Source organism: Erigeron canadensis, chromosome 2 (assembly GCF_010389155.1).
Source record: "Erigeron canadensis isolate Cc75 chromosome 2, C_canadensis_v1, whole genome shotgun sequence".
Taxonomy (NCBI): domain Eukaryota; kingdom Viridiplantae; phylum Streptophyta; class Magnoliopsida; order Asterales; family Asteraceae; genus Erigeron; species Erigeron canadensis.
Genome location: NC_057762.1, coordinates 13,027,631 through 13,099,719, shown reverse-complemented (window position 1 = coordinate 13,099,719; position 72,089 = coordinate 13,027,631). Strand labels below are relative to the sequence as shown.

At 36.6% G+C, this 72,089-nt stretch overlaps 4 protein-coding genes across 4 annotated transcripts; 3 read left to right on the top strand and 1 right to left on the bottom strand.

Annotated features, from left to right (window-relative positions):
- Window positions 1-23,282: 23,282 nt before the first annotated feature.
- On the top strand, window positions 23,283-24,767 carry LOC122587087 (uncharacterized protein At1g65710-like). Its single transcript, XM_043759161.1, has one exon. The coding sequence runs from the start codon at window positions 23,369-23,371 to the stop codon at window positions 24,674-24,676; it is 1,308 nt and encodes a 435-aa protein (XP_043615096.1). The 5' UTR covers window positions 23,283-23,368; the 3' UTR covers window positions 24,677-24,767.
- Window positions 24,768-24,791: 24 nt separating this feature from the next.
- LOC122587088 (WAT1-related protein At3g02690, chloroplastic) lies at window positions 24,792-31,070 on the bottom strand. Its single transcript, XM_043759163.1, has 7 exons — window positions 30,485-31,070; window positions 29,929-29,976; window positions 29,703-29,825; window positions 28,969-29,118; window positions 25,787-25,958; window positions 25,644-25,704; window positions 24,792-25,098 (listed from the first exon to the last, which is right to left on the bottom strand). Exons 1-7 carry the CDS (start codon window positions 31,028-31,030, stop codon window positions 24,996-24,998), a joined length of 1,203 nt encoding a protein of 400 aa, XP_043615098.1. The 5' UTR covers window positions 31,031-31,070; the 3' UTR covers window positions 24,792-24,995.
- Window positions 31,071-38,924: 7,854 nt separating this feature from the next.
- LOC122587736 lies at window positions 38,925-60,116 on the top strand. Its single transcript, XM_043759899.1, has 3 exons — window positions 38,925-39,230; window positions 58,913-59,914; window positions 60,069-60,116. The coding sequence occupies exons 1-3, from the start codon at window positions 38,925-38,927 to the stop codon at window positions 60,114-60,116; spliced, it is 1,356 nt and encodes a 451-aa protein (XP_043615834.1).
- A 1,824-nt stretch (window positions 60,117-61,940) lies between these two features.
- LOC122587735 lies at window positions 61,941-64,346 on the top strand. The gene has a single exon (XM_043759897.1). The coding sequence runs from the start codon at window positions 61,941-61,943 to the stop codon at window positions 64,344-64,346; it is 2,406 nt and encodes an 801-aa protein (XP_043615832.1).
- The last annotated feature ends 7,743 nt before the right edge of the window (window positions 64,347-72,089 follow it).

The window sequence follows — 72,089 nt, the reverse complement described above, 5'->3', positions numbered from 1 at the left end:
TATTTTGAGTGATATAAAAAAGATAAAAACGTATTAAATCAAACTTTAAAAAAAATATATAATCCAATGATTAAACTTGATTTTATAAGGCCACCTATCCAATGATTAAACTTGATTAAACAAAATATATTAAAAAAACCTAAAATTTGATTTTATTATCATAACATAATGTGAGTATAAATATCATATTTATAAGGCCACCTATCCAATGCATTACATGGACATAATTATATATATTGGTAGATAGATTAAAATTATAACTAACTCTAATCTTATCTTTAAATCTTTATATATAATAAAAGACAATTGACCTAATACCTTATTAATCAATTATATCTCTCGATTTTATCAAGTTAAAAATTGATGATGTCATTATTAATATAATAATAAATAAAAAATCGTAATAATTATTATCTAAATATATCTATAAATTATATTTATATTAATGTTTGTAAAAAAAATCTCACAAATTTACAATTTTTAGGAATATATATCGAACTCTTTTAAGATGTTGTCTACGTATTATACAGAACTCTTTTAAGATGTTGTCTACATATTATACATTTGTACTAGAAGTAAATTAGGTTTGTATGGAATTGTTAATTTGTCAAGATTATTTATTTATTGTTTCTTTTAATAAATGATTTAATAATTTATTGATGGGTATTTGTTTATTGTATTTTTGGCTACACTTTTTAAAAAATTTGTGATTGTAAACAAAAAGTATAGATTAAAGTAATTATAAATTAAGTATTTAGTGAGAGTAAAAAGTGTGTTTATTATTGATGGAAAACAAAAAAGTATAAATTTGTGAGATTTTTTCTATAAACATTAATATAAATATAACTTTATAGATATATTTGGATAATAATTATTACGATTTTTGATTTATTATTATATTAATAATGACATCATCAATTTTCAACTTGATAAAATCGAGAGCTATGATTGGTTAATAAGGTATTAGGTCAATTGTCTTTTAGTATATATAAAGATTAAGAAGGGTTAATTTTGATAAATCATATAAACTATAAGTATTAATACTGTCATTAATAAAAGATAAAATAGTTAAATATGATCTAATGGCTCTAAATCAAAGACGAAATTTATCCAATGGTTCTTATTTGTTTAGAGATGAATTTAAGAACTTGTTATATATATATTGGTAGATACACAAACCTTAATCATCCAAAATGAAAAGACTAATGTTGTGTTTAGTTAATTTAAATTTTATTTTTCCACGATTATATCATTAAAGTAATTATTTTTTCATAATTAATGATCATATTTGAATTTATTAAATTGAAATTAAATTTTTATAAATTTAAAAAGATATAATGAGTTAAATAAACTGAAAATTTATCTATAAATCCATACTTTTTTCTAATTATGAATTAAGAAAAATTAAATAAATTAAAAAAGTATCTATGACGAAGGTAATAAAAGTGATGATCATCCATATTAAAAAACAATTTTTTTGACAATTTATTATACATTCACAATCGTATTTACCTTTGGAATCCATGTTAACAAAATAATAACAAATAATATAATAATATTACAATTTGTAAATGAGAGAATGAGAAAGTCGACTCACTATTATTTATTTATAATTTTGGTATATTTTAATAATTAATAAGGATATATTTTGACAAATATTGTAAAGTATAAGTATTAATATCGTCATTTTATAAACATAACATAATTAAATTTGATATAATGGTTATAAATCAAGGATGGAACTCATCCAAGGGTTTCTATTTGTTTAAGATTAAATTTATAACCTTGTTATATTATGAACTACTAAAATGTTAATATGTGATAAACTAATATTTTGACGGATTTAAATAAGAGATGTTAAAATAACAAAGGTATCAATTTTAACTAAATTCTGTTAAAACGACTAAATTTGTTACTATATATTCTACCAAGGCGCCAGAGTTAGGAAATTACGCCAAATGACTTAGGCTAAGTTACTACATAGTCCAAGAAAAAAAATTAGTTACAACGTGTGCTAAAATATCGTTTTAACAATGTAACACCACCAAGTAAATATATTTTTATCTTTATATATAATTAATAAAATACCGTTTTCGTAACTAATTATTAACCACTTAAATGTTTTGTTTGAAATGTTATTTAATATTATAAACAAAAGTCAATCATGATTTCATAGTTTTTAATTTAATAACTATTTAGATTTAGTTTTATTAGTTAATAATAAGTATATGTTTAAAACCATCTATCTGGTACATTACATGGCCACAGTCCGACTTGATTTATAAACACGATTTACAATAAAAAAAATCTTTTGAGTGATATATAAAAGATAAAAACCTATTAAATTAAACTGAAAAAAAATAATCCAATGATTAAAATTGTATATAATGTTAGTAGCCCCATAGAAAAAGAGACTAAAATTTGATTTTATGAACATAACTTAATGTTATTATAAGGGATTAGTATCATGTAATGTAATATCATGGGAAATAACTAAAGTCGTGTGTATTGTATGTAAGCAACTCGAAATTATGTTCATTGTATGTAAAAAAAAACATACTTGGCAACCATATATAGCTGTCATTTGTTTAGATTTTGATTGGTCATTTTCTTATATACAATAAACATAATTTCGAGTTGTTTACATACAATACACACGATTTTAATTATTTCCTAATATAGACATTCCTTCAAAGTTTGTTACATTCCATGATACTTATCCCTTATTATACATATCACATGTATAAGATCATCTATCTAGTGAAATAGATGGACATGATTCTTGTCTCTAGTAATACAGAAACACACAATAAGTTTTTTTTCCTTTTAAAATGTATTGTTGTACATGAAAGTACAAAATCTTGAATTACATTTGTAAACAATGTTAAAGGTTGTAATCAAAGTTATTAATCTTTATTTTATATCTATCAATAAACTAAAACAGGATAGATATGTTTTTGAAATGGCACATGGCGTAATCCTTGACCGACACGTATTCTTTTAATTAATTTATTCTATCTCTCAAACAAAAAAGATACATAATATTCTTCTTTTTTATATATATTAGTTTTGCGTATTAATGTTTAAAATTATAGTTGTCACTCAGAATATAAAAAAAATCCTAATTGTTATGTAATTACCATAAGACATGTAATATAGTTATATAATTATGAGGTAAGACCGTGTTCGTTCGCAAGGATTGGAAAGACTAGTTGTTTGAAGAAATGGTTTGTAAAACGGGTGTTATTTCGAAAATCCTTTTTGACAATAAAATTGAAATTGATTTGCAAGGCAAATTGCATAAATTTAAAAAGAACTTTAGACAATAATATTAAAAGTCATCCATCTTGACTTCACTTGACTTCAAATGTGATTGCATTTAATTAAGACCAAATTCATTTGAGTTTAAAGATAGCCGTGACGAGAATAAGGTGCTTGATGAGTTTAAAATTTATAAAAGTACCAGGTTAACTTCTCTACTACACTCACTCACGGGTAGTAGACCCGTTCGTTCATAGTATAGTAAATAGGTAAGACCAGGTTCGTTTGCAGGGACTATGTATAAGAACTAAGCTAGGTGTGATTCTAGGATTTGGGGGTTTGTCACGATTTAAATAAAACTAAAATAATAAAAACATAAATTGATTGATTTAGCAAAACAATAATAATATAAACATTGCATCTATTTGGAACAGTTCACATGCCATGATCATTTAGAAAACAGTTTAGATATGTTGAAAAACTCTTCTCACGTATGGATTCTCGTTAGATTCACCAAACTATTTAGTAGTGTTGTCGTTAGACTCACATTACCGTATAAACAGATTCTCGTTAGATTCACTGCTATGCCTTAAGACCCGAGTTTTGTAACTATGACTCAATCTTTAATGTAAGTCAAGATTCTTTTGGGTTTCTTAAAAAGTTACTTGACACTGATTACCCTAGTCACCCGGATCTGGTTTCCGTTCGCCAGATCAACTAGATTAACCTAATAAAACACATGTTCAGTTGAGCAAAATTATTAGTTAACCATCGCTCGCTCGGTTACAAGTCAAGAGACTACATTAATTATAGACCGATTAATGTTTCACAAACATGTTTAGTGACCCTGAGGCTTTAGCTCAAGTTCGACCAAACCAAATCAGTAAAACAAGATTTGTATATGAAAACCAATAACATTTGTCTGACTCAATAACCATGGATCTTCGACAAGCATAGCAACGGTTCAACTATCTAATATAGAAAACTATCATGGCATGATCACATTATCTAAATAGATGCAAAACTACTTAGCTACTCATGACAAGATAATTAAACCTAACAATTATTAAAATAAATAAATCCATAACAATAATTGTCAAATAATAGTCTTGCAATAGTAACCTAATAACAATAATAAAAGTACTAATAGTAAAAGGAAAGGATCAAACTAAAGAGTGAAGAACGGATGATGTCGGGTTACTGCTGATCACGCCACGGTGACTTACGCATGCGCCATACCGAACACTCTCCTAGTTGTTGAAGAACCCTCCTAATATTGAATGCGGCTGCTACTAATTAATTATGATATAGAAACTGATTGATTGTTTGTGCTTGATTTTCTGGATGATATGGAGGTGTTAAGAGGGTTTAGATCTGGTGGAAATACCCTAAAAACGGCCCCCAAGTCGACTGGAGGAAGCAAGCTACGACCCTAGGGTTTTAGATGGGTATTTATAGGTTTTCGGATAAAACCTAGCTGAACTGGGTTGACCGGCGACGCTGGTGGGCTCACCAACGACGCAGGTGGCTGGGCCTGATGGGCCAGCGGCGCTGGTGCTACTTCAGGATGACTTCCAGAAGTTCTAGAGTGAAATGAGCGCCGCTGGAGGATTCAGGTCCAACACGAAAGTTGTAGATCTTTCTCTTGCCTTTCCGTGGATAGTTTACTCGTCAAAAACGGAGTCCGTATGAAGAAGTTATGCCCAAGATACTAATACGTGGTTGCATGCTTCATGTCGGCCTCTAATTCTTCATGATCCGCTTGCTAGTCTTCGTCCAAATGTCTTGTGGCTTCTTAGGCTTCCTTCTTGAGTCACTTCATGCCATTTACCCTCTCTCGCATCTTCCGTGAAACTACATAAACATACGTTTCATTAAGTACCAATAGTTTCGGAATAATAACTCATTTAGACATAGAAATGAAGCCTTTCACTACGGGTTTTTATCACAAAATGGACGCTCATCAGTGCTCACGTGGTACCACCAACCGCGAACAAATTACCGAATCACCTAAGTGCTAGTTAAATTACCCAAGCCGGTACCACCAAAGGAAAGACAACTTTTCCAACAATTAGTTTTATTCACTATCGAATTAACAATCGCACCTATGTGACAATAACGTGGTACCACCAACCGCTATGAATCACGTTGACAAAATTACTCTTTACTTAAAATGATATTCACTATCATACCATGAACTAGTGATAATTACTCATAGACAAGTAACCGTTTTAAAATCATATATACATTCAACTGGTACCACCAATGAAGAAATATATGCAACCAATATCATATTTAATTATCAAAAAGAATTAAATCACCAAGATCACGGAACAACGATAATTAAATAAACCCTTTTGAATAAAAATATTGCAATCACATAATTCGTCCCGTTACATCAAGGTGGATGATTAAACGTTTAGCCACTCATGATCAACTCAAAATAATAATTAAAATAGAAGAGAAACATGATGTACCAATCGTTTGAGAAATTGAAATTGCAAGATAATTAAAATAGATACAATCTAGATGGGTGCTCGTGAATCTTCAATGAATCCGCCTAAGTGAAAACTTGCTTGGAGATCGAAGAACCCTTGTAGAACAGCTCCTAGAAAGACTTTGGATACTTTTGATAATTAGGGTTTTGGTTTATAAATATACCCTCACGACATCTGATGCAGAAACACTCCAAATCTTCAATTCCCGTGCACCCACTGCGGCGCAATGGTGTTGTGATGTCCCTCACTGCGGCGTAGTGAGGTGATGTTGACTTTGACCTTCGGCGACTGCGGCACAGTGGGCATGATTCCCCTATACTGCGGTGCAGTGGGCATGATTCCCTTGCTGATTGCGGCGCAATCCTTTCCTTGCCATCCCCACTACGGCGCAGTGGGGATTAATCAATTAATTTCCGTGGAATTGGGCTGCGGCGCAGTGGGCATAACATCCCTCCACTGCGGCGCAATCGTTGCCTGTGTAAATCAAACGTTTTTCGATCTCGAATACTTGCCGAGCTCTGCCGTCTTTTCTACCTAAATCAACTCTCGATTATCAAATCAACTTCTGGGCCAATAAATCTTCCGAAAATGTGCAAGATGAGCGTGAAACCACTAACAAACACCATAAACGTGCCAAATGCACATAAAATCGACTTAAATTACATATATATATGGCCATTAATGATGTGGGTAATGGGTATAAATTAGTCACATCAAATCCCCCCACACTTGAGCATTGCTTATCCTCAAGCAAATCCGGAATTTAAGTAAAAGCTTTCCTTGACAATCAAACTATCAAACAAGTGACAAGTATCAAAAAGAAGCAACACCAAGCGTGTCGAATGACAAAAAGCGGGTGAAGCAGTTTTAATCTTAAATGAAAGCTCGAAATGTTTGACAATACCTGAACAATCCGCAAGCCACGATAATCAACTAAGCATAAGTGAAAAAAAGAACCTATCAATATCATTTTACTCCAACAAACTTACTTTCTAGGTTGAATATATGAAAAATCACTCATAGCTCAGTCGTAATGTATACTTTTTTACCATAGGCTTGAACTAGGATCGTCACTCCACCAAAACGGTGCAAGGATCAAGTACATCATCAAAATAGGCATAAAGGTAGTTGTATACTAAAACTAAGGCTATGTATAAATGAATATGTACAACATAGTCTAATCAAACCCATAGTCTAATCAAACCCATACCATTGATTGCCATGGGAAATTTACAGGTTAAAGGTGAAAGGTAAGAAACAAAAGTATATAGTATATATATATATGATAAATGTACAACATAGTCTAATCAAACCCATACCATTGATTGCCACCAAACCACCAACCCATAAGATGCCATTCCGCGAACACACCTCCAAAGTACCAAGCAATCCCGACACCATTGTGGTGTATTAACTTCAAACAACTTACAATCAACCAAGTCTTCCATGATACAACAAACTTTCAAGACATTTGAAAATGAGAAATACCCACTAGTAGCCCAAGTTCTTTCTTCTTCTTTTTTTTTTTTTTAATTTTTCTGTTTTTCAATTCTTTTTATTCTTTTGAACCATTTTTACTCTACTACTAGATACCCTCTTACAATGATAAACATGTCTATTACACTTCACTTTCTTTGTTTGAACAATCCAAGACAATCTTCAATAACTTAACCCATTGAGATATTCTCATAGACAAGAATATTCCACGAATCAACCCACTGAAACTCTCCCAAACCATCCAAACAAACCATGACAATCAATGGCCCCCCAGATTAGACTATCGGTATAGTAAGGTATAATTAGGTAAAGTTAACATAAATAGGTGGATTTATACAATGGAAAAGGTAAAGTTAAAGGGATGTATATGTGTATAATTTACTCTAAGGTATACAAAGAAAGGAAAAATGTATGTATATACAAATATATGTATAAGGTTGTATAGTAGGGGTATGGATATACAAAAGAAAAATGAAAAGAAAGAAAGAAAAAGTAAGGTCAAAGCTAAATGCCAATTCGTCATCCGATGTACTCGTCATGATCACCAGGCCAAGTTCTAGAATCAACACATCACCGGTATACTCTTATCAAGAAAAGAACCCGGAAATGGCTTAGAAATACCTTAAACACGCACATCCTAGTGCAGGGCATCAAAATGAAAACCCTTACTCCCGAATAAATCCAAGAGCCTAAGAGAGGGACGTATTTACGAGGCAATCAAACCATAACCGTAACCTGACACAACTATATATGAAATGATGAAATCTCACAATTGGGTGTTTTGGATATATATGAGTATGCAAGTAATGTTATCAATCCCAAAGGACTAGCCAAACAACCGTTCAGAACACACTTCACCAATTAAAAATTTTGTCAGGGAAAAATTTTGTAGTAAAATTGCTTATTAAGTTAAAAATTAAGTGTCAAAAGCAATTTACCACAAGAACAAGTTCAACTCAAGTTTAAAAATCATATCAACTTCTATTATCCCGCCAAATTGAAAGCACCAGTTTTAAACATGCACATCACAGTAAAGAGCTCAAAATGGAGACTCATACCCTTAGATAGAATCCAAAGGCCTATGAGAGGGACACATGAACAAAATGAATAGAAAACTCAATGCCAACATAACAAAAGCCATAAACCCGGTAGCTTAAACCTATTTGCCACCCCCCACACCTAAGATGGACAATGCCCTCAATGTCCATATTCGGTCAAACAAAAGTAAATAGGGGTAAGCGACATAGAAAAATAAGAGCACATACCGGAATAAGGAGACATTCCGTTTTAAAACAAGTTAGTCGACCCCGTGTCACAAATGGCACTTCCAAAATAGGAAGAACACTTTGGTTGGCGGGAGAAAACAACTTGTACCAAAACAGAAGGTGTGAGAGTTGTGTGTGCATCATACATATAATCAACACTAAAGCGCTGAACTTACTGCCAGCATACGCACACCATCACACAATCAACACATTGATGCCATAGAATATAGATGAGAAGAGAATCCAAGGGGTTCCCCCCACACTTGTATTGCGCTATAGCCATCAAATGTAAAAACCTGCTTTACTTGCATCAAAATTAAACCAAATTTCCAAGATTATCAAAGTAGTAACTGTTTCATTCAACAAATAAACCTAAGAAATGAAAAGAAAATACAAATGCAAATGAAATGTCTCATCACCCCGTAGGGTGGATACCAACAGAAATAAAGAACAGAAAATACGAAATAATGTATTGAGTACAATCATCCAGATACCAAAAGTAAATATAAATCAACCAACATATGACCCCATCCCACGGGACCGGATGGAAGTCATCATCATCACTGTCATCAATCATACTGTCCAGGGTGCAAGAAACTAGGTGGAGCAAAAAGATCCGTCACCCAGTTGTGGTCCTCCTCCTGTCCCGAGCCACTGCCACCATAACCACTGCCTGCCTGATCACCAACATGTCCTGAACCTCCAGTAGTAAATCCTCCTGAGTCGCTAGTAATATCGGCGAATCCAGAAGTAGTACCTGCAGTAAAACTAGGCATAGAGGAAGAAATACCAGCATCACCACCCGTGTATCGACCAAACTAGACCGGCCCTCTAGGAGATCCTCCCAAGTCATGGGGCCGTGAAAACAAGTCCATCTGGGCGGGCGTAGAGAAGAAAGAACCGCCGTCTTGTCTGTATGGTGGAACACGGATGGGTGGTGGGCTAAATTCAGGAATCGGGTCGGGTCTGACAAACTCCTCCCCCGCGAACTGGGCCTGCCACATCGGCCTATAGTAATCAAGAGTGTAGTTAGTGTACCCCTGCTGGGACCCTAACCAAGTGATCTCCTGATCCATACGACGCTGATAATCATCAAAAGCCTGGCGGCTAGCCTGCTGTCCCTCAGAAATCTGTTGAAGCTGGGCTCCCAACGAGGTCAAATTAATACCTGCCTGACCTCTCCTCCTCGGCGGCTCCTGTAGAGCATCCCCCATCTCTACATCCTCAGCTGCCTCCACAATTGGAGGTGGTGCAGCTATCACTCCCTCATCATCCAGCAATCTTGCCGGTTGACCCCCCTGCGCCTTCCTCAAAATCTTAGCCTTAACCAATTCTTTCTCCTCTAAACTCTCCAGATGAACGGGTGGGGAATGATCAGTCTGACAGTCCTCGGACTCAAAAATACCCATCCTCCTATAGATTCGGGTGATAAAATGTCCCAACACCAACATATAATCACAATGGTTGCACATCCTGTCCAAAATAACCATAGGGGCTAGTGCAAACCTGCTCGGTGCCTGCTCAGAAAACAGTTTAATAAGCCATAAATCTGTTTGGTACACTTTGTCCCAGTGAGTGGACCTTTGTACCAAAAACGTAACAATCAGGCGGTACAACAACCTCAACCGTACATTCTTAATTTTAGAAACACTAACCATACCACCAGACGGCCAAGCTTCTCCCCCAGAAATACGAGTCCAATACTTTGCTATGGACTCACCATCACCAATATCCTGCTTAACATATAACCCTTTCCTCAACAGTGCCCTAAACTCCGGATTAGCTAACTCCTCCCTTGAATACATTCCACAGTAATACCCGAACTATGCTATAGAAAATTTTCTTTGAGTTCCCCCACAATTGAATGCAACACATCTCTCTTGAAAAATGTCCTTCACCTTATGCAGTTCCTTCGACAATTTCACAGTCGATAAGAACTCTAAACACAACTCGCTATACACCAGTTCCCGGTTACCAAACACATTGTGCCACAAACTACTAGTAACAACCCGGTCTCCCACTTGAGCCTCAACCCGAAACGATCTGTTTATATCACCCTGAATACCAAAATGTTGAGCAGCAGTAGGGTGGAGATACCTAGGTGGGCAAGCCATGTGTTTATGAATGATGAACAACTTATTGAGATAAGTGTTTATGTGGTTGCTTGACCCCCCTGAACTCGAGCCAAGCATGTTTTTCATTGAGTTGTCCCAGCCAAAATTTGAGAGTTGGTGGTTCTGGTTGTTGTCTTGCAGCTTTAGCGGGAACCTCCGCAGTCCCATTAGATTGTCCCAGTTCGAGGTTTTTCCTTTTGTCAACGCCGGTAGCATCCTACAATCACAAACCATAAGATAAACAATTATGTTAAACAAGGATTACTAAACTGAAAACCATTCTCATAAACGAACAAAAATTGGGCAGGAAAGGTGGCCCACTGCGACGCAGTGGGCATCAACACCCCCTCATTGCGGCTCAGTGAGGCATAGGAACAATATGGGACAAGACTTCCCACTGCATCGTAGTGGGACTTGGCATTCCCTCACTACAGCGCAGTGAGGTCAAAGGCATGTGCAGGTCACGAGCAAGTCACTGCGGCGCAGTGGCCAAAACCCACCACCACTGTGGCGCAGTGGTTTGAATATCTGGGCAACTTCTTCAATTAATTCACGAATTTAAGCAAACTAATCGGGGTAATTAATCATTCTAACATTTATATTAAGCATCAATTACTACTTAATCACACTTTAATTCCCCCCACACTCATTCATCAAAAAGCCCTAGTTTTTCAAAACCCTAGGTTTGATTTCAACTCAAATCCGGATGAATAAGTGTTAGATTCATGAAATTGAACATCACATTAGCATCTATAACACATTACCCATAAAACCCACCAACCAATTCGGCAATTAAACCATAAAAATCAAGAAATCAAAATTAAGGAACTAAAAAGAAAATAAATAAGAAAACTTACATTCCTTCCCATGATAGTGATCGAACGATGAAAATCTAAGATAATAGAGAAAGAAAAGAGCAAGATTATGGTGGATTGAGGGTGGAAATTAGAGCCGTGAGGGTGTATTTGAATGAGCAGTTCGTTTTTAGAAGTTAAGAGAGAAAAAGACTTTTTTTTAATATGAGGATAAGAAACAAAGATTTCCTATTTTGAATGGCTTTCACCTGCTCCCCCTGTTGACCGTTCAAACAGGCCACTGCGGCGCAGTGGTTCCATCTTTCACCTACTGTGGCGCAGTGGGTCTAAATGCATTCCTGGTCCGAGACATTCAGGTGCACCGCAGTCTCATGGTCACCCCCCACTGCGGCGCAGTGGGGTTTTTTCACAAAAATTTCCGAGTTAATTGGCTGCGGCGTAGTCAAGGACACCACCCCCACTGCGGCGCAGTGGGGGGTCTTTTCCAAAAATTTTTTTCGTTTTTTAATTTGAACTTACCTCAATTCGCCTCACACCAAATCTGAACCTGCACTTTCTTGACAAAACAAAGTCAAACTAACAAAATGAAAATCAAATTCGACAAAACAAAATTAAACACGGGTTACCTCCCAAGAAGCGCTTAATTTATTAACGAGTCGTGAGCTAGACTCGACTTTCTTTCAAGTTTTCGATTCAAAAATGGGGATTTCCTCAACCATCCCCTCCTCTTGGTCTTCTTCCAAGTACAAGTTCAACCTATGGCCATTCACAATAAAAGATCCGTCTCCATTTCTTTTAAACAGCTCAACATAGTCGGACGGATACACATACTTAATCACAAAAGGTCCTATCCATCTAGAAGTCAACTTAGGTTGTTTGATTTTAAACTTTGACAAAAATAACAAAACTTTTGCTCCAACCTTAAACTCCTTCCTATGGATCCTTTTATCATGGTAAACTTTGGTTTTCTCTTTATAAATCCTAAAGTTCTCATATGCACCCAACCTAAGCTCATCGAGCTCATGAAGATGCAACATCCTAAGTTCACCGGTCTCCATCATATCTAGGTTCAAGTTTCTCAACACCCAATACGCCTTATGCTCTAATTCAACCGGTAAATGACAAGTCTTACCGTAGAGCAACCGGTATGGCGTGGTGCCAATCGGCGTCTTAAAAGTCGTCCTAAATACCCACAAGGCGTCATCTAGCTTCTTTGACCAAATTTTGGGGTTATCCCCAACAGTTTTCTCCAAAATTCTTTTTAATGCCCGGTTGGTGTTTTCCACTTGACCACTGGTCTGTGGGTGATAAGAAGTAGAAAAGTAATCACACACACCATACCTTTTAAGAACCTTAGCCAATTGATGATTTGCAAAATGGGTACCACGATCACTAATCAAGGCTCTAGGGCAACCAAAATGACTAAATAACTGCTTCAAGAAATCAATGACTACTCTCACATCGTTTGTAGGCAAAGCCTTGGCTTCAACCCACTTAGACACGTAGTCAACAACAACCAAAATATACTGAAACTTATTAGACGGTGGGAATGGTCCCATGAAGTCTATGCTCCAAATATCAAATACTCCGCATACCTGAATTCCTTGCTGTGACATTTCATCCCGTTTAGTGATGCTTCCTTGTCTTTGGCATATGTCACAAGTTTTCACCTAAGGTTGAACCTCCTTAAAGATTGTAGGCCAATATAAACCTGCATCAAACACTTTTTTACCTGTAACTTGAGGACCATAGTGTCCTCCAGTTGGCCCGTAGTGACAAGCATCCAAAATCTCACTGGTTTCAGCTCCAGCTACACATCTTCTCACCATACTATCAACAAAAACTCAAAACAAATACGGACTCTCCCAAAAATAGTGCTTGGCATCCGTTCGGAGCTTCTTCTTTTGTTGCTTTGAAAAATCATCCGGTATTTCACCTGAAACCAAAGAATTAGCAATATCCGCAAACATAGGACCATCATTAGTATTATAAATAACATTAACCGACTCATCAGGGAAACGATCATTGATCTCCCCCTCTTGAAGTTCCTCCCGGTGAGGATCCTCTAGATGACTCAAATGGTCAGCAGCCAAATTTTCGGCCCCTTTCTTATCTTTAATTTCTATGTCAAATTCTTGTAATAACAAAATCCAACGGATAAGTCTAGGCTTAGCATCTTGTTTCGAGAACAAGTACTTTAGGGCCGAATGGTCATTAAAAACAACAATTTTACTCAATACTAAATATGACCTAAATTTATCAAATGCATAAACAATAGCAAGCAACTCCTTCTCAGTTGTGTTGTAATTTTGCTGGGCTGGGTTCAAGGTTTTACTAGCAAAGTAGATTGGCTTGAAATGCTTATCAACCCTTTGCCCAAGCACTGCTCCTACGGCATAGTCACTTATATCACACATTAATTCAAATGGCAAATTCCAATCCGGACCAACCATGATGGGAGAATTAGTCAACTTCTCCTTTAATACCTGAAAAGCACTCAAACAAGCATCATCAAACACAAAAGGGACGTCCTTCTCCAACAAGTGGGTCATCGGACGTGTAACAACCTTCTTAGAAATGTTCTTATTAAGTTCTTAACAACGTACATTTGCCATTAGAACGGCCGGACAGTTCAATTTGATTAAGTTCTTGACGTACTTTAGACCTCCATTATGTGCTTGCATGAAGGTCGATTTGATCTAAATTCTTTATTTATATGACGAGTTCATGATTATTTGCAATGAAATATTAAAGTTCGGTTCATAAACGTTCATGTTCATAAAAGTTCTAGTTCGCAAATGGTCCTTGCATTTATGAAGTCCATTAAATATGGGAAATGTATATATTGAAAAGATGAGAACCCTAGAGAGAGAAAACTATCACTATTCATCTTCTTCTTCTCTCTTCTCTCCTTGCATTTATGAAGTCCACTAAATTCAATCTTTGATTTTGTGTTGTTAAACCAAAATCATTTGTACTTTTAGCATCCTTGTGATAATCAAAACGTGTTTCTGGAATCAAATCTCAGGTAACAACAACAAATTATGAGATTTTGATCAAATTAAAAGTGAACTTTTCAACTTTATGTTCTTGATGATTTGGTCCAATTTTGATATGAAATCGTGTTAAAGATTAATGGGTTTGTGTCTAAATGTGTTTAATAACATATATGTGAACAAATTTGGGTCGTAACATAATTTAATCTTCAAAACCCATTTTTGAAAAAGAAAGGAAACTTGTTCTTGATGTGCCATACCTATTTTATGTTATAGATGATCTTGAAATCGTTAAAAGTGTTAATGGTTGGTGTTTATATGCAAATATGTACACGTTCTATGTTCTAACTTGTCCCAGATTCGATCTAGATCTTTGTGTATTGAGCTTGTTCTTGTTTCAGCCGTGTTTGGCTCTTGAAACGATCCTGAGGAACGATCTTGAGCCCAAGATCATTCTAGCCAGCTTCCTTGATTCATTGTTCATGTTCATTTGATCTTGTGTAGTGTTGTGGTGATGTTAGTACGTTAATGGGTAACCGATCCTTTGGACTGGTTTTGCTCAAACACTTGATCGTGTCCTTGGAATGGGACAATCTTGTGCTAGGTTCAGTAGAACGATCTTGTGCTAAGTCCAGTAGGACGATCTTGTTCAAATACTTAAGACGATCTTGAGTTATTGTCCTCTAAAACAATCTTGTACCTTGTTCCTTAAAACGATCTTATGAGACAATCTTAATCCTTGTACATTGAAATGATCTTGGAGAAACGACCTTGACCTTGAGGCATCTAAAACGATCCTGGCTAGACAACAGAACGATCTTGACATGTGCCATTAGAATATTCTTGGCTTATGCAGCTCATTTGCAATTTAAAGTCTTCCAGATGGTAGTCAAAAGTGCGTTCCTGAATGGAACATTGGAAGAAGAAGTGTATGTTAAGCAAACACCAGGTTTTCTTGATGAGAAGCATCCTCACTGGGTATACAGACTGAACAAAGATTTGTATGGTCTTCGTCAAGCCCCAAGAGCCTGGTATGACACTTTAACTAAACATCTTCTTAAAAACGGTTTTGAAAGAGGTGCAATAAATAAGACCTTGTTTATCTTGAAAGAAAAAGGTAATATCTTGCTGGTACAAATTTATGTTGATGACATTATATTTGGGTCGACTAATGATGCAATGTGTGAAAAGTTTTCAAAAATCATGTCAACTGAATATGAAATGAGTTTAATGGGTGAATTAACATTTTTCTTAGGTTTACAAATTAAACAAACCATGGATGGTATTTTTATTATCCAAGAAAAATATCTTAGAGATTTGTTAAGAAAATACAAATTTGATTCAATCCCATCGAAAAACACACCCATTGCAACTCCTTTAAATTTGGATTTTGTCCCAAATGGAAAACCAGTGGACCAGAAGGAATATCGTGGAATAGTTGGTTCACTGATGTATTTAACTGCAAGTCGACTAGATATAATATTTGCAACATGTTTATGTGCCAAATTTCAGGCTAACCCAAAAGAATCACATTTGCATGCTGTTAAGCGCATCTTTAGGTACCTGAAAGGGTACCCTAGCCTTGGTCTTTGGTATCCCAAAGGCTCAGGGTTAGATCTAATGGATTATTCAAATTCAGATAATGCAGGTTGTAAGATAAATAGAAAGTCAACAACTAGTGGTTGTCACTTCCTAGGGGGAAAACTAGTGAGTTGGACTAGTAAGAAGCAGACTTCGGTCTCAATGTCAACTGCTGAGACAGAGTATATTTCTGCGGCCAGTTGTTGTGCCCAGATTCTTTGGATCAAAAACCAGTTACTTGATTATGGTATGAAATATACAAGAACCCCAATCTTTTGTGACAACACCAGTGCAATTGCTATATCTCACAACCCGGTGATGCACTCAAAGACAAAGCATATTGAGATCAGGTATCACTTCATTCGTGATCACGTTATGAAAGGAGACATTGAAATTCATTTCATCCCTCTGATAAACAGTTAGCTGATGTTTTTATGAATCCTCTTGATGAGAAAACTTTTAAACATCTCATCAGTGATCTAGGTATGTTAAATCCTTATTAAAATGGAGAGGCCCTCCAGTTGAGGATGGTCCAGGTGATCCTTGATTGGTTGGAGATTGAACGCCTTGATGTACTTAAAGACCAGTCCCTGATCAAATGACTCACATTTTTAGGGGGAAAGACTCAAAATATTTTTCCAATTAAAATTCTTTTTATTTTGAAAAATGCAACTGGAGAACCTCTCAGTTGAAACTGGCATCTGGAAAATCTTCCCAGTGTGCTAGTTTGGTCTTGTCTCAAACTGGTGGTCAACCAGATTTCATAACATTATGGTTTACTTGGTCAATACTTGTGACACGTGATGGTACTCGAGTGTTTGTAACACACTCACAACCGTCACCTGACGTGTCTGACGTGTCAAGATTTTTTGTTTAAAAAGAATGCACTTTTTATGGGGATTGTTGAAGATAGTGGGCGCGTGGGAATACCAGATGTCATAGCATTAAATGCTTGATGGAAGGTATTAAATATTTTTGAATTTCAAATTTTCTAAAAATCAAATTTACAAAACGATTTCGAAAATTTGGGGATTAAAATATCTGTTCATATATATGTTGGTAATATTTTATTGCCTATATATACCCCCACCAAAATCTTTTATCATTTACTTCGCACAAGAAATTCCTTCATTTACTCTTCAATCATCAAAATCGCTTCCTTTCTCTCTCTTCTTAATAAATCAAGAACCCTAATTCCAAAATTCTCATTTTCAGTTTCCAATCAAAATCAAATGGCTCCTAAATCTTCATCCTCTTCCCGTTCTCGTGATGTGAATTTGCTCACAGTTGAGTATGTTCCATCTGGGAACATTCATCCAGCCGTGGGTTGCCGAAATCCTAAATTGATTAAATTGAATCCAAACAACCCTTTGGCAAGTCTGAAAAGGCAACAATCAGCCGATTCACTCATTGGGAGAATCCAATCCTTTCTTCATGATTCTCCCCTTGGCGATTGTTTTTCTTTGAACCCACATAAGTTATATCATGACTACCTATGTGAGTTCTGGTACACGGCCACCAATTCTGATGACTGCTCATCCATCTCCTTCACCTTAAAGGATAGGCCAGTCCCGTGTACCATCACTTCTGATACGTTGAGGGATGCTCTTAACCTCAACTATTGGAGACAAGGTGAGTCTCCAGTTGTAATCTCCCAAAACATCAATTTTCGCTAGGTGCTTCTTGATATGGGCAACGAAGAAGTACTTGAGATGGGAGTTTTACGAACCAAGGGACCCATGACTATGAAAGGTCTTTCACCATCCTGGAAGTACTTCATGGTCCACTTGGTTGAAAGTTTGGGTGGGAGTTCGGGTGGTTTGGACCAGATCAACTCCTTTCAAGCAGAGATAGCATACTGCTTGTGGAATGGACTAAGGGTAGATTTCACGAACATATTGTTCAGAAGTCTTGTCTTCAAGTTCAAAGGTAACATGGTCCTTGCATACCCTTCTCGCGATTTCTATCTCTTTGTTTTAAGTTAATTCTGGGCAGAAAAGAATACAAAAATACACAATCTTTATACTCTGTGCCATAATTGTTGAGGAATCTGGACAACCTTGTGTCCACATCTAATGAGGTCCAGATTCCTCCGAGAATGTTGTTGGCATTCTCTAAAACTGATGCACCACCACCAGGTGAGTCAGAAAGACAACTGGGTGGGCCTCAAAATAATGAGGGACCCACCGGTTCGTCTGATGAGATTATGACTGTTGTCGAACCTGGAGATCTCCCCACAGGTATCCAGGTTGTTCCAAAGGCAAGAAAGTCTATCAAAAGACGAAGGAACAAATCAGAACTTGCTACTTCTGGCCAGTCACAGCCAGAGATCATGGTTCCAGAATCTGCGGCCCACGATATTGCAACTGGGAAAGAGCAGTTGTAGTTGAGGCACCAGTAACCTCTTTCTAGGGAGAAGATGCTTTGGCAACGGATCCTAGAACTAATGAAACCATTGAGGAAACTCAAACTGGTCATCAGGAGTCTGAACAACTTGTTCAGCCACCCCCAACATTTATGGATCTAGGCATAAATGAGGGTGAGTTTCAGTTTGAGTCTTCGGACTCATCTGAGACAGATTCTGACCAGAAAATGGCTGATGCATCTGTACATGATCAGCTTCCTTCCTTTTCTGGTCAACCCCTAGTTCAACAAGTTTCAGTTTCACCTCTTGACTTCTCCCAACTACAAGAAATTCCATAATTCGCCTCTCGCCAATTACTTTCCTCTATGAATGTGCCTAGAAATAGACACATTCTAACCCCACCGTCGCCGTCGTTCGCACCTAAGCATTCAGCATGAACGACAATTTGAAACTATTCCCCTTCTTTCTTCAACAACTCCTCTTGTCTCATCTGGTGCTACTACAACTGGAGAACCAACACTTGTACTACCTCATCCAGTTGTACCTGTAGTTTTTAGAGCTGGTCCAGTGACACCTTCCCCTCGGTCACTAGATAGCCAGTCCGTGTCTTTTCAAACCGATCTCTCAAACCTTCTTACGAGGGTGGAGGAGATTCAAAAGACACTCGATAAAAATGCCAAGTCCCTCTCCAGGTACCAGAAGGAACACATTACAAATGTTAAAATGGTTGACCTGGGGATTAATAAGTTCTCTGCTAATGAGGACTTGGTATTTTGGAAGCTCGATGAGTTGGTGAACTCCTCCAATCAAATGGAAACATCTTTAAGGGAGGCATTTGCACTTACTCAAACTGGGGTCACATCTTCAATCACCACTCTTTTGAATACAACTATCAGATCTTCAGAGGTGGATGTGAAGGAGCTTGAAAGACAGGTGAAGCTATTGTTTGAAAAACCTGGTCTAGATGTGACAGAGCTTGGTAACCAGTTGGCCTCTTCAGTTGGTCACAAGATAGAAGAAACTTTGGCTGCTAGAGAACAAGTATTTCTGGAAAAGGTGATATCTGAGATCACCAAGACTGCAGCGCTCCAGGTTGATCTTACTCCCATCACATCTGAGATCGATCGGTTGAGGTGCAGTCTAGATACTCTAGCCAGCAAGGTATCTGATCATTCCACTACTATAATCAATCTGACAACTGAAGCTGGCAAAAACAAGAATGAAGGTTTGAAGGAAATGATGAAGGAATTGGTCAAGGAGATGGTTCCCTCAGGTATGTCTCCAGATGAGTTGAAATTGTTAAATGAAATTCAGACGAGTCAAGTAAAAACCTTTGAAAATGTTATGACTCAGTCTCGTGAAGTAAATCATCTCTGGAGGACCTTGAGGTTGGTTTGTGGGATTTTCAAGCAGTGTAAGGATATGCAATCATGGAAGCCTCTAGCAAATTTTCCTTCAAGTCATCAAGATTTTGAGAATGTTCGATTGGGTCTAGATGCTGCCAAGGGGGAAAGGTCAGTGCATACCTCTACTACTGCTGTTGAAATCCCCAAGTCCACTGGGAAAGAGTTAGTAGTTGCTGTTGGGACTAGTACTGAAGCTAGTCAGGTTGTTGTTGCCGCCAGTACTGAAGCTGGTGGGCAGGTGATTTAACAGTTTAATGATGTTGATGTAAGGGGGAATGTGGACAAGGGAAAGGCCATTGCAACTGATGATTCTGAGAAGCTGGCCACTGATGCACCAATGTTGGAAACTGGCAATGTTGACCAATTGCCTCCAGTTACTGAAAGCGAAAGTCGGAAATTAGCAAGGATTGGGTATCTGGTCAAGGAGAGGAAGAAACAAATGAAAGTCAATCGATTTGAATCAAGGAAAACTCTCCATCCACTCTTATTGATGTAACTGATGCACAACTCCTTGGCTTGCAACTGTTGGAGTACAAGAAAATAAAAGAAGATCCAAGGATTGTAAATGCCTTGAAGGAAATGTTGGAAGTAGAACTGGACAAACACTATCTAAACGATGAAGCTGGTCTTGATGCCAATTGTTTGAATGTATCAGTGGAGAAGGCAAAAGAGATAATGTCAGAAGGGATTCTCAAACGTATTGAACAAGTGAAGAAAGTGGTCAAACAAGTATTAAATCCACCCAAGTCTAAAGGTAAGAAACAAAAAGCTTTGCCCAAAGATGCAAATCTGAGGATTTGGGTAGAGCCATCTGAACCAACAAATGAAGACATTCGAGCAGCTACTCATAAACTAAGCACGAGCTAGATTAGATTGACTAATGAATCTGAGGCTCGCACCTATTTGTCAGATGTACTGCGTCGAAGGCTCAATAAAGGCAAGATCTAAGATGTACAAGTGTCAATCAAACCTGGTGCCAAATGCTTTGTGATTAAGGTTCAATACTTTGGAGGGCCAACAAGAACAACTGAGAATCCTGATGTCCACCAGTACGGCCATTCAGAGCATGAGGAGATGCTGAACTTGTTGGAGAAAAGGCAACACAAGAACAAAGCTGAAAAAGGCTGGGAATATATATTGCAGAACCTTATCAAGTTCAAGGAAAATGTTGAAGAAAGACTGAACTTTGATCGGGAGGATAAGCAGTCAATTTCATCTGTTGCCAAAAGAAGGAAAACTGGCGAATGGCCATCTGTATAAGTTTTCCTTCTATTTATCTGTTTGTAATTTTATTTACTTTCTTGTAACTTCATTGTAAAATTATGTATGTACAAGTTGCCAGATTGTAACCCACAAGTTAGATGACTGATAAGATCTACAAACAATTAAAATTGAACCCGAGGCATTTGATGATCTATAAAAATGCCTTGGAAAATTAATAGGTTTTATCAAACACAAGTATTTCAAACTTACACTTGTATAGAAACAAGTTTGAAAATACTTGGCAATATTTCAGGACAATTAGGGGGGATTTGTTAGGTCCAGTTTTGCTGAGAGCTGGATCTCTCCAGTTGCATCTAGAGAGCATGAAGAATTATCCAAAATATTTGAAGTCCAGTTGCAATGTACAATTTATGCAACTGACGACTTCCTCCAGTTGAGATCTAAAGAACAACAATCTGAAGACATTCCAGTTGGAGTGAAAGACAACAAGTGGAAGAAAGAGAAAGGCAATGGCAGCGAAGCCCAGTTGACTTTCTACCAGACTAATCAACTGGACTTCCTCCAGTGTAAATGCCTTTACAAAGCTTTACACTGATTACGAGAAGGACCTTTTACACTACATCCTTTTGCCCGGATAATAATCTTGTCTGTAGATAAAAATGCAAAAATGTAGAGTGATTGATAAAGTAACCTTTTGTCTTACTTTATTTAGCACACACACAAAGAATTATTTACTAATACTTTTGTGTGTCGTCCACCATATTTGTACGTCGAAGTTGAGATCCCAATGCTCAACCTTCGACTATAAATAGAGGTCATTGCCCAAGCATTTCAACAACTTTGCAAACACATACATTCTGCAATATTGTTGATGAACTTGTGTAATATTCTCTCAATCGCAAAAAAGAACATTTCACAACTCTAAGTGTTTCGATTGTTAAGAGAATTTCCAAGTCTAGATCAATTGTATTTCATAGGTTGTTAGGATATTTACATCTTTGTATTATCTTGGTTCCGCAACAACCTTGTATTTTATTTAAACAATCATAAATAAAATACACTTGAAAAATACATATTGTCTCATCAATTTACTTATTTGTACCTTACTTTGTTGCATTGTATTTACTTATTCGACTTGTCACCTTAATAAGTATAACTCCACTTAACCTGGTACAATGTTCACTCTAAACTGGTCATGTCCAGATTAAGTGAAAGTATTGCAAAGTACACTCACCATTGACATAGAGGTGTCTTCAGCACTCATCTATTCGTAGTTGGGACTTACAACAAGTATGCTGCTAGTAATACCATATTTCCATGATTTTGTGAGGGGGGATGATTTTGTATCTACACATGTGATTTTCAAGGGGGGGGGGGGGAGATTGTAAGGGGAATGGAGGAGGATATATGCTTCTAGTATCATATTTGTTTTTCCCATATATATTGGTAGATTATTTTCATATATCTGTACTATATTATAAAGCAAATTCCTCAAGTCTAAATTTTAAGTTTCACCATTTACTTTTCCAAAATGCCCCTCTATCTATTCTATATTTACTTAAAATAACCATAATACTCTTTCTCTGTACTCAAATCTCAACAATCTTTTTTTTTCTCTGTCCTCTATAAATCATTTATTCCTGCAATTCATTGAAAATCTTTTATCTCAAAAACCGTACATCGATAAATTATAAAAGTTATATGGGTGTTCTTAAAATTTCATGCTCTTTCATTAGAGATGTTATTCGATATACTTGTGACGAATTTTTAAATCCAAGCGCGGAGTCCGTACGGCTAAGGCATTTGACTGTCATACTTTATGACCTATCACATTTAATCACCCCTACCTTCTCACCGCCGCAAAGCACAAGTACTTGCTCTCGTCAATAAATAATGGAGATTCCCTCGAATTAATTTCAGTTAATAACTTTGACCAAAATTGTAATTAGCTTTTATTTATGAAAAATGATTAACCCTCTTAACAAATTAGCCTAAAAATTCTACTAATGCTAGATTTAGATAGTAACATATGGATACCACTAATTATATTTCCTGATCTCACCCACCAATTTTTTCATCTACCCTCATTTAAAAGTTAAGAAGATTTTTAAGTTATTATATTAAAAGAATTAATCATTTTCCTTTATTACTCATATGTACATTATACATTACGAGTAAATTATAGTAGTGTAATGTTAAAAAAAAAAATATTATAGTAGTGACAATTTCCAAACGCTTTATTCTCTTTGCGCAGAAAATTCAAAATTCGAAACAAACCTAATCCCTTCTCTCTCTCTCTCTCTCTCTCTCTCTCTCAAAACACACGCACAGGCGGCACAGATATCAATGGGTGGCTGCTGTAGTAAGAGCACCGCCGCTACCACGATGCCGCTGGCACCTAATGACCACGAATCCGACCTCAAATCTCTCCCCCCTCCTCCTCCTCAACATGAGAAGAAGAAAGAAATCTTTGTCATCAAACACCGAATTAGTCATGATGATGGAACAAATGCAACTTTCAATACTACTACTACTACTAGTGTTTATAAAGAAGAAGAATTTGATGATGATAATCAAATCTTACAATGTGGTAGTGGTAGTGGTAGTGGTAGTAGGCTTAGCCGGAGTAATTCCACCACCCGACTTGATAACCCTAGTCGAAAAAGGTCTTGTCGTTCCAATTTGAGTGTCGATTTCGATTTGAATACTCGTTTCGATAATCTTTATTACCATCATGATGTTGATGATGAGCACCGGGCGGGTCGGGCTAGGGGGGTTTCTGCTACAAGGAACGGTAGTAGTAGGTCTAGTAGTAAAGAAAGGAGAATTAGCATATCTCCTAGTAGAACAACAAGAAGAAGATCTGAATCGCCTTTTCGTAATTTAAATACTAGTATAGCTGGAAATAGCAATCCGGTGAAAATGGTTTCAGTTCCTGCAACTAATAAGAGTTGTAATTTTCAAGAGGAAGTGTGTGTTAAGAGGATTCATGTGAAGCGAAATGTATCCCCTGCCAAGGCACGACCTACTGACCTTAGGGTTTTTACTGACCAACACCATACCGATACCAGGGAAGTTGATCGATTGTATTATACACGCAAATCATTGGTGGAGATTGACAACAACTCTGCAACATCTAATCAACCAGGTAAAAGAACCCGCAAGCTATCTCGCGACATGAATCTAGAAACACAGTTCGATCCTAGTCCAGGTCCACCTTCGTATGCAAGTTTGTTACTGGAGGATATCCACAAATTTCATCAAAATAACCCTAATGCTGCCACTGCCGCCTCCCCTGCTTTTGTTCTTCCAGAATGTGTCACCAAGGCGTGCTCAATTATGGAGGCCGTGTCTGATCTCAATTCCAACACTAGTTCATTGTGTTCTGAGGACAGATATAAAAACCTAACTATGATTGAACATCAGATCAAAAAAGACAAACCTATAGAATCTGGGACGGTGGTTAATGGTGTTTCTGCTTCTGCTGTTGGAGACCAACCACACTCTCAAACCGAACTCACTTCTCACAACTTCAAAGTGAGAGGATTGGGTGGATTTAAGAAGGATTTCATGGATTATCCAAGCAAGGGAACAACGCATGGTCGTAGAAGTGCTTATTCTCTTCCCAAAACCACCACTGCAGCATTGACATAAATTGTACTGATAGAGTGATAGACATTTGTATCTGTAAAATTTTCTTACCTTCAGGTGTTCCTTTCGTAATAGAATTCTTCTTTTCAATGAATATGCATGGGTTGTGCTCTTTAAATTTACATTTAAATGTGCTAAAAAGTTAACATTTACATTGAATTGTACATCTACAAGCATATTTCAGTGTGTACTATTGAATGCTTGTTTTATACTAGATATGCGCGGAGTATATCTATAAATCTATACATATACCCACTGGGTCACTATTTACAGTCCTTTTGATTGCTAGATCTTCATGACATGAGTATAACAATAATTTCGTTCATTTGACAGCGTTCTTGTAGTTGACCATATATATGGCAGCAACAGTAACAACAGCTCCTGCTAGCTGAACAGGTGAGAAGGTCTCTCCAAGATAAAGGAAACTGTAAATAAAGATGAATGAAAATATAAGAAAAACCCCTGATATGCTAACCCAAGACTTCAAAATGCATTGGAAACTAATAACCCCTGATGGTATTACATTCATGCCTCATGAAACATCAAATATAGGCTTTTTATTCTAGCAATAGAGGTGGCAAATTTGACTCCTTTCCTTATAAAAGCGTCACTTTGGGCAAAGCTTGATTTGTAAGACGTCAAGTGGCCAATGGTAAAAAGAAAAAAAAGCTGAAAAAAGAAATGGATAAATCACCTCCAAGATCATATTTTTAAACTGGATCAGTATAAACTATAAAGACACGTGATTCTGCCAAAAAAAATTAACCACATTACTATAAAAGATTTACAACTTTGTGACGCAAAGTGTCCCAGTCAGCCAAACCCGTAATCACCATAAACTAAATTATTTGTTTAGCCCCGTTACCCATCTTGCCAATTTACAACCTCTGGGAACACTGTTTGCCTAGAAGACCTAACGATTTTCCTGCCCATGATAGCAAGGCCTTATGATAGCAAAAACTGAACTTACCCAAAAACTGAAGCGAACATTGGTGTTAGAAAGGTAAGAGAGCTAAGCTTTGTCAAGCTACCTGGCAAGTGTCAACCATGAAAAATATTAGCATCTATGCAATAAACAGATAAAACAGAGACACAACTAAAGATGAAGATAACCTCTTGTAGCATTGTAGAAGTATAGGCCATAGCTGATAGCACTGCCAAAAACCGAGGTATACAAAAGCGCGAAAAGGTCATTTGTTGTGAGCTCATTCAATCCTCCATTAACAGCCGGATCATGAACAAGAATCGACACTGCTGCTAGCGGAATCCCACCAAGAACCATGTGCTGCAAAAAATATTTCAATGGAAGTTAATCTTGTGTGGGAAAAAATGCTGAATAAATTACATACACAACAGTATAGAAACACTGGCTCTTAAAGCCCTTTTATCATGCAGTTTATTAGATCTAGGGATGAAATGGTTACCGGAAACCTCAATTAGCCACAAATTCAGGACTTGTTTACAATGAAAATGCATATCCTCCCATAGTTTCGAATTTGAATTCCTTTATATCTGATGTTAATATAACTTCGGATATCACTATATTCAGTTTCAGAATGCATTCAATCAAATCTCATTTCTTAGTAAATATAGTAAACTATACATAAGAAGGTAAGTGGGTGGGAACCCTCTGGTCCCAAGTACCGTTTTGGTATCCAGAGCGCACACCACATAGAACTCATGCCCGGTAAGTCACCATTCTCACACATGGATCACAAGATATAACTTCTCCACTTGCCTTTGGCATGTTTTGAACCTGTGACCTCTAGCCTTCATCTGTGGGACCATGTGATCACATGATGGCGGTACAACTGGGGTTTCACCCCCATTAGTTAGTAACCTATACATAGCATGGCAGAAGTGAAAACACACAGAAGAGAATCCAATATTTCGGACATCATTTAATATATTTGGTAATATATATCAATTAAAAGTCCCCAAAAGTGTATGGAAATGCTAACAAAATTAAGCTTAAAAAAGACATATGACACTAAGTAAACTAATGTTTTCTCTCTCCCAACATTTCTTGGTGAGATTAAGTTTATAAATCATTCTTAAGTGTAGCATTTCTCATTTGTTTCAGTTTCAAAACTGTATTTTATAAATTACTAATTAAGAGTAAGAGAGTGGACATTATAGTGTTGTCGGGCCAACGAACTAGAGGCATCCTATTTCAACATGTGCTTTATAATACATAATTTGACCCGAACCCATTTTACTAGTTACCTGACCCACCTGTCCAGCCCATATCGCCAGCTTTGTCACTGACCATTTATACTGATGTGACTATATATCCGTAGACCTTACAAAACATGGTTTTGTATCTTGCCACATTTCAGAAATAACAAGTATTTCAAGTGCAGGATAATTCTAATATCCAAAACCATTTTTCCTTGTATCTTTGACTATGTCATTAGTCAACCGTTAGTAGTGACTGTTACGCCGTTAGATGCTGTTAATCGCTTTAATTGCGAAGTAATTAATTTCTCGTTTGATTAGATGATTAATGTGGTGTGCATATTGCTATTGATTGACATAGTTGTTCGATTGTATTAATATAATTTGTTATTTGCCATTGAGTGCTTGAGACGTTTGTCAATGTTCCCATCGTAACCAGTGTTATTAATTGAGTTGATATTGTCATTATGGAGGCTCTAAGAGGCGTTAATGCCACTAATTGAAAGTTAGACCTGGGTAATTAGGGAGTAACCTAATTTCTATCACATAATCAGTTTCATTTCGAAAAAAAGAAAAGCCACCACAAGCCATAGTCCCCATTTGATTATTTGTAGCCGAATTGGTGTCGAATGGAGAAGGATTTCAGGGTGCTTGGGTCCGTTTGTTTATCCATTCAGGTATTGTCTTCATTTGTGTTCTTTTATATCATTATTATATCTATTTCAATTGACTTACTTATGCAGATTAAGGCTAAGTTTCATTGATTGTGTTTGTGGTTAACCCCATTTTGTTTGTTATGGTTTTCTGGGATAATTAGTCATATCAAGACATCTATTCCCCCTATATGGGTGATAACTTACTTCTGGAAATGGACAAAGTGGTGAAGTCGTTTGAGGGTGGTTTAAGGGTTGCAATTATCAATTTTGTTATATTCGGCTGACCTAACAATGGGTTGTTTCAACTTGACACTAACCAAAACTGTTTGACTGCGGATCTTTAGAAACTTAGTGGTCTCACTAATTCGGGGAAGCGCTGAAGCCACAAAGGTACTAAATTGCAAGATCTGATTGATACAGTTGGTCGATACCCTTTTTCTCGGAAGCAGATACATGGGGTTGGATGTTTTTAATTGTTAAACCGATTCGCCTCGCTATTTATGCAGTCACATTGTCGAGTCTCCCAACTGCTACAAGATGGGATGCAGTGGCTCCTAGGAAGGTAAATGTTCATTGTATGGCGAGTATTACTTGATAGATTATATACTCGTCAATCTTACTAAAAAGACAGACATGACATAAAGTTTGGTCCCCGATTTCTAAATGGTTAGAGGTGGGATCGATGTGTTTTATGACCCTGATGGATATGATGGTTTGGTTTGACAGCCTACGTGTCTCTCACAATAAAAAGAAAACGATAAAGATAATAGTATATAGTGGGTTATGGTTTATTTTGGAGCTTAAGAAATGAAGTGGTATTCAGCAAGCAGCACCAAAGATTTGATTTACTTTGTCATCTGTCGTTAATTTTTCGTATTCATGCTACTCTTCTAGATGTAAAAATTTTAGAATGGCTTGGAGTGATTGGATTAAAAACCCACTCCTAGCGATAAAACGGAGTTCTTTTTAATCCATTTAAGCTTTTTAAAGCGATTTTTAGTTATTTATAAAAAGGAAAATGATTAATCCTCCTAATACATTCTCATAAAAATCCTCCTAATAATATGTTCATGCCACATGATACAATCAAAGGGTGGAATTAGGAGGGAGAATCGTTTTAGTAGAACGCCTTAGGTGTAAAACTGTCATCCCTCTGCATATACTAATTACTAATAGGAAAGACAATAAAAAGATGGACAATAATTTATCCACTTTGAACTTCAGCCTTAATAGTCACCATAAAACCACATGATCATGATCATGACATGTAAATTCAATTCATTCTCTCTTTTTAACTTTTATAAGTGTCATGATCTTGTTATTAAATTCAACACTATAGGTTACTATTCTTACTATTGAGGTGGTAAAATGTACCAGTTAGGCAACAAGTCGAAATCACAACATCTATCTTATCGTGAGTTTAAGAGTATTCAAAATTGGAGCAAGTTTACAGATGATTACCCATCCAGTTGCCATAACAGGATCCGAGTATTTAGAAACCCATCGCACCATGACTGTACCAACAGCCATACTTTGAGCTGCTAGAAGCATCCACCATTCCCCGCTCCCCCATAAAGAAAAATTATTCTCTTTAAATGATATGGCAGGTAGCTGCAAAAAACAATTCATTACAAGATTTTATCAATTATCCTATTCAATGACTAGTCAAGATTAAAAAAACATTAAAGGGGTGTTTGGATGTCCATTTTCAAAGGGGTTTAAAATTTGAACCATTATAAGATACAGTTATAAGAAAAGGTTACTTATAGCTAACAATTGTAAGGTAGTTTCACATTTTGGCCAGAGAAGAATCCAGATATGGCCACAGAATAGTTAGGCCGCGTACATCAAAACCAAGGGCACAAACCTTCCCAGGTAGCTAGAATAAGGACCCCTGTTCGATTTTACTTTAATCAAAAGTAAAAACTTTATAAAACCTAACTGATTAGAGGATCACACCCATAACCAGTTCACCAAAGCATTAAAAACTGATCAACTGTGACATCAAATCAATATAATAAGTTTGAAGACACATCGACACAACCCCTTAGCAAGTCTTGTATCCTTATGCATAAAGCAAAGTCGGAAAATAGTCAGGAAACAAAAGTTGGATGATAAACATCCTATAGTGTCTGGCCATAAAGGGGGAAAGAAACGGTGCCAAGAGATAAACAAGTTCTAAAATTAATGTGTACCTCAAGAAGTGCAAGGCCTACAATACCAAGAACAAGGCCTGCAATCCCAAATATACTAATGGATTCACCAAATAGCAAGGATGCAAGAACAGCGACTGTCAAAGGCTGTGAATCAATTATAACCTGTAATGGAAAATCTAATTTAACTTTCTGAAGGAAGTAACAATCCTTGATGAAAAACATCAAGAAAAATATATGCAAAGAAACTGCAGTGTAATGAGCATACACTGCCAAGACCAGCAGACGTCTTTTCCAATCCTTTTGCTAAAAAACCCTGAAATCCCACCAACGAACATAATTAGACTCCCAGTAGTCCATATAAATTCAAAACGTAGACAAATCTCGTTGTTAATAAACAGTTCAACTGCTACTTAATATTCAAAAAATCCTAAAAGAGAAATTGTTATTCCCTCATCTCCAACCAATTTTAAAAACTTCCACTTTGAAGAGTTGTAATTCGGCACTTTTCATGGAATTTAAGTCAACAATCAAACTTAGAGTGTGGTTGGATGTGTGTATACCATGGGAAGTAATAAGCAAATACAATAAAGAACACGAATACTTTCCCTGGCATTCCGAAGATGTTTACCTAAGGAGATTAGAGATACGAGCTCTTTCTGAAGGGATCAAGACTAGAAGTTCAATCTTATTGTGTAACATTTGAACATATGATTACAAAAGTCTCGAAATAAAAATGCCCAGTTTCCTAAATGGATGAATAATACAATTGGAAATAATGGCAATAGATGTCTATGTATGACAAAACTAGTAAGAGTGATAACCTGAAAACAAGTAGCATCAACAAGAGCAAAAAGAGCAATAGAAAACCAAGCATTGAACCCAGATGGAAAATCTTTGCCACGAGAAGCAGCAAAAGAAACTAAAAGTAATCCAGAAGGAATCAAGCGAAACCATGATACGAAAAGCGGGCCGGTTGTGGGCAAAACTTCCTTCATAGCAACCATAGCTGTACCCCAAAAGAAAAATGGAGAAACGACTAAACCCCATTCCCATACCAATTGTATCAATGAAGACCAAGACCCTTTTTCGGATAATGATATTTCATATTCTGCTCCTCCTCCTTGTTTTCCTTCGGAATTAGCTACCACACATTCTACATCTGTTCCTGTTCCAATACACTCGATTTCACTGCTACTTGGCTCTGAATTGGAAGACGTCGTTGCCCTTGTTTTCAGGCTAACCCTTTTGAATTTCAGGCAAATCGGGAGGTGGGTTTTGGTAAATCGGCGGTGGGTGGTGATTGGTAACGATGGAATTTGATAGCAAACGGCAGATGCACCATGGCAGCTGCTGCTCCGGAACGCCATTTTTTTCTCCAGGCACTAGTCTTATTTTTAGGACCAGTTTGTCTTGTTTTTTTTTTAAAATAATCTTATTATCTATACTATATTATAAATCAGATTTTCCCTATCTTTTCAACATTGAACTTAAAATTTTCAATATTAATTTTAAGTACTTCCCTAAAATGTCCCTCCTATCTATTCTATATTTATCTAAAATAAATATAATACTCTTTCTCTCTCCTCAAATCTCAACCAATCATCTTTTTTCTCTCTCCTCTATAAATCAATTATTCCTCCAATTCATTCAAAATATTTTATCTCAAAAACCGTACATCGATAAATTATAAAAGTTGTGTGGGTGTTCTTAAAATTTCATGCTCTTTCATTAGAGATGTCATTCGATATACTTTCGACAAATTTTTAAATCCGATGGCGGAGCCCGTATGGCTAAGGCATTTGACTATCATACTCTATGACATATCAACTCCTATAACCTATCATACTCTATGACCTAGGTTCCCCACCATCTCACCGCAGCAATGCGCGGATACTTGCTCTCGTCTACTCTAATAAGGGAATTATTAAGGGATTATGGCACTCGAATGTAACCAACTATGACTCAATAGTTATGTAATGTAGTGACCTTTCAAATTGGCTATTTGATGTAAGTACCTTTCATTTTTGTTCTTTTAATGTATCGGTTGACCTGTTGTACCGGTAGCCGGTAATATTGTTAGTTTTAGTTTGGGATTATGGCACTAGAGTGTAACCAACTATGACTGAATGGTTATGTTATGCAATGTTCCTTAAAACTGGCTATCTGATGTAAGAACCTCTCATTTTTGTACTTTTCATTTACCGGTTGACCTATTGTACGGTCATGGTTATGGTTGTGAGTTATGAACTCCAACGAAATGGATGGTCAATGGTCTTAGACTATGACGAGGTTGTAGTAGGTAGTCTCGGTCTCATTTTTTCTGCCATTTAGGAGGTGCGACCATCTCTTCACCGTCTCCACATCCGGACACGTGCCACCGCCGATTGCCACCAATAATATAAACAGATGTCAGCCACCACCCAGACAACCACCGTCGCCATTCTCTGTCAAACCCCCCCCCCCCCTTTTACCCCATTGTAAACCAAAGTTGCTGGATCTTGATTGTGGTGGGGATAGGATGGTCGAATCTTTCTGGTTAACAATGATGAAGTGATCATAACACAATCTGATTTGGGGATTAAGGTTTGAGTATGATTACTATTGAATCGTGTTCTGAAATCAATAAATGTATATATGCATCTTTCTATATCTAGTGTTGATTTGTGTTCGGGATTGAAGTTAGACATTGAGTTACAGTTTCACATTTGCTCTCCGGAAAAAATTGTTGTTACCGAAGATAGTGCCGGAAATTAGACGGAGAAGATGACCAGAGTATAAAGTCGTCGGACTAACCCAGTAGGATACATCGAGTAAACAAAACAGAGAGGTTCTTACATCAATTTTAACACTTTCGTAGGTTACTGCATTACACAACCATTCACTCATAGTTGGTTACACTCCGGTGCCTTAATCCCTATTCTTTTTTACGTCAAACGTGGCATTACCGGTTACAAATAGGATGTTACCCGGTAAGATACATTAAAAGAACAAAAATGGAAGGTACTTACATCAGATAGCCAATTTGAAAGGTCACTACATTACATAATCATTGAGTCATAGTTGGTTACATTCCGGTGCCATAATCCCAATTATTAAACATAAAATTGATTTGGTTCAGTGGTTGTTTTCTTTTTACTTTTCTGTCCTTCTTGTTTCTATTTTATTATTTGAACCCCCTAAAGTTATATAATTTTTTTTTAAAATTTTTTGTAACATCTTTTTTTATATACCTTTATGTTTTACTAATATTTTTTATATTTTCACATTTTTACTTGTATTTTGTCATTTTTATATTTTGACATTTTTAGCATCTTATTTTTTGTAATATATTTTTTTTAACTTTTTAAATTTTTTATAACTTTATTATATATACTTTATAACAATGACATATGTGTTGTAGTTTATGATGATTTAACATTTAGTTTTTTTTATATATATAACTTTTGTTTAATTTATTATTTTTTTTGTCTTTGTATTATACAATAGTTTTCAACACTTTGTAACATTTAAACTTTTATAGAATATTTTTTATAAATCTGTATTTTTTTTAATATTCCATTTGTATATTCATCATTTCTTTAAGTTTTTGGTCTTTTATAAAAAAAAATTTGTAAAATTTTGTTTTACATGTATGTTATCAAAATTTTCTTTTGTTTTCTTTTGATTTATGCATTTCTTTATAAAATTTTTACGAAAGAATAGTATTTGATAACGCAGACATTTTCAAAAGCCGATGTTGTAACAACCGTCTTAGAAATGTAGTAAATAACTTTCTCAAATTTCATCTAAGTTCTTGACATGCTTTAGACTTAAGATATGTGCTCACAGGAAGGTCAATTTGATCTTAAACCTTGAATTATAAGACGAGTCTAGGATATAATACGATAAAATACTAGGTTTCAAGTCGAAAATGTTCGTATTTATGAAAGTTCTAGTCCTAAAATATTCACAAATAATTCCTAAACTTACTAAGATCATTTAATAATGGAAAACTATAAATAGAGGGTTAGAGAGAGAGAGCTTCATTCATCATCTTCTCCATCTATCTTCACTCTCTCTCTAAAACACATAGTGCAGCCACCATAAACACACTAAAATCATCTTTTGATTTTGAGTTGTTAAACCAAAATTTCTTATACTTTTAGCATCCTTGTGATAATCAAAACATACTTCTAGCATCAGATTTCAGGTAACAACAACAAATTTTGAGTTTTTGATCAAAATAAAAGTGTACTTTTTTTATGTTCTTGATGATTTGGTCCGATTTTGATATGAAAAACGTGTTAATAACTAATGGGTTTGTGTCTAAATGTGTTTAATAATCTTTTTGTGAACAAATTTGGGTCATAACATGCTTTAATTTACAAAACCCATTTTTGAAAATAAGGGAAACTTGTTCTTGATGTGCCACACCTTAAACATGTTATAGATGGTCTTGAAATCGTTAAAAGTGTTAATGGTTAGTGTTATTATGTATATATGTACTAGTTTGATGTTCAAACAAGTCCCGAAATCGATCTAGATCTTCATGATAATTAAGTTCTTGTTTCAGCTCGTTTGGATGATGAAACGATCTCCCTGGGATGATCTTGTCAAGATCGTCCCGGGCAGCCCCCTTGATTTTTGGTTCTTGCTCGTTTGTTCTTGTGTGATGTTGTGGTGTGTTGGAACGTTTAATGGGTAACCAATCCTTTGGATTGGTTTAGCTCAGACACTTGATCGTGAATCGATCATGTGCCTTGTTCTTGCTCTTAAATCACTTAAAACGATCTTGAGCCTTTGTTCCCTTAAGACGATCTTGAAGTGCAACCAGGACGATCTTGACCTATTGTCTGCTAAAACGATCTTGCTAAGAGTCCAATGGGACGATCTTGTGTCAGCTAGGACGATCTGGTGCCTCTGAAACCTTAGGACGATCCTGATCAAAACATGAGACGATCTTGAGTACTTCCAAACCCTAGAACGACCTTGTGCATTCATTAAACAACTTGTACTCGTTCTATATCATACCACACTTGGTCCTTAATCATCAAATCATTTCATAACATCATTATCACACGATTTAATCTCACCTAAGGCTATTTCCTAACCTCAAAGCTAGTTCATGAATCGATCTAAAACAACATTGTGCAAACCCTAATTGAGTTCTTAAAGCGAAGGACCATTAATAAAGATACGAGACAACTAATTAACATTTAAAGGTATATATGTGTGAGTTCATAGACGTCCAGTTCGTATATTTAAAGTTCATTCAAACTCGTTTTGAGTCAAAACGTTCAAAGATCTTCAATGGACCAAATCATCAGTTAATCAAGGTTATTTCAATGATTAATTAACCACATGAATTAATATGTGTATGATTTATATTTAGGTTTTCTTCAAGGTGTACTTGGAGTTTGATAGATAAAACCTATCTAGCTTGGTGTTTGTTCTCTGTACTTATAAACCATGCTTGTACAAGATCACTGTGAGTTTCGTAGCCCCTTTTTACTTATATATCGAATTTTGGGGTGAAAGGATACTCGTGCCTTTATGTCTATCATCATTTATGGCTATTTGACTGTACTGTATGATGTGCATCATGATACTTAATGCTTGATACTTCACACTTGATGCTTGATACTTATGTTGGAGTTTGAGATGCTTGATACTTGATACTTATGGTGGAGATGGAGGCACCAGTTGAGATACTTGATACTTGATACTTGCACCGTTAGGCCTAGTATACCGTAAGTTCTGGTGGCATAGAGATACTTGATTCTTGCTATCATAAGTAAGTAGATAGCCATATTTGACACTTGTGATATTTCGACATGGCACCATACTTGACACTTGTTTACAAAACCTACGAACTCACCAACCTTTGTGTTGACACTTTTGAGTATTTCCTTTCAGGTGAACATGTGAATCGCATTAGAGGAGGTTAAGGAGCTTAGCATGATGTCCTGTAGCAGACCAGGCTAGGATTTTGGTGTTGCATGTGTACTTATGTGTTTGATGGCACATGCCTGACTTCTTCCCCTGCGTGGGAGCTTATCTCGTACTTTATTTGATTGCATCTAAAACTTAGGGTTGTAAGCTATGTTTACTTGTTTGAACTATGTGTTTGTTTATATCTGTTTAATCTATGCATACATTTAGTTATTCCTATGTAACATCCATGTGCGCGTGTAGTTTATCTTGCATCTCGAGTTTTCCGCCTTAGTCGGGGTGTGACAGATGTCGCCCATCGGGCGGCTCGAGCTACCTAGTTCTCTAATTATGTTTTTCTATCAAATGAGAGCTCCAATGGTTACAACTCAAAAAATGTCTTTTAATAAAAGAGTGTTATCTTTTTGCAAAGACTTCAAATTCCTCAAGCTATTGAAAAAAAAACCTTCACTTTAATGGTAAAAAGCTCCATTGGAGATGCCCTTATTGTATGTCTAGATGGGTACTCGCACGATGCGACGGTATCTTTGAAAAGGTGATGGTTAAGTGTGTCGGTACCTTTTTGCAGTTAAACAGAGAGAGCAATGGATATATGAAACCAATCTTTTTGTAGGTTGATTTTGATTGCTGTAACACCCTGCTTATAAAAATGTGGATTTCAAAAAATGTCAACATTAAACATAACTCCGTTAAGTAAAGTGCGGAAGCGTCGTTTTAAAATTTCATCTGATCCCTAACGGAATCAATAAAACATAATGAATATTTTAAAAGGTTTTACCAACAATATCATCACAATAGCCCAAATGAAATCCACAATAAACGTAAAAGACAACCGACATAATAATGGCCAAACGGCTGAATAAATGTCTACGTAAGTAAATGCAACTATGGGTAACTAAAGCCATAATCCTTAAGCTCCACAAATAGCTACCCATTGATGAGCGTCCATTTTGTGATAAAAACCCCTAAAGAAAGGCTTCATTTCTATGCTTAAATGAGTTATTATTCCGGAACTATTGGTACTTAATGAATGATGTGATTATGCAGGTTCCCGGAAGATACGAGAGAGGGTAAATGACATCATGTGACTCAAGAAGGAAGCCTATGAAGTTACAAGACACAAGGAAGTGGTTTGGGAGCCAAATGAAGACACAAGTGCAAGACAACAGCCACCAGCGGCCGCTGGCCGCCTAACCAGCGCCGCTGGTACTCACCAGCGTCCGCTCCCTAGCTAACCAGCGCCACTACTCGTTCACCAGCGGCCGCTTCTCGACCAACCAGCGCCGCTAGCCCAAGGAAACCCAGGACCAGCACCGCTGGTCAGCCCACCAACGCCGCTGGTCGGCCCAGATCTGAAACCGACTTAAACCCCTATTTAAGTCGAACTAACCCTCAAAACCCTAAGAGAGAGCCGATTCAGCAGCCCTAGCCGCCCAGGAATAACCCTAGATCGAAGTTGCATATTCCAAGAAGGTTTTGGAGCATCTAAACACCTTCGGATCTTCACTCTTGGTCTAGATCTTTCATCTTTATTTACTCTTTATTATTGAACTATGTCTTTTATCTTCTCAGACTTTGTTATTCCTTTAAATATGCTAGGCTAGTAGGCTGAATACTTGTTTGGATCAATGTGATCATGTAGACACTTATTGTTTTACTCTGTTTGTTTAGATTCTGTTGGAACGTGCTTTACTGTTTATCGTAGATCCATGTTTATTATTAATTCATGTTGCTATTGGTTTTATATCTGAACGTATTAGTTTAATTCTAATGGTTGTCTATGATCATGCTCTAGGGCTAATATGCTAGGACAAAAAACAACTAGTCGGTCTATAACTAGAAGTAAAAAGTGATTCACTTGTAACTGAGGGATCCAGAACCATAGTAACTAGGATGAATTGAACATGAAGCTTAACAATACTAGATACGATCCTTTGACTTGGTAACGAGCAATGTGGTCACCGGAGGGAATTATATCTGGTCATGGCTTAAGAGCCAGGTAATTAAAAGATGAATTAGTAACACAAACTTTAGGTCATAATGCTTAAAACAATGAATCTAGCGAGAATTTGTTTTAATGGGTGGTGTGAGTCTAGCGACACCACTACTAACTAGGTAAAGTGAATCTAACGAGAATATGAACCGTGATTAAGTTTCCAACAGGCTAACAAACCAGAAAGAAAGTATTTGGTCGTACCATGAGATTGGAGATGCCAAACAAGTATTTTAATTTCAATTACTGTTATTTGCTTTTTTCCAAACTATTTTCAGATTAGCCTCTCGCTGCAAAGTGTGTGGTTAGATTTTATTTAATTTACTTTCAAAAGTATTAGTTTATTAGGAGTCAGTGACAAACCCCCAAACAAACTAGAATTACACGTACTACTAGATTAGGTAACGCAACGCGTCCTTGCGAACGATCCTGTAACTTACCACTAGGCTATATTGCATTCACCGGGTTCTCTGCTCGTTAAAGTGTGTGTTAGTTTAGATAGTTACTTGTACAACATAAATTTAAAGACAAGAATAAAACACCACCATCAGGTTCTTTTGGCGCCGCTGCCGGGGACGCGACGCATTCTTGGTTTAGTAGTGTAGTTCGACCCTACTTTGTGTTTCGGCACGAAGTAGTTACTTTTCAGTATTTGATTTTAGGTCAAATTAGGTTAAATAGAAAATTAGGTCAAATTAGGTTAAAATTAGGGTTAGCTTAATTAGTTTGCATTTTCATTTTGTTTTAGAAGTTACTAATCGTTTTCGTGTTTCTTTGTTCTTTTTCATTCCTGTTTCTCTTTCTTTAGTTTTTGTTTAGTTATTTCAGTCAAGATGGGTATTATGCATTGGAAGAAATCAGAAGAAGGTGACTCGGAGATGGAAGAAGAAGTGAAAAGGGAGAAAAATATGAGAATCCTACCAGTAGCACAAGCCAACGTCGCTGGGGTCAGACCAGCGCTGTTGGAACGGTACGAACTATCCGAAAACCCTAAATTCGACTTTGTTCTTTCTTTTAGGTCAGCTGATTTCAGGTCCGGAACTAAGAACTACGATCAGGACGCCTCTATACGTTTCGTTCCGGGAGAAAAAAGGGCAAAAAGGAACTGGAGAGATCTAACTAGCGCCACCGGAATCACACCAGCACCGCCAATGGAGCCCCGTAACTTTGAAGATGTTCCTAGTCATTATCCAAAGCCGAAAGCAAAACTTCCAGAAATATTAATACGTCAAGAACAGTTGATGGAAGAGATTGAGGATTTCAATCAGAAGGATTACACAGGATGGGAATAGGCATGGGAAGAGTGCATGCAACTCCATTGGAAATTTATCAACTCAATGAACGAAATTGTGGATCGCATCAGAGAAGGGTCGTTCAAGGAAAGAAGTTACGAAAAGTTTACATATGATCTCTATGTTGCGAAAGCTGAAGATGTTCAGAGCTTACTACAAAAGAAGGCAGGCACGGTATGGAAAAGGATCGAAGGGAAATTGAAAGAGTTGGTCGAAAAATTGACAAATATGAGGTTGAATGGAGAAGATCAAGCTAAATGGATACCGGAAGAAGCGGAATTACATTCTACCCTCAGTCATGTTAAGTGGTCAATGGAAAGCTTCAGGAGACTTAAGGAGAGAGTTTATGAGGTTAGAAAGTCGATTCGCGAAGTCATCATGTTACATCAGCGCCGCTGGACTTCCACCAACGCCGTTGATAGCCTTCCAGGTGAACACCAACGCCGCTAGAGATTGGTCAGGACATCACCAGCGCCGCTGGATGTCAACCAGCGCCACTGGGCATTCGAGACATAAAACCAGGGATTCAGTTTTGATCGGAATGAGAGGAAAAACGGTCCGCTTCTCGAAACCAGAACCGAACAAAGAATGGAATGATTATTGTCAAGAACTACCGGGGAAATTGATGGTCAAATGTCAAGTGGACAAGACTGGAAGTGTACTAGCCATGCTCGATTCAGGATCCAACGTCAACATCATGCCAAGAACTTTACATCGGACTATTCTTGGAGGAAAAGGAAGAATTAGAAAAAGCTCAAATAAATGTGTACGACTCATCTCCCGAAGAATTCATCGCAGCAATAGAAAAATTGACATTAAAAGAAAAAGCCGAATTGTACAAGTAGGCGAAGACCGAAACTGAAACAGAGCAACCAGCGCCGCTGGGAACACAGACCAGCGCCGCTGGTCACCCACCTGGAGACAACCAGCGCCGCTGGACTGCAACCAGCGCCGCTAGTACGCCTACATGCGAAAAACAGCGCCGCTGGTACCCTACAGGACACCTACTAGTGCCGCTTAGACACCACCAGCGCCGCTGATGCCCCCCGCAGCTCTGATTTTTGCGAAATTAAGCCCGTCTTCAACCTAACCAACCCTGGACTTCATACACAGATCGATGTGGAGGTAAATGAAGCTACTGAAGTGAGAAGGAACTCAAAAAACTCGGAGGAAAAGAAAGGAACTAACGTTAAGGAAGCTATAAGTCACTTCGAACATTCACCAACGGGTGTCGGCCCTAGGCCTAACCCGTACTCCTTAACTTAGTTCCTAGACCGAGTCTGGCTGAAGACTCGTTAAACTTAGCGCTTTTTGGGAGGCAACCCAAGCAGTAATTTTTATTTTTATTTTTCATTTTTTAGGAAATTGTGACTAATTACAACCAAGTGATTGTTTTAAATTTTATCATTTGTGATATTTTATGAAAATGTTATGAGTATCACAGATGCAAGCTTTCGAAGATTGAAGAAACAAGTAACGTATTGCAATCGTATTTAATTTTTTTATTTTTTGTTTTTATTTTAGCTCGTATTTTTCCATTTTGATAAATTGATCGAAGTGTGCAGAAGTATATTGCTTTGTAGTCCGAAGGAAACCATGCACTTGGCCAAAAGCTAAGTGTGGGGGAGTTCGAGCATCAAATCGTTGAAGAAATCAGATTTTGGAACATGTACAGGTGCCACTAGCGCCGCTAGTCAAGAACCAGCGCCACTGGGACTCCAGCAGGGCAGCCCAGCACCGCTGGCATCACCACCAGCGCCGCTACTCACCTATCCAGCGCCGCTACATGCTCAGCAACGCCGACCAGCGCCGCTTGGAACCTCACCAGCGCCGCTGGCGTCACCACCAGTACCACTTTTCACCCAATCAGCATCGTTTACAACTCCGCTACATGCTCTTCTTGGATAATTCGGATCTTCAAACCCCGGTGGTTGGTGAACATACACTTCTTCTTTAACTTCACCGTATAAGAAGGCACTCTTAACGTCTAACTGATACACCTTTATACCTTTGAAACTTGCATAGGCTAAAAATAACCTTATAGCTTCAATCCTAGCAACTGGTGCAAAAGTTTCGTTATAGTCATATTCTTCTCGTTGTGCAAACCCCTGAACAACCAAACGTGCTTTATTTCTAGTAATTATCCCTTTGTCATCTCGTTTGCATTTATATACCCAATGAGTTCCAATCGGTTCTTTACCTCTAGGCACATCTACTAACTCCCAAACTCCAGGTTTTTCAAATTGAGCTAATTCTTCTTGCATAGCTTCAACCCAGCATGGATCTTGAAGTGCTGCCTTAACATTCTTAGGTTCTACTTGTGAAATGAAACCAGAATATAAACACTCAGTTATCAATCCAGTGTCTTTCACTTCACAGAACAAACTAGTCAGGTCCTTATTTAACTGATTTCTAGTCCGAACGGGTTCTGTAGCATTTCCAAGAATATTTTCAACCGGATGATCCTTATTAATTCGATATTGAGGAACCGAATCAACATTCAGACTTTCTCCTAAATTTGTTCTAATCTGAAACTCAGGAGAGCTAAAATCATCTTCTAATTCTTCAGAAATAGGATCATCATCAGGCAGTGTAACCTTCGATGGAGTAGGTGGTGTAGTGTTCTCGGGTTCACTATTGTCTGAATCTGGTGTCTTTTCTTTGTCCTTACCACTTTCATCAATATCAGTAGTAGACTGAACGTTGGTTGGAGTAGTATTGACATTTCGAGTAGGCGAAGATATAGGAGCATTATCCATGTGATCTCTTAAAATAATCACATCATCAACTGTCTCAGGATCTGAATAAGAATCAGGACCATGTAGTGAACTAAACACGCTATCGTAATCGAAGTTTTTGCCACTTCCCGAATGAATAGCGGGCTTATGACTGACAATGTTGACATTTGTTCCCAAATCAACTTTGCCGGTCTGTTTGTTGTAAACCCGTCGAATTGACGTTCCCGGTTTATACCCCATGAGAAATCCCTTTTCAACCTTTGAATCAAACTTTGACTAAGGTAGATATTTCAAGAAAGTACACGGTACACCAAATGGTTCAACATTCTGTAAATTCGGTTTCTTCTTATGTAGAAGCTCATAACATGTCTTATTATGACGCTTAACTACAGTAACCCTATTTAAAATATGACAAGCTGTATTCACCGCCTCCGCCTAAAACATAGTAGGAAGCCATGAATCTGCAAGCATAGTTCTGGCTGTCTCGATTAGAGTCCTATTCTTTCTTTCAGCAACTCCATTCTGTTATGGTTCATACGGAGAACTGTATTGATGTTGGATTCCCTTTGACAAACAAAAGACATCCATCACATTATTCTTGAATTCAGTTCCGTTGTCACTCCTGATTCTCTTAACACGAACTCTATAAATGTTTTCAGTTTCGACAAAGAAATTTATCAAAATCTGCAGAGTTTCATCTTTCGATTTAAGAAAGAAAACCCATGAGAATCTCGAGTAGTCATCAGTAACCACCAAACAGTAATACATCCCACCGATACTTCTTACATTTACTGGACCAAATAAATCCATGTGAAGTAACTCGAAAGAATTGGCAATAGAATTTTCTTGTTTCGGTTTATGTGCAGACTTTTGTTGTTTACCTTTCAGACAAGGTACACATTTGTCTTCCATTCCAAACCGCTTCATGGGAACGCCGTCAACCAAACCATGTTTGACAATGTCATTCATCTTTTAGAAATTGATATGTCCCATTCTTCTATGCCATAGTAACGATTCAGATTCGTTTGTTTTTGATAACAAGCAAACAGACTCCTCTGGATTATCAACACCTAACACAAGGCCATAGATGTCTCTCTTCCTAGGAGCTTTTAGCAGGATCCAGTCTTCAGGAATAACATATCCTGATTTCAATATAAGTGCTTCTTTCTCATTAAAATGGACAGTGTTACCCTTGTCACAAATCTGAGAAACACTTAATTGATTATGTGATAACTGTTCCACATAATTGACTTTTTCCAGCGTAATCTTCCCATTGACAACATCACCTTGGCCCGAGATGTTGCCGCCCTTGGGACCAGCGAAACTAACATACGAACCATTTACATCTTCATAATTGGACAAAACGTTCTTGTCCCCTGTCATGTGCCGCGAGCATCCACTGTCAACATACCAAAGACTGATAGGCTTCCTTGGTTCTCCCTGCACATCAGACAATAAGATGGTTAGTTTCTGAAGGGAACCCAAACCTTTTGAGGTTTAGGTTTGCCGAATTCATCTCTAATGATCAATTCGGTCCAATATCCATCGCTCTGTAATGGAGCCTTGGATGAAGATGGTGTCACAGACTATTTCTTAGGTGAAGTGAAACGAGTCTTAGGAGGTGAATTCCTTGGTGAGTGAGTACCAAATCTAGGTTGACTTCCTAATCGATCATAGAATTTAGACGAACTATTAATTCTAACAGGAGGAGATCGATTTTGTTGAGCCATCTTCCTAGGTGAATTTGTAATAAACAAATTTAAGCTAGATTTGTGCAATTTATGGAGTTTGTGTGTGAAAAGGTGTTTGTGTGTGTATGGAGGTTAGGGATGAAGATTAGAGAGAAAACATGTGGAATGTGTGTGTTTTTAATTAAGAAATGGTAAAAGTCTTACAAATTAGGTGTGAAAGGGGGTATTTATACCATAAATCTAAGATTTCACTAATGCCCCTTCCATCTCTAAAATATTACATTTTAACACCATTTTTAGGTCTAACAAAATTACTCCTTTGAGGTGTACGAGAACGACTCGGACTTACACTACTAGAAGTAGTATTCTGTGAAGGTCCCTGTCGTTTTGGAGTCTTATATCTATTATTATGAGTGTAACAACATGATTTTATCACTCGAATTCACATCAACAATGGTGTTTGGTTAGTGTGTGTGTTCTTGGTGTTTGTGTGTGTGTTGAGAGAGAATTGGGATCAAGTGTGTGTTATTCAGGTGTAATGGTATGGAATGTATGTCAAGAGTTATGCTAATGTTATGATTTCTAAGGAATTGAGGGCTATTTATAGTCTAAACAAATCAACTATGCTAATTATCACAATTAGCCCCTCAACCTTAGAAATCATCAACACATGACTTAACAACAAGTAAGTCCATAACTTAAATTACAATGTATCACTATTTTTGGATTCCTAACATTCGCCCCCTTAGTGATATATTGTAAGGTCTGAAGTACGTGTTGTTTTGTCTTGTAGGAATGAATTTGATGAGCCCGGTGATGAAGACAATTGGTGTGTTGAAACAAGTCTTCAAAGCTTTCTCATTGTCTTTGGAGAACTTGATTCTGTCTAGGTCTTGGACTTCTTGAAGTTAAATCATTTGTTGATTCTCAATGTTCTTTTAGAACAGAGAATGATGAGTGTGTGTATGTTTTGAATCTATGAAGATTGTTGAATCATGAATCAGAGTTGTCTTTTGAGGTGCGGAAGGTAGGAGCTTGTCTTGAATTCTTCAATCTTCGAATCTTGAAGTCTTTACTTTGAAGTCTTGGAATGAATTTTAAGAAATATGTACTCCCCCCCTTGATGTGTGCAATGTAGCTTTTGGTAAAGTGTTGTTGTATGAGTTGAAGATCTTTAATTTGATGAAGACTCTTTTTGAAGCTTTTCTTCTTTTGTCTTGAATCTTCAGCCTTTTGTCCTTTGAAGTTTTGATCTTTGTCACATCGTCTAAAGCACTTTTGAGAGTAAACATTTGAATGAGGATTTGATAAGTCTCTTATGAATTAATCAAGCTCCCCCTCAATTCATGAGTAATCACAGTCTCTTTGATTTTTGAAAAATCTCTTATTAAATCTTGAATGTATATTCTCTTCTTTTCAAATGAATAATCTTCAATTTGAATTTTGGAACTCTTGCAGTTTGGAATGAAATTGTCACACAACCTTTGAAGAAGAATGATGAGTTGATGTCACAAATGAAATTTTAAGATAAAAGAACTCCAAATAAACTTGAAAACTTCTAATCAAGAATCTGAATGATAGTATCTCGAAAAGCAATTGAAACAACCAAACACAAACTTTTTCTCCTTGTCCTTATCAATCATTCTAATTTCTTCTCCTAATCAATAATCAATCATACTATTTTCTCCCCCCTCATAATGACAAAGTTGAGAACCAATGTCATTATGCAAACATTGATTGATTCGATTGTTTAAAAGAAATAATCATGACTAAAATCTAGACATTATGCTCATGGAGAATTATCAACACTCAAAACATCAATCTAACCATATAAACCAACCCAATGGTTCCTATGGATGACTAAAATGTAAGATTGAAGTTGTTGGGATAAACATTGTATCATAGTGTTGGTGTTTTCTGTGTTCGGGTGATGAGAAAAAGAAACAGGATAAGAATGATCCGTTTGCATTCAAAAATCGAAAGGATTAATGAAATGACCGAAAGAAATGTATCTCATTTATCGGATTTCCTATGTATCATTGAGAAATGCACAAAGCAAACCTCTAACATAGTTCGGTCTTTTGGCTTTTCAACCTCAAGAATGCTTCAAAGAATGTAAACCATGGTCAGTGTCACCTAAGCGTTCGATAACCATGTTCTACTATCCTTAAAGACTTTTAGGAAAAATCCAAGGTCACAATAGACTTCTTGTTAACTCAATAATTTCAAAAATGTAATTATGAGACCTACGTTCAAAGCTGGAAATGATGTTAGCAATGGTAGGATTTCCATTTGATCATCGTGAAATATCAATTAAGATATCACTACAAATGTTACGGCTATATCACAAAGATATGCATGTATATCACAAAGATATGACGCAAATGTGTCCTAAAGAATGAATAACGATCAAATTAATGATCAATCACGAGAGTTCTAGACACAAAGTGATGAAATGAAGTCGAGGACTGGAGCAGAGTGTCACCCTTTTTCAATATCAACGTCTTCCAAATGAAGAGTCAATAGAAATGAGAAAATCTCCGTGAGAAGTAAAACAAGCATTTGTTAAGAAACACTTGAGTGGTTAGGTAAGGATGTGCATCGCTTCATTGGGTCCATGAAGGCTTCTTCAATACCGAGATATCAACAAATGACATCCGATAGAAATGTGTTTTACCCGGCAATTTGAGAATTTTAGGGAAGGGTATCAATTCTTTTAACCCTTTTCTCACAACATTATCACCATAACCTCTCACTTTTCGACTGTACTCCCTCCAAGCTTAGTTGCACGAATTCATCATCACTCAAAAATACCCTCACTATCTAATAAAAGAAGTGAAAACTCTGGGGTTAGAACTCATCGGCGATGATGAAATTCATGGAGTAGAATTTTGAGAAAAACCTAGTCGCTCATGTGCAAACTAAACACCGAACTTCTTTTGAAGCAAATGTTTTGAAAAAAATCATCAAATGTGAAAAAAAAATTTTAAACAACACATTTGAAGTTTTGAAAGAGATTTGAAATCACAAACTCCCCCTTAATCTATGCAAAGATAGAGCAAAAAGATTTTCATAGAAAAGGTGGAGCAAAAATGATTTGTGTGAAATCAAAATAGGTTTTATGAAAAGTGAACTCAATCAATTGTTCAAGATGAGATAACTCAGGAGTACACAAGGGCGTTCAATCCTTTGCTTCTCATATCAACAATTGAGAGTTTTTGATACAGGTGTAACAAAATTGCAATCAATATCTTGTATTACACATATACATTCATATAAGACCATTTGGAAGTACACAAAGGCGTTCAATTCCATGTTATCCTATATCAATTTATATGTATAACAACATGAATTAATTTCAATTTTGAAACATAAATAATTTTTCTTTTTAAAACTGGGTTGCATACATAGTATATGCAAGCTATTTATAAAATAAATAACACAAATAAGCACGGGTTATACACTGAGTGTGCATAAGCCACGAAGTAATAAATACATCATTTAAACACGGGTTACATACAGAGTATATGTGAACCACTTTTGAAGTAAAAAAAAAATTAAAAAAATCTTTTTTTTTTTTGTTATTTTTTCAAAATTTTATATTTTTGTATTTGATTTTTGGTTTTTTCAATTTTTATAACTTTTGAAAAATGAATCAAGAATTCCTTCCATGGTAAAGGTAATTAAGGATCAAGATTTAGCATACCAAGTTTAGAGATTAAGAAATTAAACCTCTTTTCGTCCAGTGGTTTTGTGAACAAATCAGCGAGTTGGTAGTCACTTCCCACGAAGTAGAGTTTGATGTCACCTTTCTCAACATGATCTTTGAGAAAATGATATCTCACATCAATGTGCTTTGAGCGTGAGTGATTGACTGAGTTGACAGCAATTGCAATGGCACTTTGTGAATCACAATAGATAGGGACACAATCATATTTCAGACCATAGTCGGTAAGTTGTGTTTTCATCCATAACACTTGAGCACAGCAACTAGCAGCAGCCACATATTCAGCTTCTGCTGTTGACAGATACACAATTTTGCTTCTTGGATGACCAACTTACAATCTTATCCCCTAAGAATTGTAAAGTACCAGATGTGCTCTTGCGACCAAGCTTACAACCTGCATGATCTGCATCTGAATAGGCAGTTAAATTGAATCCAGTATCCCTTGGATACCAGAGACCAAGATTGGGTGTACCCTTCAGATAACGAAAAATTCGTTTCACAGCTTGGTAATGTAAATCAATCGGAGCGGCTTGATACCTAGCACACATACATGTTGCAAACATTATATCTGGGCGAGATGCTGTAAGATACAACAACGAACCAATCATGCTTCTATACCTCTTTTGGTCAAATGGTTTCCCATTTTTATCAGCATTAATGTTTGTACGAGCAGCCATTGGAGTTGAAATTGAAGTACAAGTAGTTATTTCAAACTATTTCAACATATCTTTTATGTACTTACCTTGTGATATAAAAATACCAGTTGGTAATTGTTTGATTTGTAGACCCAAAAAGTAATTCATTTCTCCAATCATGCTCATTTCAAAATGATTGACCATTAGAGATGAAAAATTTCGACAAAAAGATTGACTGGTTGACCCAAAAATAATGTCATCAACATATATTTGGACAAGTAAAACATGTTTACCTTGCTTACGAATAAACAGGTTAGGGTCAATAGTACCTTTGGTAAAGCCTCCTTTGAGTAAGAAAGTAGATAAGGAATCATACCATGCTCGGGGTGCCTGCTTCAAACCATAGAGGGCCTTGTCTAACCTGTAGACATGGTTTGGCTTCTTAGGATCAACAAAACCTTCAGGTTGCTCCACGTAAACTTCTTCTTTGAGTTCTCCATTCAAGAAAGCTGTCTTTACATCCATTTGAAACATTGTGAAGTTTCTGAATGCGGCATAAGCTAAGAAAATACGAATGGCCTCCATTCTTGCAACAGGAGCGAAAGTTTCGTCGAAATCCACACCAGGTTGTTGGCAGTAACCCTTTGCAACCAATCTAGCTTTGTTCCTTACTACAACTCCATTTTCATCCTTCTTGTTTTTGAAAATCCACTTGGTGCGAATTGGTTCTTCTTTCCTTGGATTTGGAACCAATCTCCATACCTTCAGTCTCTCAAACTGAGCTAATTCATCTTGCATTGCTTTAACCCACTCTGGATCACAAAGAGCTTCAAAGATGGTTTTGGGTTCAATGTTACTCAGTGAAAGTGCAACAAGACACTCATTGACTGTAGTACGGGTAGAAACACCAGCTTGTGGATCTCCGATGATCTGTTCTGTAGGATGATCTTTGCGCATACGTGACCACTTGTTGTCATGAGGAAGAGGATCTTGTTGATGAATGTCAACATTATCATCATTAAATCCAGAGTTCTGTTGAGCAATGGAGTCATAGCTTGGAAGAACTCTTTCCTCAAAATTTGGATGATCAAAATCCAGTGGCACATACACATTTGGAGTATTTGATGGATTTGTTGTTTGGGTGATTTGAGAAGGTTGTTCTTGAACATTCTTTTGAGAATAAATATCTCTCGAAGGTGATTCTTCTTGCTCTGCAGAATTTGAAGATGATTCATGATTGTTGTCAGGAACTAATTCATTTGTTTGAATGGGGTCATTGTTCGGAATTGGTTCATTGATGACTTGAGGTTCCTTTTCTTGAATCGGTTTTGAGTTATAGAATTCTTCGAAAAGAATATCTAGCTCTTCACTTGTTGGAGTTGGATATTTCTTGAATTTTGAGGCTAAGGTAGACGTCCTTGAGGAAGCACTTGAAGTACTTGGATCACTAATTGTTGGTAGCAAACTTTCTTGTTCAAATATCATGCCAGACATCTCATCAAGCCAAACATTCATGGTTTCTTGAATCGTGTTTGTTCGACGATTGAAGATGCGATATGCAATCGATGTCTTTGAGTAACCAACAAAGTAACCTTCGTCACCTTTCCTTTCAAACTTTCCAACATTTTCCCGATCATTCAAGGTATAACAGACACACCCAAAAATATGGAAGTAATTGATGTTGGGTTTGCGTTTGTTAATAACCTCATAAGGAGTCTTCTCATGACGCTGATTGATGATGGACCGATTTTGAGTATGACAGGCAGTGTCAACAGCTTCAGCCCACATGTTTGATGGTAACTTGGAATAAGCAAGCATTGTTCTTGCTGCTTCCACCAGCATACGGTTTCTCCTTTCAACAACACCATTTTGTTGCGGGGTTCGGACAGCAGAGAATTGGTGAGTAATGCCTTTTGATTTGCAAAATTCATTGAAGATGGCATTTTTGAACTCAGTACCGTTATCCGAACGAATATAACGGACTGGTAGTTGAAGATTCACTTGAGTGGAAGTGATGAAATGGATCAAAATTTGAGTTGTTTCATCTTTTGAAGCAAGAAACTTAACCCAAGTGTATCTTGAATAATCATCAATGATAACCAGAATATATCTCTTCCCGTTTCTGCTTTGTACTTTCATAGGCCCACAAAGATCCATGTGAAGCAAATGAAGAGGTGCCAAAGTGTGTGGGATTTTCTTTGGTTTGTGAGAAGTTCTCTTGATCTTCCCAACTGCACAAGAAGGACAGACATGCTCACTCTCATATTTGTAGTCAGGCAAGCCTTCAACAAGTTGCTTGTTGACTAAAGCATTGATGGTTTGATAATTCAAGTGAGACAGCCTTCTATGCCACAACCAAGAATTTTTCGATGTAGCTTTTGAAACAAGACAGATATTATCAGTTGGTTGGTTATCATCAAGATTAACTGTGAAAAGATTGTCTTCACGATCTCCGCATAGGATATCAATTCCATCTAGAGTTTGGACTTTGCACAGAGATTGTCGAAAAAGAACTTGAAGATTGTTGTCACAGAACTGTCCAACACTGAACAAGTTATGACTCAGGCCTTCAACATAATGAACTTTCTTGATGACAATTCCGTTTCTTTCAATATCTCCATAACCTAGAATTGGAGCGAAATTGTTGTTTCCGAAACGAACAGTCCCCATGAATCTTTCAACAAAATTCTTGAGCAATGATTTATTGCCAGTCATGTGTTTTGAACACCCGGAATCGAGTATCCATACACAGATGATTATTTCCTGCAATCAAAAATTTAACCGACTTTAGGTACCCACTTAAAGACGGGTCCTTTGTGGTTAGTTAATACAGGCAGGGGGTATAACTTAGGATATGCATACAAACATGCTTTCGAATCTACATACTTATTAACAAGCACATTATCTACAAGCACATTTGAATTAAACATACGATTATTAACACACGAATCAAAAGTAACATGTCTACCAGCATTGAAACCATGCATATGAGAACTAGAATTAACATTGTTTACAACATCAGAAGGTCTAGCCTTGGCACCATTAACATTGTTTAACACAGAGGACTTAAAAGATAAATTGTTTGAATCAACAGAAACATGCTTCTTCTTACTATCAGCTTTTCTTCTTCGCCTTTTCTTCTTTTTATCAACATTAGTGAACTTAGGTACTAATGACTTAGCTACCCATTTAGTCTCACTAATTAAGCTCTTTCCACCTGTCGAATTGATACTAAGAAGATTAGAACGAAAGTTTTGAAGCACTTTTATCTTTTTAGACTCTTTTGAAAGTGCAGAAACTTCTTGTTTCTTTGTTTTATCATGAGAAAACCAGCCATATCTATCCCTATACCTAGTTGCACCATTTGAAGTATCCCTAGTTAGCAAAACAGAGATAGACTTAGACACTTTAGAAATTGAACTAGAATGAGAGCTAGACGAAGGAACATTTGAATTGAATTCCAGAAGTTTCATTTTGTTGTATTTGATTTTGGGATTGGTCTCATCTTGTTTGGTTTTAACATGCTTTTTCGGGGTAGGACACTTTGTTTTTAACTTATTCATTCTTGGTTTGGTGACATTCTTTGGTTCAGTCTTGATGAGTTTGGAAATAACCCGTTTCTTTGAATAATCTGAAGTTGGAGCTTTGAAAAACTATTTTGGAGATTCCTCTTTTGATTCAACTTTGATTTTGGTAGATTCAATCTTTTTCTCAGTTTCAGAATCAAAAACATATTCTCCCTCCATGAATTTATCAAAATCATTTTTGGTGAATGGTGAAACTGGAGAGATTTTTGAAAAATCAGGAGTTTTGTTTTCCAACTTCACACTATTGGTAATTTCAGGAGTGAAAACAACTTGAACTGACACATCTTTGTTTTCACAAGAAAATTTAGTAGAAGTATTAACACCTATACTAGCACAAAGCTTAGGATGAACAACTAACTCTTCAGGAAACTTACAAGTGAAAAACCTAAAGTAGTACGATATCAAAACTAAACTATGCGCAAGTTCGTCATAGGATAAATCAGATTGCACATAATCATCAGCTATTACAGTAGCAGCATTTTGACATGAACACTCAAAAGAATCAGTCAAGGTTTGGGTGGAGGAAACAGTAGATGAAACACAAGTAGTCTGAGTGGAATGGTCTACTAAAAGACTAAAATCAGTTTGGGTAGAAACATTCACACAGACTGTGACGTTCCACATAATCCATTAGTCTGACGTTCCACATAATCCATGAACCTTTTCTTCCAAAGTCCATAGTTACCACGATAAAGAACTGGTGGTCTTGTATCAGTACCCAGAGACAATGCTTCACGAGTAGTCATTTGAAATTGATTTGAATTGACAATTGAATTGATTTTGAAGAAAGTATGAAAGTATGAAACGATCTAATTTGGAATGAACTGAAACGATCTGAATTGAAATGAAAATGAAACGATCTGAATTGGAATTAAAATAAAATGATGTAGAAGAAGAGTAAATGAAACGATCTAAATGTCCAGGAATGAAATGATCTCAATGTGCAGGAATGAAACAATCTAATTTGAAACGATCTAAATTGAATTAAGAGTGAAACGATTTAAACTTGAAATGATTTTCAGAAGAAGAAAGATTCTAAGTATTCTGAAATGATTTGGGCAGAGTTTTGGTATGAAATGGAATGAAATGAATTGAGCAAAACCAATCACGAAGATCAGTTACCCAAGAGTAGTATGATTCCCAAACACAACTCTTCACGAATTACACAAACCAGAGAATGTTCAAGTAAAACTTGAAACGATCTAAAAGAGATCGTTCTGGTTTCAAGGAAAACTGAAACGATCTAAAAGAGATCGTTTTGGTTTTTTTTCAGGATTTCTCAACAACTTGTGTATTTTTCAAGAAATTGAATTGACCAAAACCAATCCAAAGGATCAGTTAGCCACAATCAACTCTTCTCACAACAACCACACTTGTCAAAACGATCAAAATTTTAATCGTTTTACAAGCCACAACACTGAAATGTATGTTCCAAGGAAATAAAAACTAAAACGATCTAAATGAGATCGTTTAGCATCTCATAGTCGTATTCAACCTCTGAGTATGAACACCTCCATTGACGATTTTTAAAACTTCAATATCTTTTGATTTTCTGAGAATTGGATCATGAAACCACTTGCAAACAGTTTGTTTTCACCTTAGCAATGATCCGATTAACACTATTTAGCTTATAACACAACAGAATCAAATCCCAAATTTTAGCGCCAAAAACTCAAAATCTGAACTTTTGATCCAGGTCGAATTAGAATACGAAACTTGAGAGGATTATGTTATTAACTATGAGGAATCGAACGGTGAACAAACATTTGTAATTTTATGTGATTTGAGAGGTTAATTTTTGGATTTTCAGTGAAGAACAAAAACGAACAGAAACAAAAAAAAGAAACAGAATTAAAGGTGATTTTTGATGAAAATGTGATTGAATTCAGTTATGGATCGAGATCAACAATGGTGTTTGGTTAGTGTGTGTGTTCTTGGTGTTTGTGTGTGTGTTGAGAGAGAATTGGGATCAAGTGTGTGTTATTCAGGTGTAACGGTATGGAATGTATGTCAAGAGTTATGCTAATGTTATGATTTCTAAGGAATTGAGGGCTATTTATAGTCTAAACAAATCAACTATGCTAATTATCACAATTAGCCCCTCAACCTTAGAAATCATCAACACATGACTTAACAACAAGTAAGTCCATAACTTAAATTACAATGTATCACTATTTTTGGATTTCTAACAATGAGCAACAATATCTGAGTCACTAGATCCTCCAGAAGACATACCATTTTCAGGACATCTCCGTTTCCTATTTGGACAGCAACTATAAACATGTCCTACTTCATAACAATAGAAACAAGATTTTTTAGCTCTTGCTTTCTTAGCTTTAACATCAAACTCAGCTGAAGTCATGCCTAAACATTCCTTAAGTTCAGTTGTGGCTGACTCCTCTTTTGATAAACCAGTTGACTCATTTTTATCCGAAAAATGTACCTTCTTTTGAGAATTTTTATGAGTCCTGTATGGAGTTAAGGGGACTTCACTAGACGTAGATTCATCCTTATTCCATACTTTATCAATCTTGTCATGATCGACCTTTTCAAAATCAATTTCATTTGATGTAAAAATAGTATCACATCCTTTCATTGTAAAACATTTAATGTTCTTATCTACAGGACAAGTTGACTTTACTTGACTAGATCCTTTAGAAGCACTAGTATCATAAACTCCATTCTTAGGATCCACTGGTTTAACAAATGAACTTTCAAGCTTATGTTTCTTGTTAAGCTCTTTAATATTATCAATCGAGTTTTTAGAGCTTTTAGGGGTCTTTGGATCAACATTTTGTTTTTCTGAAATGATTGGATCAATTTCACTACTATCAATCTTTTCAGTAAGCTGTGTTAGAGACTCTGTATAATTATCATTTAATAGACCTCTAAACTCATTATAACTTATACCCAAACCACTTTTATCTTTTGAATCCTGTGGTACAGGTTTTTGCATCTGCATTGATTTTATTAAATCATAATCCCCTAATTTGATCTAGTCTTGTATTAAGCTTAACTATCTCCAACTTTGCGTCAACTAATTCTTTCTCCTTTTTAGAAAAGTCTTCAGTTAGTTGAGCATATTGTTCATTTCCCACTTTTTCCATCAGAACTGACTCCTTTAGTTTTTCTTTTAATGCAAGAATATCCTTATCAGATGCACGAATCTTATCTTGATAAAGACTTTCTTGTTTTACCAAACCAGAATTTTTGGCAAACAAAGAGTCGTTTTCTTTGTTAAACATGTTGTTCTGACTAGTTACGTTAATAACTGACTTATTCAAAACAAACACCTCAAGTTTTAAATCTGACAACATTTTACACACATCAATTATAGAAGATAAAGAACAAGATACCTTCTGATCTGCAGCCTTGCAATCTGCCATGTATGCAACAAAGTCTTCAGTTGTCATACCTTCAGGTATCACGAAGTTCTTCATCTGTTCTTCAATGCTCTTCATGGAAATGTCATCAACAGGACTTGATGACTCTTCCTTTTCTTTAGATGCTTTTACTGCTGTCATTTGTTCATTCTCAGATCTTTCGGTCTCAGCAACATGACATATATTCTTCTGAACTATCTCAGATGCATTTTCTTCACTTGAGTACACAGCATAATCAATTGTTGCAGCTACTTCATCATTTAATTCTACCATGTAGGCATGATTCGAGGTATCATCAGATTGTGTATTCCATTGATAAGTACCATCTGGATTTTGAACAACAACCTTTGACTCCGAAAATGGTGATGAAACTGGCTGTTGTGGAGTAGCAGGATATGCAATCATTGCTTGCGTCTTATGATTACTCGGAGTAATACCGCCTTGATTGTAATTTTAACGACCAGCAACGGTATTATCAATCCTCTTAGGTCGTTGACACTCTCTTGCAAAATGACCAAATCTATCGCAGTTATAACATTTCATCTTGGATTTATCAAAGCCTTTAGTGCCATTACCTATAGGTCTCCCAGTTCTCTGAGTGAATCTTCTGACCTTAATAATAAGCATAGCAAGCTGCCATTGTAGATCCATTTCTTCCAAATCATCAGGATCTATTTGATTGTAATCCTCATCAATTACTGCAGGATCAGTAATCTTTCCTCCAATAAATGCTTCATGAGCATTACAAAAGGCTGAGTAAACACTCATTCTACCTTCTGCAGAACTCATACTCATTGGCATAGAATGGAAAGATTGTAAATTGCTCTTAACATTCGAATGTGTATTGTCATAAGCAACATATCCAGCAATACCTTCAGCATCTACTATTGGTGTAGCTTCTGCACCACTTAGAAATGCATTGTTTTCTGACCTGGAACTTGCTAAATGAACAGACTTAGCATGATATAAGGATGGATCTTGTGTAAAATCCGAGTGAGTATCTTTAATCCTTCTCTTCATGTCTCTGTTCTTCAGCTTGGAGACTACCTTTTCAAAGTCCCATGTACTGTATTCCTGATTATCTTGAAGTTGATGAACATAAACAGTCCATGTCTTAGGCAGTGAGTCCAAAAACTTATCAACTAGCTCAGTTTGAGGATAAACAACCTCAAAGTACGACAACTCAGTGGTCAAATGACTGAATCGAATAATAATCTCGTCAAGAGATTCTCCTTTCAATCCATTAAAGGCTTCATACTGGCGCTTCAGAAGCTTGATACGATTCTTCTTCAAAGTTACATCGCCCTCACAATATCTTTCAAGAGCGTCCCATAAAAACTTTGAAGTAGTGTACTTTTTGAACAGATATACACTATCTTGAGGCAAGGCCATAATAAGAGTGGACAATGCCTTTCCCTCAACAACGTATCTTTTACATTCTTCAATAGGCATATCAGCATAAGTATACCTACCGATCACTCCATTCTTCTCATATGAAGGCCAATCAAAACCTTGAGTTATCACAAGCCACATTTCCATGTCAGTGAGACGAATGTAGTCTTCAAAACGTCTCTTCCACATCCAATAATTTTCCATACCGAAAAGATTTGGAGGTGTATTACCCCGACCAACCTCATGATCGTGCATGATCATCTGGCTGATAAGTAGGGCATTAGGTGAGTTTGCGGCAGCTGGTAAAGTCGTCATTTCGAATCCTTTGAATTCAAGTAAAACGAAATACTACTTAGTTCGTGTGGCACGAAGGACACGTGGCACGAAGCACGAAGTCACGTGGCACGAAGCACGAAGTCACGTGGCACGAAGCTGTATGACTTCTACGAAGTACACGTCGCACGAAGCACAAAGAATACACGAAGTATACGAAACACTAGTCATGACCTAAGTCACGAAGAGTGGTTCGCGCTGACGTGGCACGAAGCTAACACGAAGTTAACAGATGACGTGAACACGAACACGAAGTTCACTTCGTGCTGACGTATGCACTAAGTAGCACGAAGAAGAGCACGAAAATGCAAATTAACATGAATTTCGAACAAAATTGCAATCAATAGCTAATCAAATGATCTTAAACCTTCTGGTAATCAACCTTAGGGCTCTGATACCACTTGTAAGGTGCCCTATTGTTGCGTGGATCGTAATAAGATGCGATTCGTTATGTCAAGAGTGCGGAATCCTCTTGAGATAACTAGATTGCTATTGCCTTTTGTTGATTAATAAGCAATTAAGCAACCCAAGGAGATGCACAAGGCTTGTGGTTCGTGTAGGAGATCACACGAAGGAACAAATAACCTTGACTCGTAAATTCGTGAATAATTCGAAAACAATTAACAAGGATTAACCTAATTCCGTAGATTAGGTCTTGTATTTATACTAGTTAAGTATTGGATCGTGTGGGCTTAGGCCTTAATTGCAGCTTAGGCCCGAAACAATAAGTCAATCGACTGCCTCGTGCTGACGTCAGCACGAGGTTGTTCCTACATGCTGATGACGTCAGCACGAGGGACGACCTTTGACTCTTTGTTTAGCTTTGTTTGGCTCATACATAACATCCAATCATCGTTTAAGTGTTCTACGACACTTATAAACCTTGATTCTATGTTCTTGTACTTGCAAAACAATATATAACACACAAACACAATACAAAACATAAACAGATATAATATTGAAGTTCAAACGTAATAATTAAATATCAACACAAGTTCTTATCTAAATGATTACAAACATAGTTCCTAAAACGTAAACGATAATCAAATCTATGTTGCAATTGTCACAACGAATCTGCATCTACAATCCAGAACCATAGTAACTAGGATGAATTGAACATGAAGCTTAACAATACCATATGCGATCCTGTGACTTAGAAACGAGCACTGTGGTCACCGGAGGGAATTATATCTGGTCATGGCTTAAGAGCCAGGTAATCAAAAGATGAATTAGTAACACAAACTTTAGGTCATAATGCTTAAAACAATGAATCTAGCGAGAATTTGTTTTAATGGGTAGTGTGAGTCTAGCGACAACACTACTAACTAGGTAAAGTGAATCTAACGAGAATATGAACCGTGATTAAGTTTCCAATAAGCTAACAAACCAGAAAGATAGTATTTGGTCGTACCATGAGATCAGAGATGCCATACAAGTATTTTAATTTAATTACTGTTTTTTGCTTTTTCCAAACTATTTTCAGATTAGCCTCTTGCTGCAAAGCGCGTGGTTAGATTTTATTTATTTTACTGTCAAAAGTATTAGTTTATTAGGAGTTAGTGACAAAACCCCAAACAAACTAGAATTACACGTACTACTAGATTAGGTAACGCAACGTGTCCCTGCGAACGATCCTGTAACTTAGCACTAGGCTATATTGCATTGACCGGGTTCTCTGCTCGTTAAAGTGTGTGTTAGTTTAGATAGTTACTTGTACAACATAAATTTAAAGACAAGAATAAAACACCACCCATTAAGTGCCATCTTTATATTAATTTGCTTCCATTTTGGCAATTAGGTAGTGATGATTATTCTTGCAATTACGAAGATGATAATTTGGAACTAAATTAATAATCACGTCTAGAAACACCTGCAAAAAAAATATATCAATAAGAAATAGATTTGCATTAAATGATAACATGAATAATTCATAACACACACTATATATTGCAATATCTGGATATGTATTAAAAGAAGGAAATTAGAAATATCAAAGCAGATGGAGGCGGATGATACCTATGTTATCAATTTCGGTGAAATTTCGGTTTTCTGTGGTTGGCCATATTTTCGGTTTAGATTTCGTTTCCGAAATTTTCAGTGGTTTTGACCGAAATTCATCTATCTAAATTTCGGTTGATTCCGTGGTTTTTTCGGTGGATTTTTTTTTTTTGGGCTAACTTAATAAAATAAATGGGTTACTTTTTGGGCCTATATGTCAATTAAACCCATCAGTAATAAAACCCACCAAATATAAAACAACAAAAGAAACCTAATTTCCAATAACCACCTATCGGATCAAGATTCAACTATTCAAGCAGCAGTAGCGCAAGCAGACTTCAAGCAGCAGCACCATAAACAACAATTAGGTATGATCTTTATCTTATTTTCTATCTTAATTTCTACTTTATAAAGTAGCAGCAACATAAACAACATCTATTTTTCTTTCTTATTTTCTATCTTAATTTCTATTTTTTATTTTATGAAGTAGCAGCAACATAAACATCAACTAGCAGCAACATCTATTTTTTAGTTTTCTGTTTTTGGTAGGCAGTAGGGCTGATTATGACCGGTAACAATGGTTCAACAACTCCATCTTCTCACGCATCTGTAAACCCTTCAAACACTAATACAATGTCATCTGATTCGAGTAAAAGATCGAATAGAGATATGGCATGGGAATGGGGAGATCAGAGAGATCCCAATAACAAAAGTATTGTTTGGTGCCAGTTATGTAATAAGAAGATGGGTGGAGGAGGAATTACACGACTAAAGCAACACCTAACTCATACTGGAGGACAAGTTTCGGGCTGTGAAAAAGTGACTACGGAAATTACGAAAAAGGTATTGGCTTCGATGAGAGAAAAAGACCAGGCACAGTTAGAAAAAAAAAAAAGAAACAGAGAGATACTTAGATCATGTGCAAATGATTATTCTGAAGTAAAAGAGGGTAAGGAAGCTGAAGTTGATAATGATGATGTTCAAGAAGTTGTATCTAAAGAAAGTGTTTCAAATAAAAATAAATTTGTAAGTCCTAGCAACACGAGAGGTCCCATGGATGTTCTGTTAAATACAGATTTTGAAAAAACAAAAAAAAGTTCCTTGGATAGAAATAATCCAATAAAAGAGAAGTTAAAGATGAGAGCTTGGGATAAATTTGCAACTTGGGCTTATTCTGTTGGTTTACCTTTCAATGTCGTGCGTGATGAAGGTTTCCAAGATTTCATCAATGCTGTCGGGGATTATGGAAGAGGTATGCCAGCTCCATCGTATCATAATATCCGAGTCACATTGTTGAAAAGTCGTTTAGAAGAAACAAAAAGGTTTGTGGATTCATTTAGGCCACATTGGAAAGAATATAAGTGTAGCATTATGTCTGATTTCTGGACAGACGGGAAAGGAAGGTGTTTGATAAACTTCTTAGTCAATTGTCTTCATGGAACAATTTTTTTGAAATCAATTGATGCGTCAGAACATGTGAAGAATTCTAACTTGATTGTCCATATGATTAATGATGTGATAGAAGATGTTGGAGAGAGGAATATTGTGCAGGTAGTTTTATTTAAATACATTGAACTACTTCAAAACATATATATTTACTTGATTCATGTTGTTTAGGGTCAGATTTTCTATAACTGTGATCCTGAATAAAGATATCACTAACATGAAATTCTGTTATACACGATAATATTTATATGTTTTGCAGGATCCTAGATTCTATAATCAAGATACAGGATATTCAGGAAATGGCTAACGGTCGAACATGTGTATCAACACTTACGCAACGGGTTTCATGAGAGAGTCAATATGCAATCCCATAAATATCGGAACAGAATAGAAGAATAAACGTGTCAAAGGAGACTCAACATCTATTTTCCCACTTCAACACGTTGATTAACAAGACGCGGAAGATCCCGGATATTTTGGATAGTTAGTTAGATGTTTACATTATAAATAACGAGTGATTGATCGAAGTCTAGGCACTTAGCATTCAGTACTCACACTTGTAATCACACACACTCATTCATTGCTTTACTTTCATAACTTCGATCAAATCACTCACTCATTCATTGTATTGTAATCAACATAAATAATAAAAGAACATAAGAAGGGTCGATTGCATCCTCCCGAGATTTTTTACTTAAGATTACTTAACTGGATCAAGGGTTTTTCCTCGTCAACAAAATTCTGCTGTCTTTACTTTTATTTGCATTTCATTAAGATCTTTACTTTTATTCGTATTTCGTTAAGATTTATACTTTATTTGGCGCTATTTTAGATTATCATCAACCGTTTTCTTATTTACTCAAAGAATTTCGATCTCAAAGATCATTTCGAACTCGTTTCTAGAACAAACTCTTAGTTTAATTATTTTTGATAAGAAAACTGTAAGTCCCAAACTATTACTAGATGGGTGCTGAAGACACCTCTATGTCAATGGTGAGTGTACTTTGCAACACAATCACTTAATCTGGATGTGACCAGTTTAGAGTAGTTGTGTACCAGGTAATCTGGAGGTTTACTTATTAAGGTGACAATGTAAATAAGTAAATACAATGCAATAGATATAAGTTACAGGTATTTATATCGATGAGACAATATGTAATTTTAAAGTGTATTTTATTTATTGATTGTTAAATAAAATACAAGGTTGTTGCGGAACCAAGATAATACAAAGATGTAAATATCCTAACAACCTATGAAATACAATTGATCTATACTTGGAAATTCTCCTAACAATCGAAACACTTAAAGTTGTGAAATGTTCCTTTTTGCGATTGAGAGAATATTGCACAAGTTCACCAATATTGCAGAATGTATGTGTTTGCAAAGTTGTTTAAATGCTTGGGCAAGGACCTCTATTTATAGTCGAAGTATGAGCATTGGGATCTCAACTTCGACGTATAAATATGGTTCACAACACACAAAAGTATTGTTAAATAATCCTTTGTGTGTACTAAATAAAGTAAGACAAAAGGTTACTTTATTCAACCACTCTACATCTTTGCACTTTTATCCACAGACAAGATTATTGTCCGGGTAAAAGGATGTAGTGTAAAAGGTCCTCCTCGTAATCAGTGTAAAGCTTTGTAAGAGCATTTACTCTGGAGGATTCTCCAATTGATTGATCTGGTAGATTGTCAACTGGGCTTCGCTGCCATTGTCAATCTCTGTCTTCCATTTGTTGTCTTCGACTTCAACTAGAAGGTCTTCAGATTCTAGTCTTCAGATCTCAACTGGAGGAAGTCATCAGTTGCTTAAACTGTACGATGCAACTGGACTTATAATATTTCGGAAAATTCTTCATGCTCTCCAGATGCAACTGGAGAGCTCCAGTTTTCAGCCAAAACTGGACCTAACAAAAACTTTTCTTTTTATTTGAAGATCCTTGAACACCAAACCCCACTTACAAATCTTCGGTTCATTAGTTGTCTAAAATCCTTTCTAAAATTATCTTAGGTAATTTTTGACGAAACAATTTGGCGCCCACCATGGGGCAAAAAGGTGTTTTTGTAATTTGATCACATTATCTTAATCCTGATTTCAAGAGTTTTTTTACCAAATTAATCCGCTAAGAATGTCGACCTCCCAAAATGCTTCTTCTGCTGTTTCTGGATCTACAACTTTGAAGAATTTAACCAAATCTACAAAAAGTAATAATAACAGGAACACTGGAAAAGCTATTGATGATTCATCTGTAGGATCTGATCCAATTGGCCCGATGTCTAAGAAGCCGGAACCCTATTTCGATCCATTTGCAGGATCACAGGTAAGAACTAATCATGGCGAAACTAACGCTAACCCAAATGTTGCTTCCATGATTAAAGGTTTGCAGGCACAATTAGCAACGACACAATCAGAAAATATCGCTAGATTTGATATTTTGGAGTCTAGAATGATAGGAAGCGAGAGCCAACGATCTCGAAGTCTAGAAGTCAGAATTCATGACTTAGAGGCTCAAGAGAATTCACCTGCAATTAATAGGAGTGTCAACTTTGAAAGAACCAGTACTCAAGGAGCGTCGGCGTCTCAATCATTGGGTCATTTATTCTTTACTCCTCCTGCAAAACTCGAATCTGCTTCCTTCTTTTATGGAGGAAATAGTTCAAATAATAACAACAATAACAATAATAATGAACAAACTCCTCCGTCTTCTACGGTGACTCCAGGTTTGACTAATTCCCCTCTTAGTTATGAAAATAATGCTAACGGTATGCAGGACAATGTGGCAAATGCGTATTTAGCAAGGGAGTTGCAGAAAATCAAGGAACTAATCTCAACAGTTCCGGGATACTGCCAGCCAATCCCAGAAGCCGATCCACAGATGTACAAGGTTTCCAGGTTTATACCGGCTATTGCTAGCGTGGAAATTCCGAAGAAATTCTCAGCACCTCATATGAAAATATATGATGGGACCACTGACCCAGAAGAACATGTGGCCCAATATTTGGAAAGAATGGAAACAGTTCCAATTCCAATGGATCTGAGGGAAGCATGCTTATGCAAAGGTTTTGGGGCTACATTGTCAGGTTCAGCCCTGAAGTGGTTATTAATTTTACCAAATGGATCTATTACTTCTTTTGCACATTTAGTTAATCAGTTTAATTTACAATTTTCTTGTAGTAGACTTTTTGAAAAGATAACGAGTGATCTTTATCAAGTCACTCAAAGGAATAATGAATCTTTAAAAGAATTTCTCAACAAGTTTACAAGGGAATCTCTGCAGATTCCAAAATTAGACATGAACATAGCAGTTCAAGCTCTGAAGATGGGATTAAGCAAAGATTCTTTATATTATCAGGATCTTGTTATGACACCTTGTAGGTCACTTGACGAAGCAAGAAATTGTGCTTTGAGGTTCATCAGGTTGGAAGAAGACGAAATACTGAGAAAGAAGATGGAGACACCATCAACATATGATCGTCCAAATAAGAGAACAGAAACTCCCATATTCCAACTAAGCACAAACAAGCCATATACGAGAGCTGTGCAACAAAATACAGTCGAGAGGCCTAGAAGTTATCAATATCCTGACTTATCTAAATATTGTTTCCCTGTTGATGTTGCAGGAATAGTAGCAGCAATGAAGAATCTTGGGGACAAAGTCAGATGGCCTCCCAAGAATCCTAAGAATGATGCAAACAAAGACAAGTCAAGATGGTGTTCCTATCATGAAGATTTTGGGCATACTATTGAAGAGTGTTTTGCTTTCAGGAGGGAAGTTGGGATACTCGTTGGCAAGGGATATTTAACAGAACTATTTGGCAAAAAGAAGGCTCAAGATATCGATATTAAAGATTTGGACAAGCAGATTCAACAACAGCCAGCGAGGCCCAAATTAACTCCGACTAATGCTAGAAATATTAATTATATTTCAGGTGGATCGGAAGTATGTGGTATATCCTATTCGGCAGCAAAGAGGAATGCAAAGGAAGGTAAATCAGAAAAAGGAGAAAAGCCACTGCAGAAATCCCATGTGCTACGAATGGATAAAGTGACTTTTGAAGAGGATGATATGGAAAGCGTCCAGGATCCTCACCACGATGGTTTGGTAGTGACTTTATATATGGCTAACCATTTTGTGCGCAGGATCTTAATTGATAATGGCAGTTCAGTCAATATCATTAGATTAGAAACCTTGAAAAGGATGGGAATCTCTAAAGAAGAAATTTGCAGGATATCCACAGTTCTCGTTGGTTTCAGCGGAGAAACGAAGAATACTTATGGCGAAATAAAATTGCCAGTTTATGTCGAAGGAGTAAATTCAATGCAAAAGTTTTGTGTTATTGACTCTTTACCTGGTTGCAATATTATTTTAGGTAGGCCATGGATACATGAAATGAGAGCTGTTCCTTCAACTTATCATCAATGCGTGAAGATCCCAACTCCCTGGGAAGTAGTGAAGATAAAAGGAGACCAGAAAGATGCTAAGGAATGTTATACGGCTTCCATGAAATCTACAAATAAATCTAATGAAGCTTAGCATTCAAGGAAGAACATTCTTGATACCAGGGAATCTGAAGATCAAGATGTAAAAGAGGTCCAGATATCAAATGAAGATCTTGCTATTAAGGTGTTCATAGGAAAGAAGATACCAGAAAATCTTGAGAAGGATCTCGTCGATTTTCTAAGCAAGAGAAGATCTACATTTGCTTGGAAGCAGGAAGATATGACAGGTATCTCTAAAGATATTATTACTCATAAATTAGGAATTCATAAAAGTTTCAGGCCTATTCAACAAAAGAGAAGAAAGTTTGCTTTGGAAAGAAATGCAATTATTCAAGAAGATGTTGAAAGGCTACTGAAGGCTAAGATAAGAGAAGTGAAGTTTCCAGAGTGGCTTGCAAATGTCGTGGTAGTGTAGAAAAAGAAGAGGAAATGGAGGGTCTGTGTGGACTTCACGGATCTTAACAAAGCCTGCCCTAAGGATCCCTTCCCATTACCCCACATAGATGCAATGGTAGATGCCACAGCTGGACATGAAATGTTGACATTCATGGATGCATCCTCAAGATTTCAACAAATTCAGATGGAGCCTGAGGATCAGAAAGCAACAACGTTTATGACCCCGACAGGTATATATTGTTACACTGCTATGCCTTTTGGATTAAAAAATGCAGGTGCAACATACCAAAGGTTGGTGAACATGATGTTTAAAGACCAACATGATATGGTTGTGAAATCTAAGAAGGCGGAAGATCATCTAAAGGATCTTGAAGTTGCTTTTGACATATTGGATCACTTTAATATGAAACTCAATCCGGCAAAATGCAGCTTTGGAGTAGGTGCAGGAAAATTCCTAGGTTATTTAGTAACCAAAAGAGGAATTGAGGCAAGTCCAGAGCAAATAAAGGTAATTATGGAGCTGAAACCACCCAGAAATGTAAAGGATATTCAGAGATTAACTGGCAGATTAGCAGCGCTGAACAAATTTATATCAAGATCATCGGCCAGATGCAAGGAATTCTATGATATGCTGAAGAAAAATAGAAAGTTCAAATGGGTGAAAAACAAGAAGAAGCATTCCAAGCATTGGAGGTCTATTTATCAACTCCACCATTATTAATGAAACCAGAAAAAGGTGAAATACTTTTTCTATATCTCTCGGTATCATCAGAAGCAGTAAGTGTTGTGCTCGTAAAAGAACACGAAGGTAAACAACATCCTGTTTATTATGTTAGTAAAAGTTTACTAAATGCTGAAACTAGGTACTCACATTTAGAAAAATTAATATTAGCTTTAATAATGGCCTCAACTAAACTTAGGCATTATTTTGAAACACACCCTATCCATATAAAAACTAATTATCCTATAAAAAGTGTGCTTAGGAAACCAGAATTATCAGGAAGATTGGCTAAATGGTCTGTTAAGTTAAGTGCTTTTAATATAACTTATGAACCTAGAACTGCTATTAAATCACAAGCCTTAGCTGATTTTGTGGCTGATTTTACTAAAGATTTACAACCAGAAGCTGATTTAGAAGTTAAAATGTTAAATGAAAATTGTGAAAAGTGGATATTGCATACTGATGTGTGCAGCAAATGTAAGAGGAATAGGTTTAAGAATCATACTAAAATCGCCACAGGGGGATATGTTACCTCAGTCTATTAGTTGTGAATTTACTGCTACTAATAATGAAACAAAATATGAAGCTTTAATAACAGGATTAGAATTAGCAAAAAAATATGGGTATTAAACCCTTGCAAGTTTATGTAGATTCTTTATTGTTAGCGAATCATTTTAATGGATCTTATGCGGTTAGAGGTGAAAAATTAATAGCTTATTTAGAAATAGTAAAAACTCTAGCTAAACACTTTGATTCCTTTAGCATAGAACAAGTCCCGAGACAAGAGAATATAGAAGCAGATGCTTTAGCTTATTTAGGATCCTCACTCAATATTCCACCCGATACTAAGATACCTATAACAAAAATAATGAATCCGGCCATAGAAACATTACAAATTAAAGCAGTTGATGAACAAGTATCAGGAGAGTCTAGCTCTGGGACAATTCAGAATCCTGGATTGAACCAATTATGAAATATTTGCTAGAAGGAATTATTCCAGAACAGGAAAATCACAGAGCTTTCAAGATGAAGGTATCATATTTCTCTATTATACAAGATAGGTTGTACAGGAAATCACTTGCAGGTCCATATTTAAGATGCTTCGAAAAAGAGGAAGCACGAGAAGTCATGAGAGAAATACAGGATGGGGAATGTGGAAATCATTCTGGAGCTAGATCATTACGCGCTAAGATATTAAGAACAGGATATAACTAGCCAACTATGGATAGAGATACGAAGGAATACGTGAAAAAATGTGATGGATGTCAATGGCATGGAAATCTATATCATCAACCAGCTGAACCGATGTATCCCATTGTTTTTTCATGGCCTTTCATGAAATGGGGGATGGATATAGTTGGACCAATGCCAAAGCACCATGTGGAAAAAGATTTATGCTAGCAATAACGGATTACTTTTCGAAGTGGATAGAAGCCGAAGCTTTTGTTCAGATAGAAGAAATAGAAGTGATTTTTTTCATCAAAAGAAATATACTCACCAGATTTGGAGTACCAGCTGAAATAATTTGTGATAATGGCTCACAATTTATTGGAAGAAGGACAAGTGGATTTTGTGAGAGTTATGGTATAAAAATGATTACTTCTACTCCCGTTCACCTTCAAGCTAATGGACAAGCAGAGTCGAGCAATAAGATTATTGTCAATAATCTTAAGAAAAGGTTGAAAGGCAAGAAGGGCTTGTGGGTAGAAGAGTTGCCATTTGTATTATGGGCTGATAGGACTACTGTAAAGCACGCAACGGGACACACGCCATTCTCTTTGGTGTTTGGAACTGAAGCAGTACTCCCACCAGAAATGATGGTGCCAACAGCAAGATGCAGTTTGCAGGCGGTCCAAGATAATAATCAAGCATTATTTGAAGATCTTGACTTGGTTGACGAATTAAGGGAAGCTACAAAAATTCGAATAGCTGCATACCAACATCAAGTAACAAAGGCATACAATAAGAACATAAGGATCAGAAGATTCAAAGTTGGAGATTTAGTGTTGAGAAAAGCATTCAGAAACACTACGAAGAAGTCTGATGGAAAGCTTGCACCAAAATGGGAAGGTCCTTACTTTATACATTCAGAAGTAGGTAAAGGATCTTATTGGCTCCAAGAGCCAGAAGGTAAAATGCTCCAAAGAGCATGGAATGCGATTCATCTTAAAGCTTATTATCAGTAGGAAATTATGATTTTAATATGATACTAACTTGAGTGTCGGGGTGTCATTAGTCAGAGTCGATTAATGTCTATTCTTGGTGTGCAAATTGTTTTGATTTATTTGTGCAGAATAACGTTCAGGATCTTAGCTAATGAAGATCATAAGTTGCTACCCAAGGTACAAGACGAGGCGGTTTCAATCCTAGGTTAAAGGGTACACCTTCCCAAACGACTGAAGTTTAACATTCACACCTCATTTCGCCCGGGTCGCACGTTAAAAAACTCTTAATTGTGGGAAGAACCTCACAATTAAGACTTAAACAAACGGTTGTTGACTTTTCAGTCAACTCAAACGGGTTCGTGATCTCTACGATCACTCAAATGAGAATAGGGATAATATCTCTATTGGAAGGAAAAAAGATTGGTGAAAAAGAAAATAAAGTGATTAATAGGACTAACAAACGATTTAATCAATAATTTTCTTTGTGAATGTTTTTTGTCTTGTAACAGGAGAATAAAGTTCAATGAGTCTAGGTTTTTGCAAAGGTATGTAATTTTAAAAGTTTCTCATATCTTTGTAATTTGCAGGAAGGAATTTAAAGCTTGGAAATGAGGTACGATATTCAAAAATAAGAACTATTTTGATTCATTAGTGGTAGGTTACAAAAAAGTTATATATACATACTGCTACTAAATTAAAACTGACTAGACCATGACCATTACATCACACCTAATCCTTAAAACCCTAGAAATAGGAGCCTCCTTCAAGAATCACGTCAGAGAGACTAGCATTGACTTCAAGGAATTCTTTCTTTTAAAGAAATCACCACAGGTATCAGGGATGTGATCTTCTTCTTGGCCTCCAGTAGTTCATCACGGGCAGCGTTGGTTTCAACATAAGTTTGGAGGATTTCCCCCTGAGAGCTTGAAGATCATCACTCCATTTGCTGATGATCTCAGTGGTAAGGTCTTGTTGAAGTAGGCAGAGGGATTTGGATGATAAATAGCGGGAAATGATGTCTTGAAGCAGTATGCTGTGAAGTTTTGATTGTTTTTCGCAACGAGTAGTAATTTCATCGAGATGCTACAAAATAAAGACAAGCATAAGAAAGATAAGAGGGATTATAAAATGGAAAAAGGGGGATAGATTTTTACCTTGTTCATCCAAACCGGTGATGAAGATAAAGACTCCATGTGTGAGAAACTAAAGGTTTTTGAGAGAAAAAGGGAAACTTTGAAGATTGTAGACATGCTGTAAACTTCTTCTTTGAGTTCTCCATTCAAGAATGCTGTCTTCACATCTATTTGAAACACTGTGAAGTTTCTGAATGCGGCATAAGCTAAGAATATACGAATGGCCTCCATTCTTGCAACAGGAGCGAAAGTTTCGTCAAAATCCACACCAGGTTGTTGGCAGTAACCCTTTGCAACCAATCTAGCTTTGTTCCTTACTACGACTCCATTTTCATCCTTCTTGTTTTTGAAAATCCACTTGGTGCGAATTGGTTCTTCTTTCCTTGGATTTGGAACCAATCTCCATACCTTCAGTCTCTCAAACTGAGCTAATTCATCTTGCATTGCTTTAACCCACCCTGGATCATAAAGAGCTTCAGATACGGTTTTGGGTTCAATGTTACTCAGTGAAAGTGCAACAAGACACTCATTGACTGTAGTACGGGTAGAAACACCAGCTTGTGGATCTCCGATGATTTGTTCTGTAGGATGATCTTTGCGTATACGTGACCACTTGTTGTCATGAGGAAGAGGATCTTGTTGATGAATGTCAACATTATCATCATTAAATCCAGAGTTCTGTTGAGCAATGGAGTCATAGCTTGGAAGAACTCTTTCCTCAAAATTTGGATGATCAAAATCCAGTGGTACATACACATTTGGAGTATCTGATGGATTAGTTGTTTGGGTGATTTGAGAAGGTTGTTCTTGATCATTCTTTTGAGAATAAATATCACTTGAAGATGATTCTTCTTGCTCTGTGGAATTTAAAGATGATTCATGATTGTTGTCTGGAACTGATTCATTTGTTTGAATGGGGGTATTGTTCGGAATTGGTTCATTGATGACTTGAGGTTCCTTTTCTTGAATCGGTTTTGAGTTGTAGAATTCTTCGAAAAGAATATCTAGCTCTTCATTTGTTGGAGTTGGATATTTCTTGAATTTTGAAGCTAAGGTAGACGTCCTTGAGGAAGCACTTGAAGTACTTGGATCACTAATTGTTGGTAGCAAACTTTCTTGTTCAAATATCATGCCAGACATCTCGTCAAACCAAACATTCATGGTTTCTTGAATTGTGTTTGTTCGACGATTAAAGATGCGATATGCAATCGATGTGTTTGAGTAACCAACAAAGTAACCTTCGTCACCTTCCCTTTCAAACTTTCCAACATTTTCCCGATCATTCAAGGTATAACAGACACACCCAAAAATATGGAAGTAATTGATGTTGGGTTTGCGTTTGTTAATAACCTCATAAGGAGTCTTCTCATGACGCTGATTAATGATGGACCGATTTTGAGTATGACAGGCAGTGTCAACAGCTTCAGCCCACATGTTTGATGGTAACTTGGAATAAGCAAGCATTGTTCTTGCTGCTTCCACCAGCGTACGGTTTCTCCTTTCAACAACACCATTTTGTTGAGGGGTACGAACAGCAGAAAATTGGTGAGTAATGCCTTTTGATTTGCAAAATTCATTGAAGATGGTATTTTTGAACTCAGTACCGTTATCTGAATGGATATAACGGACTGGAAGTTGAAGATTCACTTGAGTGGAAGTGATGAAATCGATCAAAATTTGAGTTGTTTCATCTTTTGAAGCAAGAAACTTGACCCAAGTGTATCTAGAATAATCATCAATGATAACCAGAATATATCTCTTCCCGTTTCTGCTTTGTACTTTCATAGGCCCACAAAGATCCATGTGAAGCAAATGAAGAGGTGCCAAAGTGTGTGGAATTTTCTTTGGTTTATGAGAAGTTCTCTTGATCTTCCCAACTGCACAAGAAGGACAGACATGCTCACTTTCATATTTGTAGTCAGGCAAGCCTTCAACAAGTTGCTTGTTGACTAAAGCATTGATGGTTTGATAATTCAAGTGAGAAAGCCTTCTGTGCCACAACCAAGAATTTTTCGATGTAGCTTTTGAAACAAGACAGATATTATCAGTTGGTTGGTTATCATCAAGATTAACTGTGAAAAGATTGTCTTCATGATCTCCGCATAGGATATCAACTCCATCTAGAGTTTGGACTTTGCACAGAGATTGTCGAAAAAGAACTTGAAGATTGTTGTCACGGAACTGTCCAACACTGAACAAGTTATGACTCAGGCCTTCAACATAATGAACTTTCTTGATGACAATTCCGTTTCTTTCAATATCTCCATAACCTAGAATTGGAGCGAAATTCTTGTTTCCGAAACGAACAGTTCCCATGAATCTTTCAACAAAATTCTTGAGCAATGATTTATTGCCAGTCATGTGTTTTGAACACCCGGAATCGAGTATCCATACACAGATGGTTATTTCCTGCAAACAAAAATTTAACCGACTTTAGGTACCCACTTAAAGACGGGTCCTTTGTGGTTAGTTAATATATGCAGAGGGTATAACTTACGAGATGCATACAAACATGCTTTCATATCAACATACTTGTTAACAAGCACATTATCAACAAGCACATTTGGATTAAACAACCGAATATTAACGCATGAATCAAAAGTAACATGTTTACCAGCATTCAAACCATGCATATGAGAACAAGAATTAAAATTGTTTACAACATCACAAGGCCTAGCCTTGGCACCATTAACATTGTTTAACACAGAGGACTTAAAAGATAAATTGTTTGACTCAACAGAAACATGCTTCTTCTTTCTACCATCTTTTCTTCTTCGCTTTTTCTTCTTTTTATCAACATTAGTGATCTTAGGTACTAATGACTTAGCTACCCATTTAGACTCACTAATCAAGCTCTTTCCACCTGTCGGATTGGCATTAAGAAGATTAGACTGAGAATTTCGAAGCACTTTTATCTTTTTAGACTCTTTTGGAGGTGCGAAAACTTCTTGTTTCTTAGGTTTATCATGAGAAAACCAGCCATATCTATCCCTATACCTAGTTGCACCATTTGAAGCATCCCTAGTTAGCAAAACTGAGCTATACTTAGACACTTTAGAATTTGAACTAGAATGAGAGCTAGACAAAGAAACATTTGAATTGATTTCCAGAAGTTTCACTTTGTTGTATTTTATTTTGGGATTGGTCTCATCTTGCTTGGTTTTAATATGCTTTTCTGGGGTAGGACACTTTGTTTTTAACTTATTGATTCTTGGTTTGGTGATAGTCTTTGGTTCAGTCTTGATTGGTTTGGAAATAACCCGTTTCTTTGAATAATATGAAGTTGGAGCTTTGAAAAACGATTTTGGAGATTCCTCTTTTGATTCAACATTGATTTTGGTAGATTCAATCTTTTTCTCAGT

Bases quoted from the DNA above. Each gene is read 5' to 3' on its own strand.
- LOC122587087 (XM_043759161.1), top strand. From the start codon at position 23,369: ATGGGTGGCTGCTGTAGTAAGAGCACCGCCGCTACCACGATGCCGCTG.
- LOC122587088 (XM_043759163.1), bottom strand. From the start codon at position 31,030: ATGGCGTTCCGGAGCAGCAGCTGCCATGGTGCATCTGCCGTTTGCTAT. The intron at 25,705-25,786 runs GTTATCTTCATC...GACACTTGCCAG, and splicing joins CTTCTACAATGCTACAAGAG to GTAGCTTGACAAAGCTTAGC. The intron at 25,099-25,643 runs GTAAGTTCAGTT...CTTTATTTACAG, and splicing joins ATGTTCGCTTCAGTTTTTGG to TTTCCTTTATCTTGGAGAGA.
- LOC122587736 (XM_043759899.1), top strand. From the start codon at position 38,925: ATGAACGAAATTGTGGATCGCATCAGAGAAGGGTCGTTCAAGGAAAGA. The intron at 39,231-58,912 runs GTTAGAAAGTCG...TGTTTTTGGTAG, and splicing joins TTAAGGAGAGAGTTTATGAG to GCAGTAGGGCTGATTATGAC. The intron at 59,915-60,068 runs GTAGTTTTATTT...TATGTTTTGCAG, and splicing joins GAGAGAGGAATATTGTGCAG to GATCCTAGATTCTATAATCA.
- LOC122587735 (XM_043759897.1), top strand. From the start codon at position 61,941: ATGTCGACCTCCCAAAATGCTTCTTCTGCTGTTTCTGGATCTACAACT.